The sequence below is a fragment of the Pholcus phalangioides genome, unplaced genomic scaffold, assembly GCF_987345545.1.
Source record: "Pholcus phalangioides strain wild (caught in Gottingen) unplaced genomic scaffold, Ppha-v1.0 ptg000007l_1, whole genome shotgun sequence".
NCBI lineage: Eukaryota > Metazoa > Arthropoda > Arachnida > Araneae > Pholcidae > Pholcus > Pholcus phalangioides.
In genome coordinates, this window is record NW_028301600.1 from 46,308,200 (window position 1) to 46,372,710 (window position 64,511).

General features: G+C 34.3%; 1 protein-coding gene across 3 annotated transcripts; it reads right to left on the reverse strand.

The window, feature by feature from the left end:
• Positions 1-4,259: 4,259 nt before the first annotated feature.
• LOC149085376 (CUB and sushi domain-containing protein 3) lies at positions 4,260-53,021 on the reverse strand. 3 transcript variants are annotated; one of them, XM_089233362.1, is made up of 13 exons: positions 52,810-53,021; positions 37,709-37,888; positions 14,239-14,451; positions 13,600-13,695; positions 12,475-12,600; positions 12,069-12,356; positions 11,277-11,408; positions 10,778-10,954; positions 10,369-10,548; positions 8,032-8,211; positions 6,956-7,642; positions 6,701-6,782; positions 4,260-5,691 (listed from the first exon to the last, which is right to left on the reverse strand). In XM_089233362.1, the coding sequence occupies exons 1-13, from the start codon at positions 52,856-52,858 to the stop codon at positions 5,232-5,234; spliced, it is 2,850 nt and encodes a 949-aa protein (XP_089089488.1). In that variant the 5' UTR covers positions 52,859-53,021; the 3' UTR covers positions 4,260-5,231. The 3 variants fall into 3 exon arrangements, with proteins under 3 accessions (XP_089089488.1, XP_089089489.1, XP_089089490.1); XM_089233363.1 differs by having other exon boundaries at positions 4,260-5,735; XM_089233364.1 differs by lacking the exon at positions 4,260-5,691 and adding an exon at positions 6,153-6,240.
• Positions 53,022-64,511: the final 11,490 nt, after the last annotated feature.

The window sequence follows — 64,511 nt, forward strand, 5'->3', positions numbered from 1 at the left end:
ACTCCTATGAAATCGCGTATCCAGAAATTTTATTTTATACAAAATTGTTCGCACCAACGCATGTTGGAGTTAAGTGTTCTACTTTGACATGGAACACAAAATAAGGTTTTGATGATAAGTTCCGATGAATGCATAAAACTTCATTGATGATAAAGATGATTCAGCCAATCATTATTATTCAAGTTCGAACAAAGCCACTTGCAACACGGCTTAATTAGAAATTATATATATATATTTATTTATTTAATATGGAATTGATGCAAACTACTCGGCGGTTTCGATTTTATAGTGACCGTCTTAGAAATATGCGCACATGGCTATCTAATTAGTGGTGGTGTAACGCACTAAATACGCAATCGTGTTCACACTCTCTGATGCATGGGTCGGCAACCAAATTCACCTGGCAATCTACTGTTTTATGACTTTCCCCTTCGAAGTTTCAAAATTTAATCGTTAAAATCACTTTTGAAATTATCGATCTTGGGAGCTCGTGAGACATTAGTTGGTGTTTTTTGGTTTGTTAACCAAGTAAATTCTGAAACGAACTCGAACGCAAGTATTTTTTGTTATATTACCTTATTTTCTGTCAAGTTATTTCCGGTGTGAACGGTTCCATAGGAGAAAATGGAGTTCCTCACCAAGGAAGATAATGAACGAATAAAAAAAAGAAGACATCTGATATTTTATTTAGATAATTTCCTATACAAAACATTATCCCGACATTATATTCGCTGGGTAAACAAAATATTTAGACTCAAGTCACACAGGCCCTAATTCCTGCCTTGCCCAGGACCTCTTCGTGTCCAAGTCGGACTCCACCTAGCTGCCATTTATTTTTCAAATCGCCAGAGTTACTGCGATATTATATAGATCCATATTTTAAGAAAATGTAATTTTACATGATTTCACAAGCGCAGGTCTCTTATTCTTTCTTGATTAAAACTGGCAAGCATCGGGGAGATTGCAATTGACACTCTCTCTCCCTCTGTTTTCTTCTACATATAATTCTGAATGACATAATTATTCTAAATATTTACCATTGTTTTATGAACATATCTGAAATCTCGTTAGATTGCAATGAAATTCAACCCTTTCAGTTCAAACATATTAAAAGGAAAAAAATTCGGATGAAACCACGGTAATTAAACGTAAAAATACAATAAAAAAATACTTTCAGAGAGAGATGATTGATAATATAATTATATCATTGAGTAATACTATTAATATAGAGCGCAAAAAACCAACTATGTTCACTAAAAATACCCGGAAATTCATTGGCCTTTATTTCCGTGTATTTTTAACGAATATCGTTGGTTTTTTGCGTTCTACATAGCTGAAAAGGTAATTCCATCATATTATTAATATACTACGATGCTTAAAAATGAGTCGATTTCGAATTAAGTAGAATCACTCTTGAAAGGTCGTGCGAAAATGCATCGTTTTCTTTCAAGGAAAAACACTACATAAGTAACCGTAAAAAAATTTCAAGTCAAAAAAATAAATTTTAATAAATTTTCTACTGAACCGACACCATCGTGAGAAGAAATTTCTATCATCCGATGCTGAAGGAGCGTGTATCGCCCCATCCGTATATTCTTTGCAATATTCGAAGGAGAAACGATTGTTTTCGGAGATAGTACCAAAATTTCTCTTTTATTCTTATTGTCATAATCAGTGCGGTTACGGATAGCGCTCTTGTTAAGCATTAATAGATAGCATAGGCACCGAAACCTAAGAGTTGAGGCCCTTTGAGCCCATCTTCCCCAATAAAATTCTTAAGGGAGTGCTGAGCCCCCTCCCCCGCAATTAATTTCTAAAAATGAAATGCAATGCACGTTCTCTCTGTCCTTCGTACACGCTTGAGTCTCGTTGGCTCAATTACATTGGGCGAGTTTACTAGCTACTCACTTGCGGTTTTACTCGCTGCTACTAAACCAACACCTTCTAAAGCACAGAGCTATAGATGGCGTTGACTAAACTCGCTCTGTGTAATAACGTTAGCAAGTAAAATCGTCGCTCGCTTTGCTAGTGCGAGAAAAGTTGAAGGGTAGGCTACTTTTCTCGCTACTCACCGGGTTTTTTGTTATCTCTCGGGTGCAATATGGGCGTGGCTACTTTTTTCCCCTCTCGCTTTGGCTCGCAACAAAAGAGGAAGACGACAATACGCAAAAAAGGAAGGGAAAGAAGAATTGTTGCTCGCTCATCTAGTGAGCGATTTTACTAGTCCTGTGTAACTGAAATTCGCTGCGCTAGTTGAAACCGGTTCACTCGCCGGAAAATAGCTAGTAAACTCGCCCAATGTAATTGAGCCTCGTATGATCTGTATTATACGGGACGACAAGCAACTTTATGGTTTCCCCCTCCAATATTTTTTCATGTCGGCGCCTCTGATAGATAGTACTGCCCAAGTGCCTTACTCAAGTCATGAAAATCGGTCAATATAAGAGGATTTAGTAACATCAAGATTTTGATGGAAAAAAATACATTATTGTACTAACGGTGTAGATTCAACACAAACACATCATCTTCCGCATTACATTAATTTCTTTTCGGACACCATCGAAATTACAAATACAAACACAAAGGCCCCAAGAGGCAAATCGCCCAAAGAGGTGGCTGAAGCTGATATGCATGTTTGAACCATGACATGGAGGTCCATCCGTTGTGTAACAAACACTTTAGATATGTGATTTTTTTTGCACGAAAATTCAAGACTGCTCGTCTGTAATTCATATTTTGGTATTTCCACACACGTTATCTTTGGGTTTAAGTAATTCACGAACTTGAACGAATACATTACAAAACATTTTCTATTACGACAGTTCCTCAAAGTGAGCGTCGGGGTTCCTAGTGGTGTCGTGACGACTGACGAGCTGTTGACCATTGATGTTTGCGTCTGTTCCTAAGCGGTTATTTTATAAAAAAAAACCAGCATACACAAAAAGACCATAGCCGTAGGTGAATGAACAGTGATGCTAAAATCATGCCCCCCCCCTCCCGCAGGATCCCGAGGCTAGGCTCTTTGGCGGGCCACAATCTGTATTGAATTTATAATGTGAAAAAAAAAATATGACGAGAATCGTCTCAGGGCCCTGAAACCAGAACACTGATACCAGCGGGGACGATAGCTCCAATAATGAACAGTCATTAGCAAAACCAGTCATTCCCAGATGATGTTGAAATCTGCGACAGAAGCCTTTATCGATCAATTACAGTTACAGTACAACTGGAATGTACAGCGCATATTCAAGGAGGGGAAAACACTTTAGCTCTGCTTCCTTCTGAACAGATGAAACAAGTACAACTACTGTGTGCACAAATATTCTTAGTTTTTTTTTTTTTTCCGCCCAAGGGCACGGATATTCACGAAGGCTTTTTTCGGAAAAGGGTCCCAGTTTTCGAAAACCTATTTTTTCCTCTCGTCCTCCCGTCGGCCCCTTATGCCCATTCGTAGCCCCCCCCCAATCGCGTCTGCAGCTGGTTTCGCCCCCTTGAATAGTCCCATCGCCCCCTTTGGGAAACACTGGTCTAGGGTCTGTCGACGCAACATGCGAATCAGAAGCGCCGAACCACATACTTCCCAAAACATTAATTACTGCTGTCATCTATCTCTCAGATTAGAAATGAAAAACACATTTGTTCCATTTACTGTATTTATTTTATGGAAGTCTCAAAATTGGTGTTATTAATTTCATTGCATCAGATTATTATGATTCATTTGAGACTGCGGTTCTCAACCGGTACTCCCTGTGCACTTCATAACGGCTCCATGGCCGCTCGAGGAAAATGAAATAAATCAGTATATTTGATGAATAGATTGAAAAAAATAGACCAACGGGGCTTCACCATAGAAATTATATGCTAAAAAGGGCACGCGAGTCAATAAAGGTTGAGAACCAGTGATTTAGGACATTAACTTGAAATTTTCAAGTGGGGTGTCCTTAATTTTATTTTCATTTCATTGATATGTTCATGCACGTGAGACACACTATATTATTAATGTATTCAAGACATAATTCAAAAGAACGAGATATTTTTGAAAAAAAAATTTAATAAACTAGCTTTTTTGTACAGAAATTATAAAAGCTTCTTTATGTAACAAATTATGTCATTTCAACGGAGGTATAAAAATAGACATATATTCGTAAAATGTGGGAGAGAGAAGGTCTATATATATCACTTTTTTTAATATTTCAATCAATGTTTTTTTAGAAGAGAGGGTGAGAGATGTGTCACTGCAGAAAAATAAATATAATGACTTAATGAATGATGAACACACACATATACATAAAAAAAGAAGAAAAAAACTGGGGTTTTTTACAATAGAAATTATCAGAATCAGATCAATGTAGACACTACACATAAACTCAATAAATATAATCCAAAAAATAAGTACATAATTAGGAAATGAAAACAATGACGTCTAATATAGAGGGAAATAGAAAACTACACTATCGAATGGGAAATATTCACTGAGAATAAACACGATCATCACAGGAGAATCAGTGTGCCAATTGTAAACATTTATTTTTGTATAGGAATATAAATCCAAGTTTTGCCAAATATTTTGAGATTATACAATCAAATAACGAATTTCGATTGGAATATTAATGGCTCTTGCACACATACATTTACCACACATACAAAGTACGGACATTTAAATACAAAACAAAAATTGATTTACATGCGATACTCTTATAATATGCAAGTAATATTGTAAAGAACATATATTATTTGAAGACAAACTACTATGACATTTTTGAATCGACTTATGATGTAAGCACCAAAATGATTGCGATATTGCATACTTTTATTATTATTATTATTATAAAATTCGAGGCATACTGATGAATTAGTCGCAAAACAATATTTTTAATACTGTTCAAGCTGGTTTTCTTTGACAAAATAACCAAGACACGAAAAGCACATTTTTATTTGCGACTTTCACTGTGAACAAAAACAAGTTCACCAAATTAGTTAGCTATGAAACATGCTACTTTCAGGGTTGTACGTGACACAAACAATCGACGTTTCGCGCAAAGAGGCAAGACATTTGAACAAAATATTCATTTCATACTACACTAGTTAATTCTAGAAGAAGAATAAAAACGCGATACAGACGACCTTGATGACTGCGGAAGGTCTTGTCTACTTTCAGTACTTTGCATAGAATATTGGAAGCCAAAGCAAAAGAGGTCCATTAGCATGAAGGTTTAAAGACTATTCTGACCTTAGAAGAAAGCACCTCGCCTTGAATGATGTCCAAGCTGTTGACTATACCATTCCCTTATTGCTCTTTTATCTCCAGTTGGACTATCTTCATCAGGAGAACATCTTGACTGCTCTTTGGAGTGAATGGACGAAGGACTTTGTTGACGTTCTTTCTTGTCAGGCCTTGCGTAAAGAGCAGCTACGTCCGTCACCATTATTTCACTCGCCTCTCTGAAACCTTCGATGGTCCCACGACCGTTTCCTCGAATTCCGGGATAGTCCAATGTTTCCTGACGTGTCACTGGTGAATGCGGTCTCTCGAAACCACAGTTGAGTGCAGAGTTTTTCCCATCGTAGCGTAGATTCTCCCATGCCCGTTTGTAGAATCTGTGAAGCCCATGATCACCGCTGGAGTTGCTGTCGTACGTAGTGATAGTAGTCGTGTCAAGAGAGGTGCGCGATGCCCGGTTGCTTCGTGTCCTGGAGAGAATCATCCTGGAGTGAGTTGTTAGGCCTAGTGAACCCTGCAATGTTAGTGAACGCGAGGGATTAGGAGGGGGAAAGGCGCTTGTGGGCGTCTTTGCCACCACCAGCCAACGTAACATTTTGAACAGTAAGATAAACGCGGTGGCAATGAACGAGATCCGTTTGCTTTGGAAGAACGTTAGATTTGCCGTTAAATGGTTAGACTTGCTTGATGAATCATTTTTCTACCTCAAATGTTACAAAGCAAAGAAATTTAGTCAGCAATAAATACTGCAAAGCTATAAAGTGCTATTTATAGCGTAAATCAGCTAAGACCGGTGAAAAAAACTGCTGCTGATTTAATATAATTTACTATAGTGCCTCTCTTTCATTTAAGAAACGTGCTAATATACTTACTGTATATTGATTTTATTTAAAGATAATTCAGCATTTTATTTTTGTAAAGAATCTCCAAAGATCATTCTAATGTAAATAAGCTTTACAGCTCAGCAAGCGAAAAATTATAAAATAATTCGAAAGCAAAATTAGTCGAATTAATGTGTTCTAATAATGGTTGAGGGAAAAAAAAGTAAAGGCGTATCTTTCAGCTGAAGTGATTATAGTAATCAAAAATTTTCATTCAACGTTTTTAAAAGACAGGACTATAAATGTTTATAAGAAATATTTTGATAAAAATTTTAAATGACAACATTAAAAGTTGATTATACAGTTTGAGCGGTTTCAAGTGATTATCTCGTCTCGAATAGTATAAGATTATATAAAGAGGTAATAAAATTTTTCAGAATTAATTTGAAACAAGAGGAAAAGAAAAGTCATGCTTTTAGTCGAGGTTACTGTTCATTTATTTTAATTCGGGGGAGTGAAAAATGCGCATATCTATTTTCACTTCATGCAATAATAATGAGTATGACATTGAAAAACGTGAAATAAATTGTTAGTGGAAAGAATTTGAGAAAAAAAAATTTGATGGTAATTAATAATCTGAAAAGAAGATTTTACTTACCGCCTCACAAATATCAGAATGAGTGTCACAGTTATGGCTAATAAGATGAAACCTCCGAAAACCCCTAAAGCGATTATACCACCTGAAATAGAAAGGAATTAAATCTATATCATGAAACATAAATAAAAATTATTCGCAAGTAATGTATTGAACTGCTTATGCATGTAATTTAGGGAAAAGAGTAGTTTTTTTTGGAAAGACAGTCTAGGATTCTTTGCTAGTATTCTTTTTAACAGCAGTGCCAGAAAAACCTACCCATATTCAATTTGGCTTGGGCACTATTTAAGGATTTTCCTTCATTTTTATGTCCATATTTGACTGATCCCTTATTATTTCCATTCCTTGAGTAGAACGTATTTTCGCTAGGGTCGTTGTCACCTATTGTGATTATAGGAAGATCTTCTGTGGGTTTATAACCAGGAACAGTTGTAGATACAGTATTTGGTTGAACAGGTGACAGAAGTATAGAAGAAGTTACTTCAGGAGGTTTTTGTCGAGTCGGAGGTTGCTCTGGGATTTTGTTTCCTGGAGCATCTTCGAAAAATGAAATTCTATTGCTCGGAGACTCGTCAAGTTGATTGTCTAATTCGTCGTTATCGTCAACTGGAATAATTTCTAGTGGCGAGTGTGTCCAAGCTGGATGGTGATGTGAAGAAATCGGCCAAGTCGATGATTGTGTCGTCGTTTGATCTTTTGATTGCGTAGATGTCGACTGAGATTTTGTCATGTCTGTAACTGTCTCTTTCTCTTGCGATGTATGAGAATTTTCAGGTTGAGCGTTCGATGCTGTAGAGGAATCTGTATACGAGGGATGCGAAGGCTGTAATTTTACATCTGTTGTAGGTTGATGGCTGGTTTTTGAAGTCTCAACTGCTGGTTCTGTCACTTCTGACGGTTTTTTAGGTGTTGGTTTTGTTGACGACCTCGTTGGAATCGGTTCAGCTAAAAAAACAATGAAATAATATGTATTATCGTTCTCTCATACACACAACACATACTCGTACAAAATGCTCACATGAAAGTGAGCAGTCTACCATTTAACTCTCCTTATATCCCTAAGTCATTTTAGCTGAATAATTGGCTCGTATGCTGTAAATCAGCGAAAAAAATCTAATTCCAGTAATATATGTATGATAGTTTCTGTATTATCAATTTTGAACAGCTATTATATTTAGCTTAGTTTGGTAGTTTAGATATTTGTTGGAAGAGGTTTTAGTAATCTTATTATAAATTTAACAGTTTATTTTGGGAAAAGGAGTGAAGAAATTATACGATAAAGATAAAGCAAGCGCCAGTTTGCATCGTTCGACTTATATTAATTGGATACTTACGTTGACATACAGGAGCGTCACCATCCCAATATCCACTGGCGACACACATAATGACGTCTTTTCCTTTTGTTGCGTATCCTGAATTGCAGACATATTTCGCTGTTGTCCCAAATACCGTTGTGTTGGACGACAAAAACACTTGGCCGTTGGATATTGGTGGCGGCTGTCGACAATATACAGCTGCAAGATCAATTAAAAAGTAAATACACACATTTACATTTAAATCAACATCAATATCGTGCGATGGCGTACTGAGATGAGGTATCATTTATAGAAACAATGATATGTATAATATCTTGTTTCTGGTACAATGTATTTGTATTCATCTTGGTCTGGTGTACATGTATAACATCTTCGCAGCAGTTTTACACCGCTTTTTTTTACAGGGTAATTCTAAATTCATGGGACAAACTTTAAAAAGTGATATAAGACATCTAAACAAGCGTATTTGGTCATGGAATGTGTGATTGAATCGCAATAGCAAAGGCGATACACAGTGAAGAACTGTAATTCACTGGTAGCAAATGTTATATTTTGTGCTATGATCCATGCAACCATCTGCAAATACTACATTTCTGCTCCCATAGAATACAGCGAGCCCATTATATGGCACCCGTCCCATCTCCTGGGCATTGTGAACGCAATTTCCATTGAAACCAAAATTAGAGTCATTAATGTGTTTTATCACAGAGTTTGCACACTTCAACCTTTCATAATTCAACCACACAAATTGCATGATGAAAAATGCTTGTTTTGGTGTGTTCGATCACTCCTTAAGTTTGTCCTACGGATTCTGAATTACTCTGTATAAGTAGATCCTTCAGATGACGATAATTGTTGGCAATTCATGTTATTGTTATCGATATTTATTAATTCAGTGACACATAAAACTCAAATAAAGGTGATAACAAAACACTAGAGTACAGCCGTATACGGATTTTGGAGAGAGTTATATATACTGCATATAGGGTGTCCTGTAAGCCCTACTTCCGCCTTTATTTCATCAACCGATCGTTATACATTGAGGAATGTTTGAAAAACATTCAATGAATCAAAATGTTTTCGCAAATCCCCCGTACCAGTTTTGAGAGTAAAAATTCAATATATATGTCACAAAATAAAAAATCTAAATTTTCATATGGACACCTGTCAAGTCACATTATATAATGACCTAGATCAGTGGTTCTCAACCTTTGGAAGCCCGCGGCCCAGTTTTATTTATTTTTGTAAGTGGAAGGCCCAGTCAAACACATGATTAACGGAAAATGAATGGAGGGAAAAAGAAACGGCAGATCAGTCGCGGCCCAGTACCGGGCCGCGGCCCGGCGGTTGAGAAACACTGACCTAGATAATACATTCAGAATAACGGACATATGCAGTTTGGACAGCAGTTAGATAATCTAAAAGTGAAACAATAAGTTGCTGGAAGGTTGTCACAGGTATCTAGAAATTAAAGGTATAATAGCCGGTATTAATAGCCGGTGACCAACAAGAGTCCCCTTGATTTCACTGAAAAACCGAAGAAAACTGCTTTTGTGGGCTAGAGAACGCCGAAATTGGACACTTGATGAACGGAAGAAGGTTGTCTGGTCTGACGAGTAGAGATTTCTTCTCCATGACGTTGATGGCAGGATCTGTGTGTGGCGCAAGCAGCACGAAGCCATGGATCCGGCATGCCACATGACAACTGTTCAAGCGGATGGCGGCGGAATTACGGTATGGGGAGCCTTTTCCTGGTATACTCTTGGTCCCTTATTTCTATTGGAAACATCCGTCAATGCCAGCACCTACCTCTACATCGTTGCTGACCACTTGCACCCGTTTATGGCCATAATGTTTCCTGATGATGATGGCCATATATTTCCAGCAAGACAATGCAACCTCCCACGGGGCTGGAATTATCTCAGATTGGTTTGAGGGAGATGATTCAGAGTTTCAGTTGCTTGAATGTCCCTCGTTGAGTCGGTTTCAAATGTGCTCGATTGATTTCAAGTCTGGGGAATTGGGAAGACAAGAAAATACTTGGAAGCCTTTATCATACTCTTTCTAACGTTGTCAGACATTTCTAGCCGTGTGACGACATACACACTGTTTCACTTTGTTGAAAGATCCAATTTGTCAATCATTTAATAATTTATCTATGGCATTATGAAAAGTGGAATAAGAAGAAAATGGTAATGAATATGAATATAAATATAAATATAATAATTAATAATTACTGTTTAAATAATTTATTAAAACCAGACATGACCCAGGCTCTGTCCCAGGGAGGGATGTATCCCATGGTCCCCATAAGGGGGGGGGGGCTGACAGGAACAGATTAACAAATTGACTTACGATCACATCGCGGCGGGGGACCATTCCATTTCTCATCAACATCACACGCGAGACTTCCTCGACCAACTAGAATATGCCCTTCATCACATATGTATTGCACTACACTGAGATAATGGCGAGTTCCATTGACCAGTTTATTGCTTCCGTGTGGTATACCGGCTGGTGGACCACACTCCAGGTCTAAAATGGAAAAATAAATCACATTGACGTTTATTATCAAAAGCACTAAGAAATAAATTATTTTGTATGCATAGAACTACAGTCAACAATTGAAGCTGAATTTATTTACTGATGTTTGTGTGAAGCGATTCTTCCTGCATAACCAGCAAAACTAAAACCCTTGAAAATTTAGTAGCTATTCATGTACATTTATATTTATTAAGCAAGTATTTTATTTATCATAACTTACATCGACACTTTGGTGGAAATTCGCTGAAGAAACCAGAAGGTAAACAAGTTCTTATGTTTGGTCCAACTAGTAAATGGCCTGCGTTGCATCGATACTCGATGACTGAACCTATGTCAAAGTTTCTAGCAACGATTGTGGAATTAGCTGGTCGTTCTGGTTTTCCGCAAGTTGCTGGCTCTAAAAATGAAGGAGAAAAAGAAAATTAATTCTATTCAACACTTCAAAATGACTCATGTGATGAGTTTTGACTGTGAGTATTTAATTTCGGATAATTTTAACTTTTTTTATTTACTTCACCGTGATACTTTGGTCAAATATCAAACAAATAGAGGTTGTGATCATTTGTAATTTCCATGAAAATAACCACACCATTATATTATAATATTTCATGCAATAATGCATAAATGATATTATTATAGCTAAAAAATGTGAAAGTTTATTCATTTTATATTCACAATAATTCTTCTTAATAAGAAACGAAGATTGCTACATCACTCACTATGTTGGCATATGAAATTCAGGTTGAGATTACAATTGGTGTCAGACCAAAGCCATCCTTTTGATCCATCTAGCCTTGAACAATTCTCATTAGTCACTGGTAAATTCCAGAAAGATATTGAGACATCTTGACCTGTGTTACAAAAAATACGGTCTAATTATGGCAAAGTCAAATCATTTTAAAGCATCTTTGCATCTATTTTATGAATTATTAGGTACACAAAAAATTTTAACAAATTCTAAGGAGAGCCATACTTTGACTTCAACACGTTACGTGCATAGCTGTAGGCATTTGCTGAAGTTACTAATTTACAATGCAAATAATTATTTTTTATAATTTCCAAGCCGAAATTTTTGCTAGATTATATTATTAATCATTGAAAACCAGAGAAATTGACCAGCAAACTGCGGAACATGATTTTATGAATCGATCGAGTGTATGCGTTATAAGCGCCACTACTGCTTGTGCTGACTTAAATTGCTATGAACAATATTATGCTTACCTCACGTCCCGTGATCAATCTCATTATTAGGAAGATAATAAAAATTAATAAAGTACGACAAAACCTTTACTTACCATTCGCTGAGTGAAATTCAATCAATAACAAAGCATTAGTATTGACTGGTCTTATGTAAATACCTACCTTTCATACGATAAAATTTTGATTTTTTTTCATTTAGTATCATATCATATAATTATTATTCGGAATTTGTTTGAATTACAGTGATATATATATATCATGGTGATTCTTTATTTTAGATTCCCTCTCATCATCCGATATTTTGAACATACCGTTTATCCATTTCCAGTTATTAGGGCTACGAGGATCTCGTACTGCTCCAAGCCAGTATTGTCCATTGGGATCATTACGGTGCCGCCGGAAGAGCTCCCAGCTCAAGAAGCCTTGAAGAGCTGGATTTGACTCATCTATAAGATTGCCTCCTCGAATCTCACAGAACCTTCTCGCTGAAATTAAATTTCTTGGCTGGTTGTTGTAGAAGACGTAACATTTGCCATTATAAGTTGCCGTGCTTCCAAGTGGTTGATCTCTAAATGACGGACATCTTTCGATAGGTAGAGCTTTAGGAATAAAAAAAAACCAGTGTTTAGAGTGAAGGATTCATTAGCAGGGATATAATAAAATAAAACCTTATGTGAATTTGACTGGAATTAGCCATCTAACATGAAGAGCATTTACCTTGATCCGTGTAAACAAAAGCTTCACATATTGAAAGAGGATTTCCGGGGGGGTCTTCTAAATACACGCCAACAAACGCACCCGGCATCGCAGTTGTACATGGTAAAAATAAGGGTCTTCCTTCTTCTGTACAATGAAAATAGTCGAGTTGCACCAAATTGATAGGCAAACAACATTACAAGCAGTGTTCATTTGAGATCATTGCGATCAGAATTGTAAGATTTTGTGCAAACAGTAGCTTTTTTCGCTCTTAAGATGCAGATTTCATATCAATATACAAACTTATCGAGTCAAAATTTCTATTATTATATATAAAATTACCTATAACGAATTTTCTCAAAATTAAAATAATATATACATGTATTTTCGTAGGAATGTATTTTTATTTCCAGACCAAAACGTGGCGTGAAGCTGGTGCCTGACTAGTAATCATTTCTCGGCAAAAGAGTTAGTCTCCTTAATTCTTTCAGTCTCTCGGTAAAGAGACGGTCTCTGCTGTTGTAGATTTCTTTTTTGAAATCAAGCTTTAAAACCAAAAATATCTTCGAGTTCAATTAACACTCGAAGCATAACTGAGTATGCACAACATATGAAAACGTTTTGATCAGGAAGGCTTACGCACATTCGTAGGTCAAATGAAGCTTTGATAGTTGCTGTGTGAAAAGCATGATTCTATGATGCATGACTGGTGACCTGTAACTAGAAAATGCTTCAGCAAACCGATTTGTTTAATTTCATCCATGATAGATGCCCTTTTTTGAAACTCGAAACAAATGTTATCATTCCATATGGTGTGCCAAGTTATCATTATTTCATTAAAGAAAATTTGTAATTTAGATTATTTTGAAAATAGCTTCATCTCCTCCATGAATTGGAAAATTCATTTTGCTATTGTAAGAGGCAAACAACCATAGATTAATAGTTAATCGGTTACTCTGTCAAACAATCCACATAGAATAATTCACGATCATCAATTGTTTACGATCAACACTCTGTTATATCAAGGTTTTCTTAAACAAAGTAAGAACGGTACAATCATGCGAAATTTAACAATACCGTATGTGGAATGATATACTGTATAAAATATGATATAAGAGGAGTATAACATCTACACACAAAACTTACCTATAAATCCTGTGTATTTATTACATATTGGATTGACCCCTAAATCTGGTCTGTTGTTGCCGACTCGAACAACAATTGTGGCAGGCCTGTTGTTCGCTGAAAAGTATAGCGAAAAACACGAATCATTTAAGATTGAATATGAACACATTGAAGCATACATACATTGGCATTATACAGGGCCGAACTAGGGGGAGGGGAGGAGGCAACTGCCCCAGGTGGCAAAATTTAGGGGTGGAAATTTTAGGTGGGAACAAAAAACACTGTTATAAAATTATTGAATTTAAAAGTTGTAAGGGCGGGAAAACCAAATTTGAATCGGGTGGCGAAAATCTTTGTTTAGGCCCTGCATTATAATACAAATACCAAGTCCAAAAATTCACACAGTAGAATAATGTTAGGAGTACGCCGGGAATTTGTTACCATATGCAGTGAGTTCAGTTCAATTATTCCATGAGAAATTTCTGACTTTTATTTCGAAGAAATTTTTTTATGAGCAAAAAACATTGTAAAATGCTATTTGGGCAAATTACTTATTATTTTACTTTTCATAAATGTTAGACAATTGCGAAGAAATTATATTTTGGTGTTTTCCTAGATATGATATACAGTACAGTATTTTTATGAGAAAGTAGTGCTCACCACAACAAGAGGTTCCGAAATCCAAACGCACAAGCTGTACCATGTACGGTTCCAGAAGATTTACATACCACCATGGCGAACGATCATTTTTTGTCATACTGCAGGTATCGGGACTGAAGAACGTACTCGTGCTTCCATCAATTGCCCGTTGTGGGATTCCACTACCACTGATACTTGATTGCATAGGTGCTTTTCCCACAGCTACGTTCAACACTAAGGGATGCAAAATTCATTCAGATATTTTATTACACTTACGAATGTATAAAAGAAAGTTTTTGTTGGTACACAAGTTGACGGCAGAAATCAGGAATAGTCGAAGAGTTTTTAAGTGTTTTCGATTTTTGATGCTATGCATTCCGACAAACTTCACATATTTCAACATGCTAGATGCACTTATCAAAAGAATCAGAATAGAAAACGGTTTTTAGTTTCATAGTACCCATTTCTTAGGTTATCTGATAATATAGATGATGAATAAATTAATGTTAATGCTAGCAATACATTCATAAAAAGTTGTTTCATTGTTTTATACATAACAGAGAAGATCCGGTTTCAATTGCAATCCATCCAAACACGTTCGAAAAACTCTTGGAAAAAAAATGGGGAAAAAATATTTATTATTTCTTTTTTCATCATTTTACTTTTTTTTTTTTCATATTAATTTAAAAAAAAATCTTAATGACATGAAGGAACCATGAAAAAATAAAGGGGATAAATGTGTGCTTGTAGGGAAAGAGTGGCAAAAGTTTGTTGAGTAATCTGGGACGAACAGGAAAGCACCGGTAAAGTATGATTTGCATGGGCAATCTTTTCACACAGAACACCATTGGAAAAATAGTGAAATCTAGTAAATGTTTCCAGTCGAAGTAATATATGCTTCTTATGACTTGGTACTGAAATTGTGTTTTCTCCAAGGTAAACGAGCTAATTGTTTAGGATGTGAATGCTACTTTGGTTCTGACCCAGTTGCTTTTTTTCCGACGGAGTCCCACGCTCTGTTCTGAAGTTCTCACACTCCAAGAGCCTACATCTGATTCGAAGTTTAGCAGCGTTCGGCCGTGTTTTTCGATTCATGGTCTTCTGCTCAAGGGAAACGACGGTCAGCTCTCACATTAGACAACCATTATATTACTCCGACATTGTGGTTGGTTTTTTTCTCTTCTTTTACACAAATTCCACTAGTTCAAATACGGCTGTTTTGGGTTTCAACCTGGACGTGACAGTAATTTAAAGAATACGATAGGCTTGGTGAAGTCAAAATTACTGAAACAATATATATATATATATATATATTCCGTTCTCTCTCTCTCTCTCTCTCTCTCTCTATATATATATATATATATATAGAGAGAGAGAGAACGGTGTTCTCTCTATTACTAGCAGGATATATAAACCAGAGGACGACTTTTTCCCTAATTTAATCGTTTACGAAACGACATTTTCGTTTTAGATATTAAAAAAAGCATGCATGCGGAAAATATCACAATTACTTGTATACTTTACAATAAATATTAGATAGATTTTAACCTACAACTCTGTAAGAAACGCTATAGTTAGATACCGCGATAAAGTATCTTTCAGTTAATTTAAAAAAAAATAAATAGAAATCTGTCAATTTAATTGGTTAACAGTTTTCTCTCTGTCACTAGCTATGTAATACATCTTGATTGATACTTCATAGTTGAGGTTACATTATGGTAGACCGATTTATTTCCGTGATAAGAAGTTAAATATCAGTATGGTGACGCAATATGAAATTGCTGTTATTTCACGCACGTGTCCTCTTTGCGTATTTTTGTGGGCTCGAGAGATCTCGCGCGCTGTCGTTACTTTGGCAAGCAAACTGAAAGAATATTATTTATGTACATATATCATAACGAGAATATAAACTAATCTCTCACGACTACAAAAATATGCAAAGAGGACATGCGTGAAATAATAGCAATTTCAAGGTCACATTGCATCACCACAATACTCGCTAATTGTTGTCTAACTTTCGCTAACATTTATGTCACAAATTATTGATGTTTATATGTAATAGTCTAAGAGGCTGGTCGTTTACTGGAAGCGACTTGAAGCGATAAATAAGTCGCGCTCAGATGTCGTCATTCGTTGATCCCATTGCACAGAAAGTACGCGAACCTCGTCCATTGGCAGCGATCTGCAGCTAGTAATTTCCGGCTACAACAGCAGACGACAAAAATGTCCGATTCGAATGAGATCGCAAGCCTCTTGTCGTATCTGCGTAGGCGCAATACGGGTGATTACTTTTTTTTTTCACGCCACCCACTCCGTTATTTTTTTTCTCCTTTTTGTCGTTCTTTTTCTCTCTCTCCCCTTTCCCTCGTGAACATGGATGCTGAAAATTTGATAATTGCCGTCATGGGTTGTGATGATAAGTAGTAATCGATTAAATATAATTATTTATTTTTTTACAACAAGAATGCCTTCTCTGAGTTTGTGTCAGATGTCCCATTAAGTATGGACTTTAACAACATTTGTGTGTGTGTGCAAGCGTTTAGCAACAAATTTGGATTATCTCTATCTGACAAATCGATGATAAATCTAGTAACCTTGTCCTAACCTAACCGCACGTTAGAAAAGAAAGGGGGAAAGGAAAAGTATAATAGAGATAAGGTAGATGAGAGTTTTTTGAGAGTCTCTTTTGATCCTCACAGACGCCCTTTTGCCACTCGCGTAGCTTGTCGCGTGTTGTCGCTTTCAGTGGAAGACCGGCGCAAAATCAGTGAAATCTTTTCATTTCATGTTATTTCGTCGATGTAGCACTTGACTATTATGGTATAGCATATAGCTTTCACAAATATAAATCCAGATTATCCAACTAGCACTTTGTATAGGTAAAAAAAAATTAATTTCTGGTACATATATTGGTTTACAAATCTCAGAAAATGTAGGAAAACGGAGAGACCCATGTTGCTGTTCTTAAAAGTAAAAGGTATGAAATGACCGAGTGTGTGTGTTTTGATTCTGAGTAATTTCAGCAAAAAGACTTGCCTCAGACTGTGGTTATTCATCAGCAGATATCCATTCACAAATGACGCATTTGTTATTTGTCAACTAGCCAGTTGTCACTATTTAAACCAATCGCAATTCCCCGTCCGATGTATATATTTTTCTATTTCGCTGGTTGTTCCGTGTATGCCGATAATGAGAAAGATCGTTGTTTGGATAATCTTCGAGATATGTTTACACGTATGATGATGCAAACATATCAGATTTGATTCCTGTATAATAGCGATACTTCTAAGAAGTTAAAGAATGACCACGAAAAAAGGAAAGAAACGTACATGGTATACACAGGGAGAAATGACATGCAAAAAGCTTGAGGGTAAACCATTTGAGGGTTTGTTGAACCACGTTACAAGTTAAACAAACCTTCAGAGATTGCATAAATTTGTACCGCGAGTATATTAGATAGTTGAAAGAAATGAATCGAAAATAAAAGGACTATGCGAAATAATGATCTTCGTGCAAGTAGAAGAAGCTGCGGGGCATCTTGAACACGTAGAGCGAAAAAAATGATTGCTTTAATAATCACATTTCCTTCCGTTCGAGCGCCCTTGGTTGAAACATTTCTCGTATTTGCTGGTACTAATAAGAAAGTACATCAGGAAATTCGTTTTTTTGCCACGGTCGGCCGCCCTCCTACATCCCAAGATCAGCGACCTACTGAACGGACGAAAGCAAGCCAATTCGCAAGCAAAAATGATGCCTCGTCGTTACATGTTTCTGACTGAACTCTTCTGCCTCCGCCGCTCAAAAAAGAAAAAGCAACGAATGATATAATAACGAGAAAAAAAAAATATTTAATTACTTTCTACTTAGGAATAGGAAGTCTCCGTCTACAAGGTTATCAAGACTACCACAGCATTCGTGAACCGAAACCAATCACGAGGAAAAGAAGTGACACCAAGTACGTAGTGGAGTTCAATATGTACGAACTTTTTTTTTTGCCAAAGGCATAGATAGAGTTGCTGAATGTAATCTTCGAGACGCTGTATGTCATAACGTGCCTACTAAACACGTTTCGGTTTGATGGAACGCAAAAATTAAGAAAAAAAAATGGTTGAGAAAAAGTGAAACATTATATAGGAATTCATCAATTTATAGCAACGAAGTTGATGCATAACTATGATCAAACTCGGGTATCGAAAACAGTTATTATTGCGTGAGATGTAGGCAAGCCGAGCAGTGTGTATTAACGACAGATGACATCGTTTTCATTATTTATATTTAAAAAAATATGGCTGAAAAAACTCGCCAAAATATGTACTTAGAATCAATGTTCCACATCACGTTTGTCCCCCTGATTCGTATCATGACCAGAAAATTTCAACTTTTGTGGAAATAAATTCACCGAAACCATGATAATTCGATGTGTGAGTAACTGGGCTAACCCCGTAACTAGACATTTATTATCCCCGCAGTCGGTACAATACCAATTTTAAATGAGAAAAAAAAAACTCCAACTCGCGTCTCAATAAACCCCAAACAACTCAACTACGATTGGTGACATGTAATCAAAACTAATTTTTAGAAATTGTCCTTGCCTTGATCAGTTCAAAACTTTTATGAAATTGCACTCGTATATTACAGCAATTCCTTGTTTAATTTTCTTCTGTGCCTTTTGTCGAAGATTTCTTTTTAAGCCTGGGTGTCAGGTGACTTTCCATTCTTCCTGCCGTTCGGCCAAAACTCGACCCGTGGACTAGTAACGGATAGGTGTAGATGATGTCCGAAATTTCGAATGATGATCGATGAAGCTAGATTAAAAATTTTCAAGTACGTAGAAGAAAGGTACTTCATCGCTCTTTTTTAGTTTTGCACTACTCATTTTTTCACTATCATGGTTTAACCGTCTGGGGCAGTGACTATATTACTAACTTATATCCTTTGATCACTTTGCACAAAAGAATAATCACACTGTTAACTAACGGTTATAGTACTCCCTCACTAGAACTTTTCCATTCTCTAAATATTTTACCACTTCGACATCTCCATTTCTTCAAATCAATAGTTATTTCATTTAAAAAACACCATTCTTTACCTCTGAACACCTTTCGATTTTCTGCAAGAATCAACTCCACCTATTTACCCCTAGAATCTATAAAACGATTGGTAAGAAATACTTTTCATATCTTAATTAAATTTACTCATTAAATCAGGAAATTGTTTTTAATGCGGTAACTTTTCGTAATAGAATTATTCTGCTTTATATAGGGCAGTAGGGGAAGTCCCTATAGGCCACATTTTACTGGCGAACTGTAGATCCTAGAGGCATACTTACAATTAGAAAAAGTATTAAAATAACGTGTGAACCTCAAGTACGTCATTCATATTGCAAGGGATTGTATAGTTATTAAAATGCAAAAACTAAATTTTTATACTGACACCATCTTCTCAAAAATCGAGATATAAAGTTGTTGCACTGTCTCTTGTGAGGCTAACAAAAAAATTCCGCGTTTGTAAGTGAGATATTGAATTCACTGAGATATTTAAATTCAAAAATGTAGAAAAATTGAGGACGAATAGTATAAATAAGGTAAAGAAGCGTTGTCCGTTAGTTCTTGTCATTCTTTTCAATTTTTTTTTCAAATTTTTGAGTTCAAATATCTCGGTGAATATTGCACCAACAAACGTGGAATTTTTTTGTTGGCCGCAGCAGTGACAGAGAAAATAACTTTCTAATTGGGTTTCTGAGGATAGTGTGTCCATATAAAAACTCATTTTTTGTATTTGAATGATTGTATAACCCCTCCTTGCAATATGAATGACGTATCTAAGGTATACGCGTAATTTGGATACTTTTTAATTGGAAGTATGCCTTTAGGATCAGTATATGCTCATTAGTAGAATGTAGCCAAGGGATTTTTTACTACCCTGTATAGATGATTGTGCGCGCATGTATGTATATAAACAATCTTTTAAAAATTTGTTAAGGGTGAAATTGTGGGAGACTTTGCTAAAATTACATCCGATTGAATCGACATTGATGTCGAGCTATCGAGGTTCCGCTATATTGATGATAAGAAGAAAATAGAAAACAGCACATATTTCTCAGATTTAATGCAAAATGCGGAAATGTCGTGAAATATGCTCCTAAGTTAAGATTGCTATTTTTATTATCATTATTATGTAGAATAAGAGAGAAAAATTTTAAACTAACAGTGACTGACATTTATTTTACAGTGATTTAGCACCAGAGGTCAAAGGACAAAAGGATGAAATTTATTTTTCAACTTAAGAGCTACGAAATTACTATTTCACTTGTGTGTGTGTGATAAGCACTTTTCACTGACATTCACAACGACCATTCTTTAAAAGATTCAATGGAGTAAAAACGTTTATTTCAAGTTCAAGAACAAGACCGAGGATCTTTTATTTAGTTTTGTTCGTTCACGTTTGTCCTAAAGCAGAATAGGTCACATTTCAATTCAACGGAGACAGAAGATGCTATCGTAAATTGTTTGCCGGAAACCGGTATAATAAACTTTTCTCGACCTTTGATTACATACAATAGAAGCAGTCTTTATGGAATAAGATAATTACTAAAAGAACTATAGAAAACAATGTAATGAATAACTCGAACTTGACCGCATGTCCATTTCCATCGGCTGTAAATGATCACCTAATGAAATTATGGTTATCTAAATAATATTATTTACTGCAATTTTTTTTTTTATGGTGAGCATGATGGAAAGTGATACACAATTTTATTATTTTACAATTCAAAACTATTTTCATTTATCTTATTAATAATAGACCGATCGATATTGTAATTTTATCTCAAATTTTACAAACATATTGCATAATTAATAAGTAAGAATAACTAAACTCGTTCACGTGAAAAAGTATCTATTTTATCCTCATAAAAAATTAAATTCTATACCTTGTCGGTATTTCGAGTTCATAGCTCATATTATTGAACAAATAAAAATTAATAAATTTAAAGTTCGATATTTTTAGAGGTAAAAAATTCATTGTTAACTGAAAATAAACAACACGACGCGTGAAAAAGATTAATTATAATAAATAAAATCGACATAAACATTGCTTATGTATAAAGTCAAGTTCATAATGTTGAAAAATGAACTGTATAAAAAAACAGGAAAAAATGGTTGGTTTAAATAATACAATATGTTCAGAAATGTATGAAAATGTAAAACGAGTTGGATTTGAATAAACCTATCTTGTCATTACGGTTTTAATAATGACTTAAATAAGTGAGTATTAGCTGAAAATAAGATATAAATCCCTTCACAAATGGTACAGATATTCAAGATTTAAACGAAAAATCAACACCTGTGAAATTTGAGGGTAAAAGGTTCATTTTTAGGCATGGCTCACCACGCGACCTTGTTCATGAAAGCCTACTGTACAATGAGACAGACACAGAAAAAGAAACGTGCCGCGTGACCGTTACGCCGGGTAACATCGAAACGTTAAGGCAAGTAAAATGCATGTCCGACATGTTTCGAGTCGAAGCAGAAGATGATTCGTCCCCGATTGTCATACTAAACTCGGATGACTTCCCATGCAAATCCAACGCAGAATGGAAGAAAGATGAGAGAGAACACAAGAAGCAACAAGTAGACCTGTGGAGTACAATAACGAATACTGGCTTGGACCTCTTCGATAAATAAGAAATACAGCCATACGCAGGACCGGGTTTATATTTTTTATTTAAAAAAAAACTTCTTTCGACGACAAATGAAACGGACCACGTATGTTTGTTTAAGAATATACTTTCTACAAAAGAAATCCACATTTTTTCGTCTGTTATTCAAAAAAATGGGGGGTTTCCTGTTCTTTTTTTTATTTCTTTCGTTGAAATGTTTCAAAAATGTTTTCTTAAAACTTTGAAAAATTACATAGGTGATTGAATGCCATGTTATTTTTCACTTTGTTAACTTAAAAGGATTTTTTTTTTTTGAATTTACTGCGAGTAATTCAACCATGCCTCACTGAACTCATCCATATCTCAGAAATGACACCACGACGGAAATTGAAATTACTGTGCGAATAAAATTGACTTTCACTGCCATCAACCGAAAACGGATGAAGCCCAGAATGCGTACGTCAATTATGGTTTTTCGCTTTTGAATCATGATGGGTGATTAAAAAAAGATGGGTCAAACTTTACGAGGTGGTAGTACACACCAAACCAAACATTTATCGTCATTGTTTACGGAGACGGAAATGAAACGTTACGGCGCTCAGTGGCGAAATCGATGAAGTGAGGTGAAAATACACGAATGAGTTAGAAGTTATAAAATTTACATTCATTAAACAATATTTAATGGCTCAGACCAACCTGAAAATCACAGCCAGAATTACGCTTCTAAGTTTGAGGAGCGGCCACATCCCAACGAATAAGCGCCTTATAGCGCTTTACGTTCCATTTCAGACCCGATAAATTATGACGATAAATATTTGGTTTGGTGTATATTACCACCTTGTAAAATTGGCCCATCATTTTTGAATCACCCTTTGTATAGATATTAATCCTCACCTTTTTACCACCATTTCAGATCACATTCTATTTCTAACATCAAGTTTTGTCTGTAACTGGTGGTCATGTATATATATATTTATCTTTTCTAAAATAATTGAATGTCACCGATGATTCGTAACCATAGGCTGAAATTAATAACCAAAGGCCTGAACTTCATAAGATTAATAAAAAAAGAAAATTAGCTCCATTCTTATTTAGTGTATTGATCAATTTCGATTTTTTTAGAATAACGAATCACCAAAAGCATTTGACATACTTACTTATTAATTTTCGTCATCAATACCTTTGTATTTACTACGGAAAGGTCAAAGTTTGCGATGTTTTTTATTACACTAATGATTGGAAATCGAAATCCATATGTGAAATACAAATATTTTCTGATTGCCGGATATTATTAATAGATTTCACGTGACTGACCATGCGCCATATTAGACAGGATTATTATCTGTCACGATCGAATAAAACATATGCCAATCTTCATACGTAAACAATAACATTCGAGTAGTTGAATTGAATGCTCTAAACTCATTGAGTAACATGTAATTTAAATTGGATTTTAGATGCTCATCTAAAGAAACAAGGCAGAATAAGAGACAAGTATAAGCCTATGATTATTTACTAGAATCAATTTTGCTCACGAATACCAATCACGGAATCCTTTTCTTACATTAGGTCACACTCTCTACAAGAGGCTTTATTTGGGAGAACTTACCGTGATTACACCGGTTTTTGATGACGAATGAAAGAAAAAATGAAGAATGTGTTCGTTTTTAAGTCATCGGTGAACTTTTCGCATTGTTGTTCTGTTTTACCGCGATATGGCCTACCTTCTTATGCTTGAAGAATTCCGTGAAGAAAAACGTCTGAATTCGACTTTATTTTTGACTTGCGAAACACAGGACCGAAAAAAAAAACCAGTTACTTTAAGACTGAAAGTCATTATCTCAAAATCACACATAGAATTTTTATCTTGTATAACATTGAAGGAATATAAATTAATCTTTGAATCTCGACTAAAAAACTAGTAATAGATCGATTTGATTCAGGTTGCCTGATATCGCGAGCCAATTTTTACTTGCTAAAACAACCGTTTCGAAAATTTTTGAGGCTTTGAAAAAAAGTGAAAAGTGACAAAACTCAAGCATTTAAATCACTGATATCTCGGTGAATTTTCCTTCAAATGTGACGTAATCTGTATTTCAATACGGAAGAAAAAAGGCACACTTACTGATCTGGATTTATTTCGATTAGGGGCCATATAAAAATAGTAAATTTTGTATTTCTCCCAATTATCATTTTTTTTGGGGTTAACACTTACTGCTTTCTTTGCTCATCATTTTTCATAATTTATTCGAATTTTTAAACGAACCATCGCATATTTATTCCTTTCAGGCAGTTTTGGTGAAACGCTCGGTATAACTTCTAGCTGCTGTTTATTTTAGTGCGATATTATGTATGCTTTTAAATGATGATTTTGAATAATCTGGCTTAATCGAAAAAAAAAAAATCAATGTCAGATGTAAATAGTTTAATTAACAATCAAAAATCGTATTTCCTGACTTACCCGACACGGCGCTTTCGTTTTAGAAAATGTTATTTTAGGGGGCGTATTTCCATGTATGAGGGGAGCAAAAATTCATATGTTTCAAAGCATACAATCTATAAGAAAATGACTATATACCTTTATCGTTTAACATTCAAATATAAGTTGCATTTCGAATACAGTGAAACCTTGCTACAATGATACTCGATGTAACAATAACTCCCTCTGCAACGATATTTTTCCAAATTTGGTTTAGGATTGGCTATATATAGTCTAATGTTAAACTCCTCCCGATATAACGATATCCTTTACTACGATGAATCCCTTATAACGATATTTTTAGGAAATTTTTGAAACCACTTGCTCAAAATAGTTTTGAATTTAATTTTAACTACTTCAATAGTTTTCGTTCTTCTGAAAGCGTCTAATAACCTCGATCTTTAGCACTAAAGGTTCACCGAAAGCTGAAAAGGAAGTTATTACTAATGCTAGTTTTTATGTGTAAAACACAAAAGTGCAATGTAATAAATTTTTTACAGGACATTGCATTTAAATGAATTTTATTAATAAATTAATCAATTGCAATTCTTTTGCGGTGAATAAATACATAAAAGCGCATTTTCTGGTGATATTAACAATACCGGTGTAAAAAATATGACATCAGCATAAATTTGATCACACGTAAGGATAATGTTGCCTCTCGATATAACGATAATCCCTCTATAACGATGTTTTTTCCTACTCCGCAGAATATCGTTATACCGAGATTTCACTGTGTTCAGTATTTGTTCTGAGGATTCAGCAAGCATTTTATACTAAATATTTGTTTCTAGAACACCAGAAAACAAAAACTGTAGTAAATAAAAGTTGAACATTATCTGAGAAAAGTGCCGATGTAGCACTTACGGTAGATTTCCGCATATCAAAATGATTTTGTTATTTTGAATAAAATATCAAAATAATGAAAATAGCTGAAAAATGTAAAAGATCTGAAGATTTTGCGGGAGGTATGACAAATAATAATGTATCACTAAATCTTTACAAGTTATCAAAAAAAAAAGTAATATATTATCTCTTAGGACATGAGAATGACGTAAATCGAGGTTACATGTAACGATAACCGCGCGATCGATTCGTTCTAATTCTATTTTTCTATCAACCAAGATTATTGAGAGATTCGATTGTTTTTTCCAGAATGTATTGGTTTTTCTTTGTATGGAAATCATCTAAATTTGGAGCAACGTCAAGAGATATCAAGATTCATTCCACAATGGCACTTTAATCGATATCATCATTCACCAGTGTTTATTGCGATTATCGATTTCTTATTTTTTGGTTAAAAAACTGATACTAGGTGAAGAAATTGATAGTGGCAACGGGGCCGCTTTTATGAAACGAGGGAGCCCGGTTAGAAAATAATTTCAGGGCTCCTTAGCCCTGAATTGTAGGCACAATTAAATGTAAATTAACACAAAAATTAAGAAAAATTTTCAATCGATAAAAATTCAGAATTGAAGAAAATTTTGAATTGATGGAAGAAATAATTTCAAAAATAATGAAAATTTAGGTGTAATGATATTTCAACTAATATATATGAAAATTTAGAATTGATGAATTAAAAATGAGAAATAATTGAAAGATTCCATCATCAATGAAAATTCAAAATTAATGAAAGAACAAATATAAAAATTGATGGAAATTCAAAATAAATGAGAGAAAAATATCAGAATTGAATAAAATTGAAAATTAATGAAAGAAGACATCAGAGATAATGAAAATTCAGAATTAATAAGAGAAGAAATATCAGAATTAATAAGAGAAGAAATATATCAGAATTAATAAGAGAAGAAATATATCAGAATTAATAAGAGAAGAAATATATCAGAATTAATAAGAGAATAAATATATCAGAATTAATAAGAGAATAAATATATCAGAATTAATAAGAGAAGAAATATATCAGAATTAATAAGAGAATAAATATATCAGAATTAATAAGAGAATAAATATATCAGAATTAATAAGAGAATAAATATATCAGAATTAATAAGAGAATAAATATATCAGAATTAATAAGAGAAGAAATATATCAGAATTAATAAGAGAAGAAATATATCAGAATTAATAAGAGAAGAAATATATCAGAATTAATAAGAGAAGAAATATATCAGAATTAATAAGAGAATAAATATCAGAATTGATGAAAATTCAGAACACTAATGAGAGAAATAATCTCAGTATAGATATGAATTGAGAATTGATGTGAGAGAAATGATTTCAGAATTAATGAGAAAAACAATTCCAGGGTTGATGTAAATTCCAGAATCAAATCAGTTGAAACACACACACGGGGCCGCAACTAGATACTTTGTCACCCGGGACAAGCCGGAATTTTGGCGCCCCTTGCATGTAGAGGAAGGAGTTAAAGGGTCAATTCGGTACCCCTTCTGGTTCAGACCCGCCTGCTCCCCCCTAGTTACGGCCCTGCACACACATACCTTGTTTGCTACAAAAAAAGTATTTGATGTATCTATTTCACTTCTACTATTTTAAATACGGGGTCCCGCAAAAAGGAGCGACCGCACCTGTCGCACACACCTAAGGGTTGTTCTGAGTAACAGTAGAAAGCAGTATTTACTCAAATCTCTTTGAACGTATTTAACTGTATTTAACTTAATACATCTTGTAAACAGTGCAGTCTTAACGCATGACCTCAAGTGAAGAGGGGCCTCACAGAAGTGAGATCTGGTTGATATTTTATAGAATTTACCAGGTAAAGGCTCAGGAAAAATTACTTGGCCCGAGGGCCAATGATGCTCTTAAGACGGTCCTGCTTGTAAATGTGTCTGTTCAGAAAGTATAGTGAATAAGACACGATTATTATCATTAACGTATATTTGTATATATGTTACGTTAAATGTGATAAATCCGGTTTGTATACATAATCGCCGAGAATTTTGGTAAGTTTGATAATTTCCTCTAAATTAATCACTTTTACCAGCGATTATGCATAGTTACCGAAACGTCGTTGGCAAATTTAATAAGTACTTAAAAAATTATCACTTTTTCCGGCGATTATGCATAATGCCCAAGCGTCGCATCATTGGTAAACGTGATAAATCGTACTATATGATATACTATACATGATAATTCATACATGCATGGTATCATTATATCGGGGTACGATCGTAAAATTTGTTACCATTATATTGGGAGCCCACTCTATTCATCCCACATACTAGACGCATTTCGAATTTTTTCCATATTTATCAAATTCACCAATTACACTACTTTACCGCACACCATCTCCAGCCATATATCGCCATACGGCAATTTCCAACCAGTGGATTCGGGTGGGAAATGAAGTCGCCATCTATCGGTGGTCGCCCCAGGCTCGGTAGGTGAAGTATTTGTCTCTAACGAAGCCGTGGACCTTGATGGTAACCTTCATAGTGGAAGACGAGCATCTTACCACTGCGCCTATCGGGCGCTCACCAACTACATTTGGGCAGTACGCATAATCACAGATAAAGCCGATAAATTTCAAGTATTTATCAAATTTACCAACGACACTTTGTTATTATGCACAATCGCCGGTAAAAGTGATAAATTAATAGAAACTTACCACGACGATTGGTAAGTATGAATAATAACCGGCTATTAGGCATATGTGATATCTGATTTATCACATTTACCTATCATATATATTTATACACTACCAAAAACCTATTTTCAAGCGCCGACTGCAATTCCAATCCAAAAATAGTCGAATATTATGTTCAAAAAGTTTATCTTTAATGTTAACAGCTTTCACACTTGTAGGATTATGTGTATTTTTGAGAAACTAGAAGTGATAGCCATTTGGCATGGAGAAAAAAGACGTGTCAAGTCACGGTTAATTTAGAAAGTTGAGGACAAATTTGGAATAAGTATTATCTTTTTCTTCTGTCAGTTATCTCTTTTAATCTCAAAGAAAAGAAAGGGGGGCGGTTTAGACAAAAAGGAGACAAAAGTGCTATTTTAAAGTTCCTTGAAGTGAATGGCCAATAAAGCTGCGATGTTTTCACCCGAGACGTAGTAATGATCCGCTAAAACCCATAGAACTCACAAAAATAGAACGGCTGCCCTTTTTTAATAAATCTGAATATTCATTTTTTTTGAGTAAAAGCTGAATAACTGGAAATGGTATCAAATAAAATGAACAATTTTTTTTAACTCTGATTAAAGTTATTAACTGAAGAATAGCCAAACTATAGTTTAAACCAAGGATGTTCAAAGTTTAGGAGAGTGCGGGCCACTGCATTGGTTTGAAAACGTGTCGCGGGCTAATAAATTAAGTGATCTGGAACAGTGCTGTGGGTCACTTAAATGATCTGAAAATGTGCCGTGAATCTCTCTCTCTCTCTCTCTCACTGAAGTGATCGATAAACGTGCCGAACTGCCGAGAGTCATTTCGGTCACTGTTTCTCAAAGTTTTTTAGCCCATGGCCCCCTTTGCAGGGCCTAACTAGGTGGGGATAGGGGGGGGGGGGAGGAACTGCTTCGGGCGGAAAAATTTAGGGGGGGGGGAATGGCAATTTTAGGTAGGAATAAAGAACACTTTTATAAAGTTGTGGGGGCGGCCAAAATCCTAGTTACGGCCTTGCCATTTGGACATAATCTTCTCATGCCTTCCCCCTTTTTTTACGCAGGTCTCTAAACCCTCATCCAGGTGTGACATCCTTTTTACTTATTGAATTAAATTTAGTAAAAACTAAAAATTTATAATGAACAAAAACTTTATAAATAAGGTTTATCTGGACTCCTGGGCAAGAAGTGGATCCAGGGGGGTGGGGGTGAGTGAGAGATCATCCTTTCGAAGAATTTAAATGGAGAAATTGGTCTGTTTCGTAAGATACGGGGTGATTCAACGAACCTATTCAAAAAATCGCCCCCCCCCTCTCAGCACGTCACCCTGGACTCGAGTCTACCCTGGGCTAGAGTGCAGTGAGCTTCTTTCTTGGGGGGGGGATACGTGCAGGACCATCTGAACATAAGTCCCAGGGCAAGATAGTGTTCTAGGACCCCCATTCTTAGTAGGAAGTAACAGTTAATTTATTTGCCTAATTATGGAGATCATAGTACCATACCAGATCTCATTGTGCAGGACTTCTATGGGCATGAGGCCCCCGGATCATGCCCAGATGGTCAAGGTTCTATGAGACTCTTTGCTGGATTCTGAATTCTGGTCACAGTTTTTCCCATCGTACCTGATTTCAACGCTTTCCCCTTTTCTTCAAAGCAGATTTTTTTTTTTCACAGCTCTCTGTGGCCCCCAATTACCTTTCGTGGCTTCCCTTCCACCTAATTTTCACCCGTGGCCCGCTCAAAATATCAGAACCGTAAGGGGGCCATATAGACACAGGTTGAGAAGCACTGATTCAAGTGATCTGGAAATATGCAGCGCGCCGCTAAAGGGTAAACATTTCAACATGGTAAAAAAAACTTTCTTACGTAGAAATACATATATTAATTAAAATAATGATGTATTAATTAAAATATTAATGTATTAATTAAAATATTAATGTATTAATTAAAATATTAATGTATTAATTAAAATATTAATGTATTAATTAAAATATTAACGCATTAATTAAAATAATAATAAAAATAATGTATTATTAAAAATTATTTATACATCCATTGATTTATTTCAAATTTTTACCACATATATTTGATTGGGTATGCTATCCTATTCTAGTACAAAATTTTACATATCTTGACTACTTACATTTTTTCAGATTTTTGTACAAATGCACTAAAATCAATATAATTGAATAAAAAATTATATCAAACAAAGAAAACTATTCAATTCATAAAATGATGAAAAAGATTGATATTTTATCGACTAAATCTTATTCAAAATTAAATTTTAAATTAAAAAATAATTTTTTTTTTATAACCCAAGTATTTCTGATCTCAAATTTTGTTCGTCATTTAATGAACACTGAACAGTTTTCTTTATTTTGAATCAATTTTTATTCAATTTCCTTGAAGTCATGCTGCTTTATCATGGGCGTAAGCTGTTTTTAAAATGAATTTTTTTTCCGAAATATTTTAAAAGAATTAAGTATTAGAGGTATGTAAAATTTTGAACTGGATAGGATAGCATATACAATCGAATATACGTGGTAAAAATTTGAAATAAATCTATCGATAAATAATATTTTTAATAATATTTCTGCATAATTTGTGCTCTGGGATTGTACTGCGAGTCACTCAAGTGATCTTTAAATATTCCACGGGTCACTCAATTGATCTGTGAATATTCCACTTGTCACTCAAGTGATTTGTAAATATCCCTGCTGGTCACTCAAGTGTGTGCAGTAGGACGTGTGTGATCTGGAAATGTACTGCGAATAACTTGAGTGATCTGGAAATGTACCGCGAATAACTTGAGTGATCTGGAAATGTACCGCGAATAACTTGAGTGATCTGGAAATGTACCGCGAATAACTTGAGTGATCTGTAAATGTGCCGAGAGTTATTAAAGTGATCTGGAAATATGAGAAGTGAGCCGCTTAAGTTATGTGGAACTGCACCGCTGATCACTTAGGTGATCTGGAATAGCACCGAAGGTTACTTAAGTGATCTGAAATTGTCCCGCGGGCCGCTTGAGTGTTCTGAAACTGTGCCGCATGTTACTCAAGTGATATATCTGTTTATTTGACCTTTAGTTCATTTTCACAAAATTAGGTTTGGGGTCCACATTTTGGCCGTGGGTCATAGGTTGAACATGTATGGTTTACTTTTATTCGTTTGAGTATGATAGTCATTAAAATGCTAATTTATGCTATTTTCTTCGGTGTCATTTTACTAAAAGTTTTATTATCAAATGGGAATTTCTATGAAATGGAATTTTAGTCGGGATTTACAATTTTAAGATTATTACCATCGAATAATCATACTTGAAACCTTGTCGAGAAGTCAATAAATTGCTTGTTGAATCCCCAGTTTGGCTTCATTTTTTATTTTCGTAATAAATTACACTTCTTAAACGATATCGTCATAGTTTGGCCGGTTTACACTATAAACGTTTTATAAAAGTTCTGCTATAAAACTTTAAAAATGCAACCTATGAGCTCACCGGCTACATTAGAGCAAATGCAACCGATAAGTTTTTATAAAAGAATTTTATAAAGCTTTTGTAGTGTAATACCGGCATAATAAGCTTATTGGTTGCATTTTTATAGTTTTATAAAAGAACTTTTGTAAAACATTTATGTGTAATTCCGGCCTAAGTTAGTCGGACCACTTCAAGTGGATTCCGGATAAAAGGCTGAACCGATGAAATGGATAATTTTTTAGTTAAATTCAAAAATTTTCTACGTATTGATAAGAAAAAGGTTAAATGGGTAGATTGGTTTTGTGATGGATGAGGCGATTAACTGAATACTTTCCCAGACAACACTTTCCAAGTCAGAGGTAAACACTTTTTTTTGCGTTGTGCAATTGGGAATGAGTAAAGAAACTTAGATATCTCTCGGCATCTCTATTCGATCCACAAAAAATTCGGTGGCCCGCTGAAGTCCCGATACTCACTAGTTGGGAATCAGCGGCAAATTACAACCTCCACATTGTAGAAATTGATCGCCAAAATATCTCGTGGCTCACCGTTTAACGTCACGGAAACGTGGGGTGCCGAGGCATATCGTTCTGGAATCAACTTCCTTAATATATAACAAACTTCAAGTTTGTATCAAAAATGTCATTATGAAAAAAGATTTTTTTTTTATATACCTATATGCCGGAGGTAAAGGGCAGTATGTCCATTTTCGTGAACATTGGGACGAACTATTACTTTGCAGTACTTTCGTTTAACTACACATACGTATAGAACACTAAGTCCTATTTCTATCAATACAGTGAAATCTCGCTACAACGATACTAGATATAACGATAAACCCCTCTATAACGATATTTTTTTGACAATATTTCAAAAGCGCTACAACGATATTGTTTATATTATTCTCAAAATCACCGTCGATATATTTTAAATTCGTCATCAGTGTTTGTTCTTCCGAGGGTGTTTAATAACATCGGTATTTTGTGCTAACTACCGTCCGTAACCGTAAATAAAGTTGCCGTGAAGCTACTTTCTGTGTGGTACGCAGAAGTGCTGTGAGGTACACAACTTTAAAATGTGGAACAACTAACTGAATTTTAATGATCATTTTAATCAATTACAATTTTTTGTTGCGTCATAATTAATTGCATTATAAATCAATTTTATGGTGGTACCAACAACGCCAATTCAAAAGAGATGATAACAACAGCATTTTCAAAGAGAAACTTTTACCGCCCTCCTCCAAGGGACGATATTGATCAATTTAGGAAACACTGATCTATATCATAAAATGAGAATTATGTACGGTATTTTTAGTATATGTGTTCCTAGTCTGGCGAGAACCCAGGTTATTTCTTAGTTATCGATGAAACAGATTCTGCGACGAAAGTAGTTCTTGAATCAGTGGGTGGATCATCTGGCGCCCCAGGATGGCTATGGATGTTGTCTAAAAAGCGATTCCAAATTAATAGCAACTATTTATTTAATAACACAGCGCATTATAAATTCAAAAACGCACCAAGAATCATTACTCAAAATGATGTTGAGTATACAATATTCATATCAAGTTAGAAACAGCAGCTGCGAAGGAATGTTTCGAATTTTTTTCTCGAGTTTGTCTTTTAATATATGAAGGGGAAAAAACCCCGCGATTACATAAAAAGCGATTTCGAGGAAAAGCTCAATTTAAAGTTTATCAGTGAATATAGAAAAAAAAGCAAAAGAGCAAATGTGTTAACCCTACTTTGATTTAAAATGCAATGATGGGTTTTTTTTTAAGACGATAACTACGGACATTCAGAATCTACACCTTAAAATCAAACAGTCGGTGCGCCTTCAGCTTATTTTCGACCAAAAATGTGATTAAGGGGTTTTTCCCCCTGTATATATACCCTCCATATATACACATTCTGTTCTTTCCTTTATTTTCTGCAAGTTGTGAAGCTCCTCATTTGAAGAAGTAATACTTATATATTTAAATATAAATAACGTCGAAGAAATTTATATTTTGAACTCAACTCACAGTATTTTAATACTGTTTCGGATGGATTTCAGTTTTGTTTTAAATAAATATTTTATTTATTTATTTTTGCCACCAAAGAAAGGGTGAAAGACGTCGACTGATTTTAGTTGGCTTGTAATGGTATGTTTCACTTTAAAAGGGTGATTCTCAAAGTGTGCGTTGCGGCGAGCTGGTGACATTGATGCATGCCTGTTCAGTGCTTTGAAATGGTTCGTTTTTAGACTATTCTGGGGAGCTAGGAAAGAACGTTTTCATAGCAAGGGAGTCGCGATGGTAAAAGTTTGAGAACCACTCCTCTAAAGTGTATTTAAACCCTTTAAACGGCATCAATTTTTCTTCTTCCAACGTAGCGCAGAAAACTAAAACGATTGGGCACTCCTCATTCAGATGATTTGATGGAAATAGAAATTTACCTGGGGAATGGAAAATCATAATGGCGAATGTTAAAATTTTGCTTTTAGTGTCTAATGGGCATGTAAAGTTATTTGTGAACCCTATTCAGTCGATAGAGCACCAGGTATAAGAGCAGGGCAGACATCTTTTCACAGACCTCGTCGATGTGCACATTAGTTCTCCAATGAAGCCGATTTTTTTAGTCTTTTTGTGGTAATAACTTTGGAAAATACCGCTTTCGTAAATACCAGTCATCGTTACTGGCCTACCCAGAAGGGGTTTGTTTCTTCTTTACTCTAAGAAGTTACGGTTATGAGCAAAGCAGTGTTGAGTTCACGGTTCGCTGCTGGCATTTTTCAGCCGTTGATTAATCTTCCACAGAAATGTTAAGTCCACACGGGGGCAAGATTCCACGCCTGTGTGCAAAAAAAAAAGAAGAAAAGACTAGATAAAGATGATCGCAAAGGGAAGAAAAAGAAAGGATTTCAGAAAAGAAACATCGAACAAAATCCATATAGTCTTTCTTCCTGTTTCTTTTTTGGCAACCGGTTGGAGAAAAAACACATTTTTATACAAGAAACAGAGACGGACTGGCTGCACCCAAGTCACTTCTCTGATAGCCAGGAGCTGTTGTCTTTGTAGTAGTTGTTGTTGTAGTACACGTGAAGATCAAGAATTGGGGGGGGGCCTCAATAGAGGAATGCGGGCCACATATTAAAGACCAGTTTATGAGATTCTATCTAAGACCCAAGTACTCTTATACTCTGGGTAGAAACTAAAGGTTAAAGGAAAGAACTCTAAAAAACGTTTTATTTATTGGACAACAGCATATGCACATTATTCCTAATAAATGCGATAAAAGTTTTACTGCTGTTATATGAGTAAAATTAGATGGACCGGATTTGTTGTTGCGCATATATTTTTTTGGGAGTGTGCTAGGGGGATCAAAAATCGTGGATATGAAATGCTGTGTAATGGAATCGTCGTTCAGTACTGATTTCGGTACAAATAATTTAATTTTGATGATTATGCGCAATGATGCATATGTAAAAGCTGCCATACGAGCACTTTTCTTCCCGTGTTGGCTACAGACGGTGCTCCGTCTGTAACTCACACGGATTTGTCCTCAGACAAAAAAAAAGTCTACACCCAACATCAGAAGCAGTGTTGCTAACTTTTTATAACTATCAACACAATACTACTGTCACAATTATAATGGCTGAAATTAATTCTGGTTGTTTTGTGCGGGTTTGTAGTTGTTTTTGAAGAAGAACCTAGTTGTGTGTGGAAATTTTTTTTTACTGTTGGCAATACTGACCAGAAAAGCCTCCATATGACAACTCTGACACACGTGCTCTACCTTTCACTCACGAACATGAAGCTAAAAACTTTGAAAGCAACTTGAATGGAAACCGTAAAAAATCAGTATCTAGTAAGTACGAATTGAACTACAAGCCTCAAGAACTCTCGATGTTTGGGTGTTTTAAAATGCATTGGTTGAAGATGTCTGACGTAAACCAACGTTATTCTGTTCTAATGATGATCAATAATAATAATGAATGTCTATGTGTTCTGCTGCAGCATCTGCAGTTTTTAAGCAAATTTCGTGTTTCTATTTTGACAAGAAAAGATTCATTCTCATGACGCGTGCGAATTTCACCTGATTTTTCAAAAAGTCCGAACACGGTTCAAAGACCATTCCGAAAAAAAAGGATGCCATTGTTCGTGGTCTATGAAGCAGCAGCAGAGGCAGTAAATTACCAAAGAAATTTCTTTGTCTCACAGAAATATGATAGAGACGGATTCAAAAGTATGTCAATGTTAGAACTTATTTTTTTTTATTGTTTCATTTGGTGTTTTCCATCAATAGGGCAGTCGGACATTGATGAATATAAGTCCATTATAGTCTCGTCATAAACATTGGAAAAAAATAATTTACTCTCGTAATTTGCCGAGGTATAATTTGAACATCGAAGAAGAAAAATCTCTTGTTTGGGCACTGAATGAACCAAATGACCCAAGAATCCCATTTCTTTGTATCACGGTCATTTTGCACTCGGATAGGCTAAATAGACCGGAACTTACAGCTCCGAGCCGATTCCAAATAGATGGGTGAGTACATCCATAGGTGGAACTCACACCTAGACCTACGTGATTGCACTTTGGTGACGATGACCATGTGGAAAACAGATAGTTCACAAAGTCTATTTAATTTTCTATCTGAGTATTATTTTAAGACATCGCACACAGAATTCTTGATCAGCATTATATTCAGAAATGCCAACCTGACTATAATGTTTCCTTGTTTAACTACTGGTGTATGGACGAATAAAAAAAAAATTCCATGTTGACATAATTAAACGGCTTATTTTACTAAGAAGACATCCTTATATCAATGTCCAGAAGGTGTGGATGACATAAACTGCCCAAATAATTTAGATCTGTTCATCTAGAATGTATTTAGGTTAATGTGGAAACATATCACGAAATTTGTTCTGAGAAGTTTTTAGTTTACCAACCCTTTTTTTTTCGAGATATCGATTTCCAAGTAAATTTACTATATCGTTAATGGTAAAGTAAATTATACCGTTGTGATTCACAAAGATCAAGTGCCCAAAGTAAAAAAAAAAAAAGCTGCTATAATTAAGGTCAATATCATAATAACGAGAGCATTCTGTGCAAATGATCCAAATAATACACAAACCTATCAGGTTAGGACGTTATCGTCGTGTTTGCTTTTGCCATAAAAAAAAAGAAAACGTTGTCTTCGTCTAATTTACGCCATCATCGTTGATGGTGTGTACTTTAATATCTATTAGTGAACAAAAGGTATTTATTGTGTATATTTGGAGAATGAAATAAAGAGAAAAATATGGGTGCTCCAAAAATTTCTCAAGTTGTGCGACTTTTTCTGTAAGAAAAATCGTAAAAATACAATTTTTCTTTCAGAGAAGATTTTCTACCAGGAAAATAAGTTACTACCGCAACATGCAACATGCAATCGATGATAAAAAAAAAATTGCTAGTTGGTAAAAAATAGAAATTCCAATTTAAATTCAAACTCACTACCAAAGAGAAAAATCACAAAGCAGTTAATTAAAAAACATTTCGTAGGAAAAAAAAAGTTTAATATTTATATATTTGTAGTAATAAAGTTACGCAAATAATCTACAGTGAAACCTCGATGTAACGATGCCCTGCGGACCAAGGAAAAATATTGCTTCAGAGGGATTATTGTTATATCGAGTGGCAGCTGTTTCACATTAGAGTATAGACATTTCCAAAGAAGACTTGAAAAAATATCGTTGTAGAGGGATTTATCTTTATATCGTTGTAGCGAGGTGTAAATGTATATATCTACGATTGCAGTGAAGATGATGAATTCGTAAAAAAAATGACGTGTTATTGATAAGACGGAAATATGAAAAAATGCGAAAATATTAGACGGGCCAGAAAAATACGCGTCCTTCTACTATTCCCATAAGTTATATCGAATTATAAATTCTATTCAAAATCCATACATTTTTTTAAAATCGTTTTGACCAAAATTTTAGTGAATTTTTAATAAATCTATCCAATTTGCATGTCATTTTCCCCTCTCTTTATGCCTATATTATTTAAAAGAAAAATAATATATCTTTCATCTTGAGAAAGAGAGAGAGGGAGATTAACCAACATTTTTAGCAAGTAATCTCATGTTTCTATCTCAACATCATCGGCCTTGACCTAGGATTCGAAAAATGATGCGATGACGTCATTTGATGCAGGAAAAACATCGCTTACAGAAAATAAATGAATGCGTTCTTTTAGATCATTGTAATAAAATAATGGTTTAAAGGTTTTTTCTTTTTCCGTTGTTAACACACTCACCACAAAATGGAATGCCTTGGGGCACCCATGTGCCGTTGGGGGCACAGACTCGTCTAGCGGGTCCCAAAAGCTCGAATCCGGCGTCGCAGGTGTATGTTGCTACAGTTCCAGGGCTGATGACCTCCGTAGAGAAGGCGATGCTTGCATGCGCTGGTGATCCGGGATACCCGCAGGCTTTGGCTAGGTCAGGAATAACAACAACAAAAACGATGATGATAACCGTTAGCAAAAAGAAAATGAAGAAACATATTTTTCAGACTTTTTTTTTTTGGCATTTTACTCACATACATACATTTTGAGACGTGACACGAATACCGTACGAGTCACCCATAGACTTTGGTTGTTATTCCGGTTGTGAATTGTTAGTAATCCAAAAAATCTCTTGGCGTCTCGAGATAGTAACTAACGTATTTGTCATATACACCGTTAGTAAATATTCGGAGGCTGAATGCATTAGAATCACGCTAATCATTATTACATAATTATGAAATGACTCGTCAATTTCGCTCTTCAACTGATATTATCGGAAATAATAAATTTCCGGGTCATAAAGAATTTATACAGTGGTATATAGAGTTCGAGATACGATTTAGTTAATTCAAGTCACGTGCAAATAATATTTTCTGAAAATGCTCCAACTTTGAGCAAATTTTCGACTTACGAGCTTGAAAAGTGTGAGAAGAAGCTCATTTGATACATGAAAGCCAGGGGCGCACGCACGATCGACTTTTGGAAGGGGCACAGAAATTTTTTTTCCCGGAGAAATTTTGAGTTACCAATCTCCAAAAACAGAAATTGATTAAAATAGCATAAAAAGGTATTTTATTTCAATATTATTAATTTTTTGTTCGCTTGGGGAGGGGGCAAGAGCCTTCTATACCTCCCTCCTGTGTACGCTTCTGATGAAAGCTGGGGTGCTCTGGAAAATTCGAAGTCGGCTTTTGTATTTTACCTGGGAAACCAAAATATTTATATTCTACGTAAAATACACATTCCCAGGCTTGGGGATTTTGTAACCTGTTGAGAAAAATAATTGATCCCTATACAATGTCCGTATCCATGGCTTCTACGAATGAAAGACTGATAGGGCTCTCTGGCTTAGAGTTCCGAGGATCGATCCTAACCACACATTTTTAAATTATTTTTAAATAAATTCACTAGGAAGTTACATTTAAAGTCCTGGTTGGGGCCAGTCGAAAAGCCTATCTGTATTTATGTTTGTTAACAGGACATGTATTTTTGATTTGGTATACAGATTTATAAATTAGTAATTTTAAGCTAGTTAAGCTACTATGTTCAGCAGTTAAAGACAAAAATATTTTATGTTTTAATCCGGTTTTACGGTCCAAATATTTTATGACCCAGTGTGGCTGCAACCTCGCACCTCTTCAGGTTTAGTCCTGGGAATATACTGTATTACGCTAATCAAGTTTTATGTAAGCAATTAGTATTTTGGAAGCGTGAATAAAAGCGAGGTATATTATTTCACATAGGAAATTTTGTTTCGAGATACGAGTAATTAATAGAAATGAATTAAATTCTTAACTCGAAATACATTATTGTATATAGGCATCTTGTTTTCTATCATTGATATAGGCATCTTGACGAACTTCATGTCATTTGTACGCAAATATATGAGTGAAACCTTGCTCACGTATAAAATGCATCAATAAACATAAATCATCATATAGACGGATATAAATTATTTTAACACAAAGATACCAGCCGTAGTATAGTCCGAAAAATCTTAATAACAAGATTGTAAGAAAAATGGATTTCTTATTTATTCATATTCAAAAAAAATATATTTATATATTTATTTTAATGACTAAAAATTGACATTTTAATCATTTTAAAATAAGCTATTGATAAGTTTTGTTTCTCATGAATACGATAAAAAAAACATATGATATATATATACATACAATAAATAACGCGTCAAAAAATTATAATGAATGCAATAATAATTTATTACAAAAATATATTTTTCAATATATAAATCTAGCTTACCAGACATATTTCCCACTATATTAATTGAGTATCGCTGTATTCATTCAACGTGTCAGGGTCTTTTTATTTAAAAAAAATGATTGATGAGAAAATTCTGTATAACATGTGATTATTACGGCTTATAGTTTTCAATGATGATGATGTACTTCCTGATCTTTTTAATAAAATGGCGGTTTTGGAAGAGATAGATTTTCTGAATGTGTCAATCTACCGGCGGGTTTTTGTATTAGCATTTTTTTTTGTACGTACTTCGTTACTGTGTCACGATTTTCCTCTTTTATATTCTTGCGAGTTTACAGAATTTAATTTCCGCCTTATTATTCAGAGAGTATCGAAACAATATTTCATTCGACATTGTATTGCAGATCGAACACAAAACGCTTATTAGGCTAGAAAACTTGAAAAGAAGCCATTGTTGTTTCCCAGTTGCTTTTCGATAACGTGGATTTCTTTTAATGGTTGAATGAAGTTGCTCTGATGATAATTACAATAACAGGGAAAAAACTTCATTAAAGAAGAGAAATCGCGGTTATTATATATTCTTTTCTTCGCGGCACTTCTTATTAAAGTGCAGTGCCATTTTTTTGTGATGGACGAAATTTTTTTTGTATTACGCATCATGGATCATACAAGGCGTGTCATTCTGTCCCAAAACTATTATATACATGACAATTGAATCAATTTTAGATTCAAAGTTTGTCTTTTGAAGACACTTGGTATGTATTACTGAAAAAAAAATTTCTAAACAACAAGAAGTCGAGCATGAAATTCCATTCAGTAAAAAATCCAATTTCATAGGTGAGTAGATTACTCGACCATATTCATTAATTTCTTATGATTAAGTTTTTTTCACAGAAATGCTCATTAAGTATTTTGATGAATCACTTTTTATCTATAACGAATGACTTATTAAATTATCAATATATCGAATTATAGAAAAATATCAAAATTCCTGAAGTATCAAATTTTCAAAGTACTCTATGAGATGACTTGGCTCAGAATTAGTTTGACTGGAATTGCAATTGCAATTATACACGATGCCTTAGTTTGTTGTTACAGCTTTGTTTGTTGTTACGGTGAATTTTCATTTGCACTTTATAGGAGGAACTGTTGTACCTTGACCATAGTAAATCTTGAAACAGTTTTTGTAGTATTACTTTCTACCTGAAGTTTTTGGAGTGTAAGAGATTAGAAATACATATCCTTACAACAGAATGTTATTTTCAGCTCTATGTGTGTGACCTCGACAGAGATTTTGCAAGTAGGCACGTTTTAGTAACAAAATTGTGCGCTTGTCTTTGGCGTGTTTCTTCTCAACATTGCAAGTCTAATGAACTATATTTAGTAACTATAATCTATGCAATCATCTGATGGATCATACCAAGTGCTCAATCATACGAAGCACTGTGAATGAAGTTAATAATATTTTTTACGAATGGTGGAACATCGAGTACCTTGAAATAGTAGGAAACTGGAAATTTTCCTAGTTCACCCTGGAATACTTATGTTACACTAATGTTTAACTCTTTTTCTTCTACTTTTAAATACAATTTATATTTTAAATTTTAGTTCTATACTTCTCTTCTGCGAAAACTTCAGCTACCCCAATTTCTTCTCTTCCATACACCTTTGGTTATTTCCTGGTGAAATTTGTTGGAAAAACTAAGTTTAGAGTGGCAAGCGTCCAACAAAAACTTTAACTAAGTGAATTTCCTTAGGAGAAGAGGGAAGTTAGAAAATATTTCACTGTTCATTAGTGCCAGATATAGCAATGTTGTATCATTAGCAGATCACGGATTTGTATCCCTAATGAAATCACCTAGCATCACAGGAACTGATAGAAGTAAAGATTGAAGATGTAAACATACAATTCTCTCCACTATACAAGTACAAAAATTATGCATTTCACCTACATAAATACGTTCCTACCTCCATTATTGTTACTTTTGCGTATATAAATAATCATATTTGTGTTATTATTTTGATATTCTTTATTTCAATATATGATTTATATTAGAAATACTTAGTTTATTATTTTTCCAGTAATATATATATATATTTTTGTCTGTGTAATTTTACCCTGCTTCAAAGTACAACATTACATGTTTCAAGGTACAAGACCCAATGTTACACCTTGGATTATTTAAGCCGGCTCTTAAATCCATATATCATTTTTATAGTAGATGAGCAAGGTAATTTAAATATCACCGATGTCTCAGAGAAATTTTACGGTAAAAACTAAATTGGAAAAAAAAAGTTTGAAATTAATGTTCCAAGGTATAATAGTTTCCCCTATGTGTATAAAGGATGATAAGGAAAGTCCCTAGTCCACATTTTTACTGGCGAACCATTGATCCTGGAGGCATACTTCCAGCTAGTAAAGGTATCCAAATAACCTGGATGATCGTAGATACGTCATTCATATTGCAAGGGTTTGTATTAAAATACAAGAACTAACTTTTTATACGGACACCCTGTCCGCGAAAACCCAATTAAAAAGTTGTTTCCCTGTCTCTTCCGAGGCCAACAAAAACAATTCCACGTTTCTAACTGCACTATTCACTGAGATGTTTGAATTCAAAAATTAAGAAAAATTCTGAAAGAACAAGTAAGGGAAAAAAGCATTGTTCGATAAAAACTATCGAACTGTTCTTTCCCAATTTTTCATGAATTTTTGAATTCAAATACCTCAGTGAATATTTTACTTAAAAACGTGGAAATGTTTTTGTTAGCCTCAGAAGAGACAGGGCAACAACTTTTTAATTGGGGTTTTTGCGGACAGGGTGTCCGTATAAAAAGTTAGTTCTTGTATTTTAATATAAACCCTTGAAATATGAATGACGTATCTAAGTTCTACACGTTATTTGGATGCTTTTCTAATTAAAAATATGCCTCCAGGATCAATGGGTTGCCAGTAAAAATGTGGCCCAAGGACTTTCCTTACTGCCCTGTATATAAAAACCATTGAGATTTTGAAAGATGACGTAATAACGACGAATAGTCAATGTGAACTGTTTGAAAAAGAAATTTTTGTGTTTCTTGAGATAATTCACCAATATTGATTCGTCAATAACAGACAAACAAATTTAATTTTTGTTTTTCGGTAATTACGATGAGCTTGCAAACTCAAAAAATCCGAAAGGTACATTGAATTGGTTTCAGAAATTTTAGTGAACCTTGGGTTCAAAAAAGTTGAAAAACGCTGGTCTAATCTACGTGCATCATTTTTATGTTCAACCCTAAGTGAGTTTGTTAAACTAAGTTTTTTTTTTTACAATCGGACTCTAAGATCTCATTCATTACAAACTATATTATTAGGACTTTTCCCCACATTTTGAAGACTTTTTATGATCAACATTACATGAAGTCTCTTTTTGTAAAATTTTCACTACATTATTATTATCTTTATTGTTCATTGTGCTTCTTAATGTGATACCAATGTTTTTCTCTTCCACAACAGATTAATCAGATGCTTATGTATTCGTAATCTAACGCCAGGTAATGAACTTGGTCACGACGAACTTGCTAGATTTTTTACCTTGCCAGATAGAGAATAGACTACGTGGGAAACGCTTGTAATAATCTATAACGATGGTAATTATGAAGGAAATCATCACCATCGCCAAAAACAAAAGAGAATATTCAAGCACCCACACCTTGTATCGTAACAAACACGTCATCATACCACTAGGATATAGGTCTGCCGAGAATACTGAGAGAAAATCAGATGAGCGAAATGCGGAAGCGTTTAAATTATTCTTTTTCATTCCGTGTCGATTGAACTGTGACGATGATCTATCTATGTATCTACTGCAGCAGCAGTTGCTACAACAATATGCAGCCATTTTATTCAACAAAGCTAAGTTGCTGCATTAAAAAAAAAAACGGGGAACGCGCTAACCAACCGGCCATGCCCAATAAAAGCTCTTATAGCCGTTATAAACTTGTCCGTTAGTTCAAAAACGGTGAGAAAAATAGTAAAAAAAAAGAAAGAAAAGGAAGAGCTAACCACATATCGGAATAATTGGACACGCGTGGCTGGTAAGCAATTTAACACATCAACATCGTATGAGCGGGTCAAGCTGCAAATTATTACCTCTACACTATAGAAATTGGATCGATTGATTTATGTGAGAACCATCTAAGAAATCACATGAAAATACGCAACCCAATTACAGATCCAATTTCAAATATTCGGTAAAAAATGATGAGTAAGTTTGGAGACACACACTCTCGCTAGTGAGTACTAACATTTTCAGTGAATACACACGTCTATATTTATTCATATTCTGAGCTTCTCTCGAATGCCTTGAGGTTGTTTTGAAGTACTATCGCAAAATTCGATTTCGATGACATGAACAGGAATGTTTCGGCATTATGAATTTTTGGATTCGACAGAGGCGTTCTTATATTCTACCTGTGAGCTGTGGCTCTTTCTCATTGCGAATGAGTTATCGTTGAATTTGTTTTAACTATTCCTATGTAAACTGATTTTGCATATTTTGCTCAAGATCGTTGGCGAAATATTACAAAATACTTCATAACTTTATTATTTTCTTACTGAAAAATTTCATTTTAATTCTTTAGGGTCATTTATTGTTTTTACGGATCGTAGTGTATGGATAAAAGAACTTATAAACGATTTTTTAACCCTTAGAAATGCGTAGCTTTGCATATATATGTGCAAAGAATTTTTTAAAAGTTCATTACTGCAGCCAGTTTGAAGATAAAAATTTAGAATTACCTTCACACATCAGGTCACATTCTTTCCATTTTATGTTTTTTAATTTGCTGGCAGATGTTACAACTAATGACAACTCTTTGTTTGTTACAGAGTATGTGTGGTTGTGATTTCACTAATGCGTTAAATTGATTTGTTTACAATTCTTTTTTTTTTTTATCTTGAAGTTCCCAAAAAGAATTTTTTTCTTACTACAGTTTGAATTACAAAAAAGGTAGTTACATATTTGGAAAGTAGCATTACTTTTCAATACATTTATTTTATGTACGATTTCTTAGGCTTGGCTCGACTTCATTTAGGCCCTGTATAAACAGTATGATTCGAAATAAAAAAAATTTTTTTGAAGAATTTTCCGGCTTTCAAAGACAAAAAAATCGAGCATTTAAGGGTTAATACTTATTTAAAACTCGCAGTTCATAAACCGCAACGTTATTAAATAGATATATTTTTCAACCCTTTCGAGCAGAGTGTGCAAATATTGCACGATTGCTTACGTAAGATGTACGGAAACTTTGCCTATGTAATGATACTGGGTGTTATTTGCTGTAATCAATCTAGAAGATATTACGTGGCAAAACTCTCTCATTCTAATGTCGCTCGGTTACAAAATACGGTTCTAAATTTGAAGACGTATTCACAGGGCCGTAGCGTACCTACTCGGGGCCACAAGGCAGACATTTTCTTGGGGGGGGGGGGCAAAAAAAAAGTTATGTAAAATGAGTGTACATTTTTATGAAACCTCCGTTTGGCTTGGGACACCCGGGCAGTGCCCTGGCTATCGCAGTCTGGATACGGCCCTGCGTATTCACCTTAAAACTCTTTCCATATAAGACTATTTTTTCACATACATATTTTAAACTCATATGTATTCGAATTCGATACCAAGCCTTCAAGACAAGCATCTAAACAAAAAATCGAACTCGCACATATCGTACTGGTAACGATTACAAGCAACAAATTTGTGTTTAGAGTTACTATAACTTCATATCTCTGCCATTCGTTTACATAATACTGTACATTTATCTTTCGGTAGACATATTTTAGTTGGAAGTTAAAAAAAACAACACTTTGCGAAGGTGGTAAAAAGAATATTTTCTGCACGTCGTGGCCCGCACAGAGACATTATTAACCCTCCGTGAGTTCAATTACTTCCTGTTCAGTCAAATTAGAATAATGCCGTTAAACAGCTCAAACCAGCTGAAAACACAAAGATTTTATTCACGGCAACGAGTCATTTGAATAAAGCTTGCATTAGGCAAATTTTGGCAAAACATGTATAAACCTACTGCTTCAAGAATATTGATTAGGTTGAACGCCATATAAACATGCACATTTTTAATCGAAGGCTATATTTTTACTTACATCGAATTTGAGTATTTAAAAAAATAAAATTGTGTAGAATAATATCATACTGAGACTTTGATTGTTATGAAAAATATTTTGATGTGATTAACTTAAATAGTGGTTTTCACCGAACATTTAAGGCAAAATGCTTTAGAATATGGTTTGGATAATTATTTTAAGCAAAAAAAACTACTACGTTGTACGCAAAGCAATAACTATTTGTGAATCTTTGACCACGAAGACCAATTTTTCTTTTTATTTACTGGTCCAACCCTATGATATACAAAGACTAAAATTTCGTAAAAGTACTGTGTAAATTTCGTGTTCATTCATGAACTGGATCATTGAACACGAAAAAAAAAAAAAAATGCCGGCTGATGTTATTGAGAGAGAGTAGATATGTGGTATTTTCATGTTGTCGTGCGATGTTTAGCTTGTTTTTTAAAAAAAATGGATAACATGCTAGTTTGCGCAATTTTTCCCGTGAGATGTCCACATTTACACGCTGTTCCGTTATGCTCTGTTTCTTGGAAATGTTACTGTTTTCGTGCGATTGTTAAGCATTAATTGTTTTCGTAATGACATGACTGACCACACGATATGGGCGAATGTTTCTTTATCTCTTAATATTTGTGTAAAAAGTTGAGGTTATTGACTTTAATTTACTTTTCATAAACAAGTTAGATAGCTGATCTATGGGCGAATTGCCGAAGAATTTTCAAGCACGTGATCCAGTCATATTTATTAATAGCGATCGAAAATTTTATTTTATGATATATGCTATCAATATAATAAAAATAGATGGATATTATGTAATCATACAACATGAACAAAAACCCCACAGATAATACAACATATCCAATGATGGCTCTTACTGGATGTCTGTGAAAAGTAACGATTGAATATTTAATATTAGAATGAACAAGTGTTGTTATGCAAGAAAAATATTAATGAACTATTAAAAATTATGTGACAAGCTGTGTGGTGGTGGTGCAATTAAAAAAACAATTCAATAATGAAATAAATGAGGTAGAAAGCAAAAGGTGCATTAGAGTAAAATGAATGAGGTGAACATATCTATATACATTAGAAATTTCAGTAAACGTGAGTTGTAATGAAGAAATTTAAGTTGTATAGGTAAACATGATAATGTAGATTACAAAAAAGAGAAGGAAAATTTAATTTATAGTATAATACTAAAATCTTCACGCACAGTTAGGAGTCAGACACGAATTCTCACAAGAATCAACCAAAGTAAAGGGCGACACGCTATCTGAGACCCCAAAATTAAATACAAGAACAGAACGGATCTTGCAAGTATTGATTCATTGATTTTATGTTTTGACACTGCTAAGTGCTAAGAAGAAATAGTTACTCGAAGACCACAGGTGACTGGGATCCGAAACAGAGAAGATGTTCAAAGTAAGGCATTTGGACTTGAATCAAGCGAAAGGGCAATGAAGGGGAAGAGAATGGAATGTCTTAGGCGCACCCATGACCTATATTCTAAGGTGAATGAATCTTGGTGAAGAAGTCGTTTTTTTCTACGCCTTATATATATACTCTTACGCTTTATTATATAAGTGGGTTCATTAGACTTCCCCCAACACAAACAACCTACTACATAAGGAGACTTGGCTACCTTCAAATGACGAGTTTTGTGAATGTGTCGAAATCTTTTTCATTAATATATTTCAAAGAATTTTACTCACAGAATGCAAAAATTTTATTCTTATACATTTAAGGAGTAGGAAAAAAGCTATAGCTGAGTTGATTCATCTGGAGTAATGGTTTGAAAGGCAACGAATAATTTTCAAACGTGTTTTATAAAGATTCGTGTTTTCGTTACTTTGTTGCATGCAAAAATTAATTTCTCAAAAAGCATGCAAGATATTTTAATGAAATTTTTAAACAGTATTTTAAATAATACTAGCTGCACAATAAACTAGAATCTTGGCTATATGTTCAGAACTTAATATTTTACGGCTGTTTAAATATAAAATATTGGACTTTTTTGTCAAAATTCATGTATTTATTCACAAAAATTGATTTATTTCAGAAAATATTTAGTGTTCCTTAGCACTTCTGGTTCATTTCACAGACAACTGTCCTAGCAACGCACTGTATCAAAATTAAATGAATATATGCAGTGGTTTTAAGTGTACAATGTCTGCCGCAAGTATAAAAATAGGCTGATTTCGAAAACATGTGGAATATCTCAAAAATTTTACTCGATTTTCTTATTCTATACTAAATTATGATTAAAACCATAGATTCTTTTAAAAACCACGCTATTTTGAAAAAAAGTGTCTCGAACGTAGTCAGTTGCCTTAAATTACATTATTACATGGACATGTAAAATTTTAGTACATTAAACAGCAATCATCTTCCGTCTAATTATGGATTACATGCATTTTTTAAGATACAGTATTTTCTAGAATCTTATCATTTCATCTCGTCTAAAAGAGGCGTGCATTGACTAATCTGTCCTAAAATCTGGGATTTTGTTATCACAGAGAGAATCTTGAAATCTGTCAAGACATACACGTAATCCAGGATTTCATGGGTTCTAGCTAGTGCCACCTATTGCGCCTAAAGTAATGCTCATTCAAGACATCTTACTGATAAATTTAAAGCTTTGATTGAAGATTATAAATGTCATCAGAAATACCCTATCTCTCGTAATTCGATTGTCCAATTGCAGCGATAGTGAAAAAAAATGTATAAGGCATATTTGTGTCGTATATCCAGACCATTAAAATTTGATAAGTAGGTCAGACATCATCAGGAACGGGAAAATTTTACAGGTTCTACAGGTAGGTCATTAAAATAAAAGCAAATATATGTTTATTGCTGATATGAGAGCAAAAAAGTTACAAAGACTTTTTATCAGACAAAAATTCCTAAATGACGTGTGAGATATAGGACTACTTGACGGTAGAACTGAGCATTAGAGAATTGAAAGTTCGTAACCGTGTTTTTAGATGCTGACCTGGAAAAGGGGCCTTAAGGAGACTTGTTGGGGAAAAAATAAGAAAAATATGGTCGAGAGAAGCTTTAAATGCTAAGATTTTACTCATAGGAGGTCATCTCAGAGAGAAAGAGAGAAGAAAAAGGTCTATTATTTACAAACAGCAGAGAATGTTTCTCAACTACATTAGAAGGAACTAGAAGTTCTACTTGTTTTGCCCTTGAGGTAGTTCGGTAACTTGACCTCCCAAATGGTGGAGACGGGTTCCCCCGCCCTTGGCCGTGGCAACTTGCCGATTTTCAGGGGCAGTGGGTAGTGCCCTACACTTGCCTTCGATGCCCTTGCTGCCGGAATTCTTCTGTTGCTTTGCCGTCTTTGATACTCTGAAGAAATTCAGTTAAAGACTGCGTAGGATCACCACAATCTTGATATATATGAGATAACGATGGTGACGGTAGGATGCGCGTCCCCTCCAGGAAGAAAATACTATACTATCTCAAGATCACATTTATATAGTGTCATAGTATGAGTATCAATAAAGTATTTGTGACGATGAACGTATAATCAAAGAAGACCACCAAAATTTATCACAATTGAGGAATCAAACAACAATAATAGCTACAATAGGTTTTGTTTTTTAACATTTTTATGTAAAAGGAAGATGAATGGAAAATAGATCTTTCCTGTTTATGAATTAATAGTTTTTCCGAAAAGATAATTGAATTTTACAAACAATTGATGATTGAACTTCGGTTGCTCAGCCCGCGCAACAACCGAACATTAATCGAATGTAACCAATTGTAGGAGAGAAATTCCGCCTATTTTTAGGGATGATTTATGATTTTTGAATAAATAATTTGAACAAAATCTTTATAATAATAATAAAAAATGATCAATAAACCTTAAAATTCACTATCTATAAACCAGTGGTTCTAAATCTTTTCCATCTCGCAACCCCAGTGCGATTTGATTTACCTCCCTGCACCCCCTTGAATAATGTGTTGTCTATTTGTTAGAAAATTTAATTCTTCACATAAATTTCCACCAATTAATTGTATATTATAAATTTAAGAGATTATTGTGCAAAATTAATCTTTTATTGAAGGAAAAATATACACAGGTACATTACATCAACGCAACAAAATCAAAATTCCATGTCAATTTTTACTAACTAATTTGTCGCCTTTTCATAACAATATTTCAAAATTGAGCTTTTTTCTTTTGGGGGGGGGGGGCTACCCACATATATGTGAGCTGGATCGTATTTCTATCTCAATAAAATAATCTTCTATTAAATTACCATCGTTCATAGAATCAAAATAGAAAAGAAATGGATCAAGAGTATTGCTAACAGAAAATGTTTTGTAAAAGCATCTGAAAACTGCATATGAAAGTTTGTCTTCTAATTATTTCAAATTGGTAACATTCATATTTCGCGCAACATATTTTTGTGAGTGAAAGCTAAAATATTAGGTGTCAAAATATCGGTGTGATTAGTATTTTTTGAAGAATTGAAAAATTATAGAATTTTTCTGAATAATTATTCCAAATGTTTTACAATTTGCTTTCTAAATTTCGCCCTCCCCAAAAAATGCTTTCCTGCACATCCAGGGGTGTGGGCACCCGTGGTTAAAAACCAACAATCTAAGTGACTTCCCACGTGGCTCAAAAAGACCATGAAAATTTAGAAAGTGAACATTTTTGATTTTTTTTATGATAATCAATGAACGGAAAATACATGTTATTCTTAATTCAAATGTTTTAACTTTATAATTCATTAAATAGTCAATTAAAAATTGAACTAATATAAAAATATGAGTGAGATTAGTTGTTGTAGTTGTTCCGATAAATGCTATGAACTTTTTTTTTTAAACTGTAAAAAAGTCGATTAAAAGAATCTAAGTGATTCAAACCTTTCATTGAAATTGGAAGTTTGTTTTTGTATATTAAAAGATGAACAATTCATGGTGAAAAATGAAAGTATTATAAGACGTTTTAAAATATTCAGCTATTATCATTTCTATGACACATGGTGAACGAATGATCTCAATTATAAAATTCATATCCTATGTCAGTTCCGATCAAAATATCAATAGTTAATATATTTCGAAATGAAAAAAAATAAAAGCCCAAAATGCAAAAAAAAAAAAAAAAGATAAAAAAAAAGGTAGTATTTATATAGCTTTTGAAGAACCTTTTTACAATGCAGATGCAATCGTTAACGCATCTTAAGTCTTATCTATGAGTATTTCTTACCAACAACCGGTCAATGGACATCATTAGAATAACAATGTCCGTTAATTAGATTTCATCTTTACAACATAATCTGCATACAATTTAGTTAAACCAACGAATTGCAATATGCATATTTGATGTATAAGTACTTTGCCCTGTACATAACACAGCTATTGTATTTCCATGACAGGAACATTCGTTAAAAGTTAAAAAAATATTCAGTTTATATATATCAGTTATCATTACTACACATCAGTTTTTAACAACGATTTATAAACTTGCAATATTTGCTCCGTTTATATCTTATCTCTTGAGGTTTAAAGACTTGATTCACTCATAAAGAATTGAAGGTTAAAAATATTATATTCGCAACTACTGGATTGAATGAAACTAAAACTTACATATATAGAAAAATTATATAACGCTAAAGCTTTAAAATAAAATTAAAATTCTGATGCTTATGAATAGAAATTTTTTGGGTGTGATCAAAAATGATTAAATTAACTATAATTTATTGATGCAATGTGCAATTCATAATAAAAGGTAATACAGTATTTAATTAAAATGTACTATATATAAGTATTAAAGATACGATGACATTCAGCTCTACACTTGTATATTTTTTAAGGTATGTCAATATCATCATTTTATGCGATAGATGTTCATATAATTGACGAATCTTTTCTCTTGTTTTAAGATTTGATTGACTAATAAAATATTGAGGTTCAAAAATATAGTCATCACTATTTATCGAATGAAACAAACGCATACTTTTTAAAAGTATTACATGATATTGAAGTTTTGAAAGCAAATTAAAATGCTGAAGTTTATTAATAGAAATTTAATAAAAACTAATTAAATTATAATATATTGATGTTAAAAATAAACATTTATAACTTATTAGAAAATGCACTTAAATGTTTAAGATAAAGTACTCTATTATCCATACTTAGATAAGACAACCATAATTTTTTATGGCAGTACATTTATATTTTATCATAATTATTAGTTTCTTATTGTTCTTATTGGGTTTCTGTATTTTTGATACAGTTTAGATATATATTCGGCATCCATATTTCTTATGGGAATCTTTTTCCAGCCACCCGTTGGGTATTTTGTCTGTTGTGGCCTTTATATTTGTATTTGTATGAAGAAATGCGGTGAAATTCATACACACATTTTTACTAGTTACCTTTTACGGTATATAAACGTTTTATGAAATAAAAGTTCACATAATTGACCAACATATCTCGGCTTTCGTAGTTTAAAGACTTAATTTATTCATTAAAAATTGAGAAATATAGTTGTCATTATTCACTGAGTAAAAAATTCTCAGAAAATTACATAATATAGTATCAAATTTTAAAAGCACATCAAAATTGTGTAACTTATCAAACTGTAATTTATAAACGTAAATAGAATTAAAAATAAAAATTATAATGTATTAAAGTGTGTATGTATAATAAAGTTTGAGATAAAGATGTAAGACAATATTCACACACATTCTTAGAGATACAATTTTAAGGTACATTAATTTTTTGTGAGAGAGAAATAAAAATATTCTTATCTGTGTATTTTATCTTTATATACACGGTGGCAAAATCTTTTAATAAATCGAACGAGATTTCCATTTTTTCGTCCATCACGTTAGTTTTTCTTTGAATTCTTGCACAGAATAACATTAATCAAAACTTTCTGGGAATAAAATCTATTGTGTTGCAGTTGTGGGGTGCTAAAAAATTTATAATCGAACATTGAAATAATCTTTACGAGAAACAAATATACGATATAATTAATTACCTGTTTGAGTGACGGCGGAGGCAACAAGTAACCAAAGGAGATATTCCATGGTTTTGGATTTTTTTCTCGTGACTTATTTTTTGACTTCACAAAGTAAAGTTAAGGACAATGACGAACACTTGTAAGAAGCCGCATCCGTCAATCGCGAGAACGTGAACAGCACTAAGTGGACCTGCGTGTGAGTTGAAGATGAGGTTTCGCGCTTAATTCATGACCTACCATCCCTCTCCTCATCTTTGTTGCCTCCAGCCCCAGAACCTGTTTCGGAATATATATATTTTTTTATTTCATGTGGAGATATCATTTTTTTTCCAACCATTTTTTTCTCTTCTCCTCATGCGTGAGAAACCTCACTTATATATGACGTCACACTTGAACTTGGAAATCTTCTGAATAACATATACCAAATAACGCCAAGGACGATTGTTGCCAAACTTGGCCACTTCACACTGACTCAAATATAATGACAGAGGTAGCTAGAAAATACGGTGATAGAATAGAAAGGCATTTAAATTTTTCCGTTCGGCAAAATACAATGATGCCTCCTCGGCTAATGAAGATACCTCCGGAATTGCGTTCGTTATTGCCGGAACAATATTTTCCATAGGTTTCTATAGAGAAATCGAGGGGGGGGGGAATCTAATTCATTCCAAGAACTGCCCAAAATTTCTAAGTAATTTTCATAAAACACTATAAAGAAGACGATAACTAAAATGAACAGCTTCACAATTGAATGAAGGAGTATTTAAAGGAATATGAAAAACATTCAATAATAATCTGACTATGCAGTTGTGTTCGTGAGCCATAGTGAAATACAAGATATACAGAAAACTGGATGTTGTGAAGATATTTATTATTTGAGATGTTGATGTTTTAAGGAAGGAAAAAACTCAACGCTGTCTCTACCGGGAGACGAACCCGGGTCCCTCGAATGTCCGACGAGTGCTCTGACCACTAAGCTACAGAGGAGATAACGCAAGTCTTTCGATAGAGCGTATATATATTTTTCTGTATATATTGCATTAACGAAAAAATCCATCTTTGTCCCACCGTGAAACTTCTTTTCAGACGTTTTAAATGTTATGGGTAAACGCGTTGTATGATCCATTGTCACCTCTTTTCTTGTAATAAATCTTTAAAGCTGCCATATGTATGACTCACATAGCACTAATGGCTTGATTTTTAGAAGATCAACAGATCTCTTGATCAAATAAATTGATGAAAGTTCAAACACACAAAATGTAGACATTCCCTTGAACTTAGAAGCATTAAATTTCGTCTGAATATAGAAACGTCTCATCAGTCACCTTTGAGAAAATTGAAAATCATGCAACACACAAGACCCTACCGTGTTTCCAAGAAAGGAACTTGCCATGATTACAAGGAAAAATCGATAAATCATGGAAAATACTTCAACAAAGATCAGGGCAGAACTCGGAAAATTTTTCAGCACATTGGCTTGAAGAGCATAAACCCTAGAGGAAAAACGTTAGAAAGTTTTTGGAGAACTCGAGCACGAGCAAGTTATGTTATGCAGTACAAGCTAATGCCAGTTCACCCGGTTAAAGGACGATGATGACCAACGCTTAGATAAATTATAAAAGTAAAGGGTGGGGGGGGGGAAGAGTTCATTGCTGGCGGATTTTCTTTAAATATATTTTTCAAGTGTTTGTAGCACTCTGAGCATATATTTGTTAATTTCAAATAATCAGTGGTTTTTTTATTTTTTGTTTTCAATTTCATTCCAACTATATTTTGCGATTTTACGTAGTTTATTTTTGAAATGTTTCTATGGGTTCTATGGGGAAAAAATGAATTTTTTTGGAGTAAAAAAAAGCTTCATTTATGCTCATAAAAACATTGAATTAATTTCTCCAAAAAGAAATATTTTCGCTGTGGTATTTTGTTAAAAATACTTTGGTATCATTGTTTATTTCAATTTGTGTTCGTTCTGAATATCAGGGATATATTATTATTTTGAGTAAAATCAATCAAAGAAATAACAAATATCAGTAATAATTTAAATCAATTAATGAGAAGAAGTAATTTTTTCCTTAAAATGCTGAGAATCGCAAGAAAATAGAAAAGTGACACAATGATGTTAAAATGATTTTAAAATTACCGAATGCTATTATTATTATTATTATTAACTCATACTGCTCAGCATGTTGGGATCTATATTTATAACGTGGATCAAAAAGAATTTTCGAAAAATATGTTCTAGTTTTTGAGAAAATATTTTTTCCACCTAAATTCGCTGAATGGACCGCTGTGTGACGTGGCTGTTTCATGTTAGCATGTGCATCCGTATGAACTAAAATGTTCGTTATAGCCAAATTCGTATTCGTAAGCCGAAGCAGAAAAACGTCGAAAAAAATCTTTGTTGGCCGAGGTATCACTGTATTATACATCGACATCGTCAAACCTCGACATAACGATACTCTGCGGATTAAGAAAAAATATCATTGAAGAGAGATTATCGTTCTGTCGAGAGGTAATATCACCATCATGCGCTATAGAATCTATGCTGTTATTGCCATCTTTTCGAAGTCGACATTTTTAGTACCACCAGAAAATGCATTCACGGTACAAGTATTTATTCACAGCAAAAAAAAAAGTATAATTAATTAAATTCATTAAAATGTGTGAGTGTTTTACCTCTGTAAAGAAGGTCACTGCATTACACTTTTGTGTATTACTCAAAAAGTAGCTTCACGGCAACTTCATTAACACTTTCAGAGGTCACGTTACGTAAAATATCGATGTTATCAGACGCCTTTGGAAGAACAAAAACTGGTTCGGAATTTAGAAATCTATAGAAAGAAATTTTTAGTGAAATATAATGAAATATCGTTGTATCGGTTTTAAAATCTCTTCAAAAATATCTTTATAAAGGAATTTACCTCTACAGAGTATCCAGTAACGTTGTAGCAAAGTTTCACTGTATTACATTGTTATAAAATTTTATAATATACAGCAGCGGTTCTCAACCGGTGCAAACCTACCGTCTCGGTAGGTTTGATGATATAAAGTCGGGATTACACTATAAAAGTTTCATAAAAGTGCATTTATAAAACGAAAAATTCAACCAATAAGGTTATCAGTTGCATTTTCTCGAATGTAACCGATAATCTTATTGGTTGAATTTTTCAAGTTTTATAAATGAACTTTTGTGAAACTGTTATAGTGTAATCGTGGCCTTACACTTCGTTCTTGCATTTATCACCTTTACCGGTGATTATGCATAATTTCCAAATGAAGTTGGTGAGTTTGATGAATATGGAAAAATCATGCGAAAAAATATCACTCAAATTCAATTACTTACCATTTTCTCCCGTACGTGATTGGTGCACACACAATATTTTGCCATAAATATTAAATTAAATTCAAATAAGTGTGATGAAATTAGAGACAAAATTTTTTTATCAGTCTTATGTGTAATGTTGATTTTCTACGCATTTATCAACATGCGAACATAATCAGCATTACCGATCGAATTCGTCATCCTAGACAGAAGTTTCAGCATAATGTCCGGGAAATTTAAGTAATCCATTGAAGATTTATCATATTTACCAATACAAGCTGGGGATTATTTTACCGGTAAATGTGATAGATTCATGAAATTTATCAAACTTGGTGGTCGGTGATTATGCTTGCAGAAATACATGCTTTGAAGGGGTAATATAAATTGACAATTGTAAGAAAAATTTAATTTAATTCTAATGCGATGAGAAAAGATTAGCAGTATTTCCTATGGGATATATAGAATTTCTCTCATGAATTCTGGAATAATTTCTCGCATCAATTTCGAATTTCGATCAATTTTGGAATTATTTTCCTCATTAATTGTGAATTTTCATCTATTTGGGGATTTTTCTCTCATTAATTCTGAATTTCTATCGATTCTGGGATTTTTGCTCTTATTTAGTCTGAATTTTCATCAATTCCGGGATTTTTTCATTGAACAATTATGAATTTTCATTGGCGAGTAAATATTTTCCAGCATTCCTGTATATTCTGTGATAATGCATAAATCTTTGGATGCCCAAAATTTTCCTCCCCCCAAAAAAAAATATATAAAGTCCGGACTCCTTAGCCCGGAAAATATTTTTGCACCGGGCCCCGCATCTGATAATCGCGGCCCCGGTGTACTAAATAAGATATTTGAAGAAAAGAAAAAGCGGAAGCTAATATTTCACTGACGACAGCAATTTTTTTTGGCATGATTTGGCGTACTTCCGACAAGTTAGTCGTTACGGGACTCAAGGTACACATTTTGTTGTTTGATATCCTTATAACCCTGACTGAATGTAGGTGAACGAACAGACTCATTGGCAAAAGATTCTTCAACGATCCGAAGAAAAGAAAAATATTTTTCTTAAGTTGGAAGGGGAAAGAACAGAATCGAAAGGAAAAGAAAAGACAGGAAAAAAAGACTCAAAAACACTAGGAACACATACAGTATGTTTTATTTTTTTTGGCAGATAATTCTAAATGTGGTAGTATAAAAATCCCATTTTTTATAGGTTTTTTGAAGACCTTGACATTCGAATATTCAGTGAAGGATGTTGATGTCATTCTTCTTTAGGTCAAAGGAATACAAAAAAGCAGGTTATTGACGTCCGTCCGAATACGAAATCATCGTGTTCGAGAAATATGCATTGTCACTTTCTTGCGGTAAAATATGCTTTATATAAAGACCGTGTATCTCACGCGAAATCGCATATAAAAAATGAAAGTGAGCCGCGATGTAGACCATAGTTTTTCCAAACTTTTCATTCCATCGCCCTTTAGATATTGTTTTCTTTCATCGCCCCCAACTCAAGTGAACCCATAGGATCCTATGTTGAATCCGTGGCTTCTATCACCCCCTGGACCATTCCATCGCCCTCTGGGGGGGGGGAGGGCGAGGGCGATATTGCCCACTTTGGGAAACACTGATATAGACAAAAGTGCGTTTTTGTGAGATATATACTACTAAATTTTTCATGATTTTATTCACTTTCCTTATGTCTTAAAAGCAGGTATCCTCAACCCGTTACTCCCGAGCACCACGGTGCTCCCTGAAGCACCCAGAGTGCTCGATGCTCGTGGCCGATTTCGTGCTCGCGAGCGCATTTGATAAAGGTCCCAAGTAAGCCCCCTTGTAGAAATTTCATGCATTGGTATGCCAAACTTGTTGTAGGGGTGTTCTTCTTTTGATGGTGGGTACTGGCAGTGCTCGTGACTAGGAAAAGATTGGAGACCTCTTGAAAAGTATCCGACTGCGTAGAAACGTCATTTTGGATGGAAATATCGATTTTCATTTTTATATTTTTTACCAAAGCCCTATTTGTTGTGATTCTAAACCAGGCCTTTTTTTGTTTTTATGACGCTTAGAATCGAAGTTACGTCAACTCTGGTGTTGCATTATTACATACAAGTGATATGTGAATAAAAACTTTAAACGTGTTTTGCGAAGAATGCTATTTTTGTCATTTTACTTGAGTTTGAAACATGATTTCTAAAATATTTTTATTCATTGTATCATTACGAAATTTTCATATGATATTTTGCTATATATTGCTAAGGTTTTAAACCAAAATCTGAGGTCTATCATATATATTTGTCTAAGATTACAGTGGTGTATACAACACGATATATAGAATGAAATTAAAAAAAAATTCACATGCAAACTAACAGATTTGAGTGTAATTCATGAGCATATCATACAAATACAAATACAAATACAAATACAACGCCACAACAGGCAAAATGCCCAACGAGGTGGCTGATAAAAAGATGCCCATAAAAATATGGTTGTCATATGTTTCAAAAATACAGCAACCCAATTAAAAATGCAATTAACACAAATTACAAACAATATATACACATGATAAAATATTATACAATGCCCATAAAGAATACTTATGGTTGTCTTATTCTAAGAATGGATAGCTTCTCGATTTACCCCAACATGTTTATCGTATTTCTTTTTAAACGTGTCAATTGTGTTACAATTTACTACCTCCGGGGGTAAGCTATTCCATTTATTAACAACCCTATTGGAGAAAAATTCCCTGCGACACCATAACCTTGCATTGTCCCTCACCAATCGATACTGGTGTCCCCTTGTAAAAGCAGTTGATTGGCGGTGTACTAAAAGTTCATGGTCCATCCTATCCATCCCATTGAAAATTTTGAACACTTCGATCATATCTCCTCGACACCTGCGTTCATCCAATGCAAACATATTCAAAAAATGAAGTCTTTCTTCATAACTCAAGCCCTGTGTGCCAATAAGGACACGCGTAGCTCTTCTCTGCACCCCTTCAACCAAGTCTATGTCCCTCTGTAGGTATGGTCTCCAAAACCTTACAGCATACTCCAGTCCAGGACGAACTAAGCCTCGAAAAAGCGGAAGAATGACTTTAGGAGAACGCGAAGAGACCTTTTTGAAAATGAGACCAAGCATTCTATTCGCTTTTTTGACAACCGCTGAACAATGTTCAGAAAACTTAAGTCGCTCGTCAATGAGAATTCCCAAATCGGTGACTCTAGTTGCATCCGGGATAGTGACACCATTTATCTCGTAAGAGAACCGTGGGTTGTTCGAACCAAAATGAGCGACCATGCACTTATCTACGCTAAACGTCATGCTCCATTCATTTGCCCATGCTGCAATCTTGTTTAAGTTGGTCTGGAGCAACTCCCTATCGCTTTCATTTCCGATTACCCCCATTAGCTTCACATCATCTGCGAATTTGCTAGTAATTCCATCGATACCCTGATCGAGTTAGCGATAAAAAGTGAAAAAAGTATGGGGCCAAGGACACTTCCCTGAGGAACTCCACTTGTGACGTCTGTCCAACCAGAGAATTCCCCGTTCACCATAACTCGTTGCGACCTATCTCTTAACCACGATTCTATCCAATTCAGCAAGTTGCCCCCTATTCCAATCTCGTGTAAACGCTTCAAGAGTTTGCCATGTTGGACCCGATCGAATGCCTTCTGGAAATCAAGGTAAACAACGTCGACATTTTTGCTCTTACCCAAAGCCTTAGTCACGTAATCATAGAAGCAAAGGAGGTTAATTACACATGACTTCCCCTTCCTGAACCCATGCTGATTATCCGACAATACATTATTCTCGTCTATCCACTTCACAAACTGCCTTTTGATGATAATTTCCAAAATTTTCGAGAGGGAGCTCGTCAAACTCACTGGACGATAATTAGACACCACTTCTCTACTACCCTTCTTAAATATCGGAACAACGTTAGCCAGTTTCCAATCTCTCGGGACGATACCCTCAGCAACACTACAATCCTTTCAATTTTAGTTCATAACCTACACCATAATAAACTAAATGTGCTTTTTTTTTTTCAATTCACACTGAGCGCAACTCAGGTCTATCCCTATCTATGAACAATTTACTAGCTAGTGAGTTGTGCCGGAAGTGTAAGTGTGTGTGCGCCTAACAGTCTGATACATAGCTAATATTGTGTATGTACCTACTATGTATACTGTGACAAAAACAAAACATTTCTTTCATAGAATTTTTTGCAATCGTGTTTACAATATTGCATGAATTTTGCTCAAAATTTTGTTACAAAAATGACTTTTCCATAGAAAATGACAAAGGTAGTCCAAAATTTATTATTGTTTTCACCATTTTGGGACCTTTCTATCAAAAAATGTTATTAAAGTTCACTCCAGTACCATTTCATAGAAAAGTGCTCTCGAACGTAGACGGATACCTTAAAGTTAAAATTTATTTAACTCACAACAGAGCAGTAAAGATGTAGCACATCAAAGGGATCACATGATCCATCCAGGGTACAATATGTCGAAATACATCTGGCAACACAGACTAATCCTTGATTATCTGTCTATTCTCATATCATTCATACTGATGTATATGTTACAGTTAATGTGATAAATCTGTTATATTACATACATAATAATCAGTTATTATTCATACTTACCAATCGTCTTGCTAAGTTTGATAAATACTGATTCGGTGCCGTAGAGTATTGTCCGAGACCATTCCAGCATTTAAAAAACATTCTAAAGCTTGTAATAATGTTTGCTAGTTTGTGTGTTATTTTGAGAACACAAAGCAGAGTTTTTCATATAAAAATTAAATCTCACAGAGGTAAAGAACATGAATGATGAATTATTTGTAATCTTGTATTATTTATATTTTCTTCGGATACAATTTTTTTTCAATGTGTTTTTAATCATAAAATTGATGGGCTAACTGTATACACGTGAACTTTTTGGTAATTTATTTGCACTCGTACAAAATTTAAGAGAAATGGCGACCAACTATCCCTTCAAGTGCCTTGGCAATATTAAGTATAGCAGACTGGATGGACTTCATCAAGAGAAACCTTTTTCTCTGGCAATACAATATTACCTTTAGTACGAATTAGAAACTGCAGAAAATCTTAGGTCACACCAAATTTACCCCTTTACGATAAGGGACGTAATATTGCATCAAAACGTCAGTGGAATAAATTCAATCCAACTCTCTCTGACTGTTTCTTCGGTTACTTTTTTCCTCATCGCGAAGATTTATTGTAACCCTATGAAACAAAGTTGTGTGTGTGTGTGTGTTCCCCCCTCTGTTCTCCCACCACCATCATGATATCATGATATCACAACGATATGACGCTTAACTGATAACGAGCAACTGAGATAACAATAGTGGCGGTTCTCTACAGCTTTTCCCCCGCCCGCACACACACATATATATATATAATATGTGTGTGTGTGTATCTTTCTCAGAACTAATCCTTCTATTATATACTCCATATAGAAGTAAGAAATAGGACAAAAGTAAAAAAACTACAAAAACAGTTTGTAGATGGGGGCGAAAAATCAAGGCACTGGACTAATGCTCTCTTATCCAATTATCTATGCACTGTTCCTCCTCTCACTCTTCTTTCTTTCTTACCCTTTCTTCCTTTTTAACGTGGAACAAGGCTATCACATTTATCGCCTATGCGTCTAATACAGATTATTCAAATTTATAAAATTTATCGTCAACAGCTTGTACGCGAAGGGGTTAAATAAATATATATATATATTTTTTTTTTATGTTTGGAGCGTAGTGCAAAAACTTCGTCAAGCATATGGACACAACAGCTACTGTTTGAAGTTGAACAATTTTATGTGCTTTTACAGCTCCTTATAGTTTAATCCTTTTACATAGATGGAATGTGTCAAAAATAAGAAGAGGATATGTGTCAGCAAGTTTAATTGTCCACATCTGTCACCATTTCAAATTTTTGTGCCATCAAATTAGTGTATTCAATTTTTTGCAACGAAATAGTTATCTTAATGTCTTTTTCCCAATATAATTTTTTTCTCATTCCATTAATTAGTTTTAGTTACACAGCCTCTAGATGGGGAAATTTATTTTATGCCCTCCCCCCCCCCTTCCCGTAAAATACAAGTGGTCTCAATTACTCACTTACGAATAAAAACAATTGACAGTACTATACGACAATCACTATCGGTTTAGACTTGTTCAAAATGTCGGACTTTATTCAGTCATTCGAATGAACTTTTCCCGTACGTTTCAAGCTCGTAAGTAAAACTATTTTTCGCTATTAACTTGGATTGATCGCAAGTCGAAACTCGTAACTCGAGGCACCACTGTATAACTATACTCAGCTATTTCATATGTATCGAACGGCAAGTTTTAAATTAGAACGTTTTTTAAAGAAAAGTCATAAACCTTTAAAGGATGCGGTAATGGAGTCGCTGTCTAGGTCATACGTGGGTCGACGAATGTGCCGGTAACAACTTTTTATATTTATTTATTTTTTTTAGACGCGTAGGTGGAAACGTTACGGTAACAAGGTGTGACTTTACAAGAGTCAAAGTATTCTAGGTCAATGCTACTACGGCCATCAAGGAAATTTTTCTTTTCTTGAGCAGCGGTCCTGACATAACGCTTGCTGATTTTAAGTGTGTCTTAAAGAAAGCAATGACTTCCTCGTACTCTTCAGACATAATAATCGTCGGCTAAAATAAAAATAAAACTGGGGGTCAGTTTGTGTCACGGAATCCGATTTTTCCTCTTATTGATCTTGTCCAGAAGAAGTCAATGTAGAAAGTTTTCGATCGTGCGTTATTATGAGAGAAACTTTTCCTCGTATTTAAGCCCGAGTCCATAAGATCACGATGCTTATCTTTATGGATGATAGTCTCGATAACTTTCACGACCTTTCTCGTTTTACTCACGTCAGTCCGAATCTGGAACACAAGACGCATTTTTTACCTTTCACAACTCGCAAATTAACTTAAGCTGCAATTAAATTTAATGGTCAAAAACCCTTGTAACTGACCTCGATTTATGAACATCATTGAAATACTTGAGGCACTATCAACACTTGATTAACCCTTAAAAGTGCATAGCTATGCATACGTACAAAGGGTTCTTTAAACGTTGATTACTGCATCTAATTTGAATATAAAAATTCAGAATCGCCTTGCACATATTATATATATATATATATTTCTTTATTTCATTCTTTCCATATTTTATTTTGAATTGGGTGGTAGATGTCCCAATTATATATATATATATATTATAACGACAACATCTCTGTTGCAGAGCATGTGTGGCTATGATTTCACTAATTTGTTAAAAAATGTTTTTTAAACCCTAATTTTTGTTTCTTTCTGTAGTTTGAATCACAAAGAAAGTACTTATGTTTGGAAAGTAATATTAATTCAGTACATTTATTTTATATGCAATTTTTGAGGCTCTATACGCCCTTCTTATGGTCCTGTATAAGCAGTACATATCAAAATAAATTTTTTTAAATGATTTTCCGGCTTTTTGTATACTTGTCATTAACTATAAAAAAAAAATTATCAGCTCGGAAAAAAAATCATGCATTTAAGGTTACGAATATATATTTCTCGCGTGTCTTGAGATTTACAAAAGCACAATAACAAAATTTATGTAATCATTGATTTTTTTTGGAGTCATCGAAAAACATGGCGTATATATACCCAGTTGAGTCATTATTTTGAACACCTATTTCTGTCATCAACTGCGTGTAGCTAATGAAATAACGCAGGTGCCGCAAGCTGCCTACTACTAATATAAGATGAAATTCTGATATAAACATGTGTTAGTCGCTACTGTCACAAGTTAAACAAGCTATTCATCAGCTTTTCAAAACGGACGATTATCGGCTTTCCAGCCAAGCATTACAGTATGTCTGAAACCGCGGGCCGTTTGTAAAATGTTCAGGTACTGCATCGTTTAAAGTGTACAGTAACTAGGCAAATAGCACCATGGCATAGATACTAAAGTGAAAATAGCGGAGCACCAAGTGCTATTGATATGAGAGTTGAATATCGGCAGCGAAAGTATATGAGGACCGACCGATTCACTAAAGTTGCAGTTCATTGTTTCTACATCGGGGGGGGGGGGAAGACTTTTGTGTAAAGGTTCATCGTATCAAACCCTTCTGTGTATGGTCCTCCAAAGCAGATTGATAGTCTTGGTAACGAAGTTACTTCAGCGCAAACAGCTTCGATTTCCAAATTGGTTTCAAAATTGCACTTCTTGTGATAAGCAAAAGGCTGCCTTCTAAGATGAGTCACATACTATGCTACGTGAAATGGGTGGCTGCTATAGTGTCTGGGGATGAATGTCAGAGAACAAAACTCTGGAACCATTGCTAGAAGAATAC

Coding starts and splice junctions, on each gene's coding strand:
- LOC149085376 (XM_089233362.1), bottom strand. CDS start 52,858: ATGGAATATCTCCTTTGGTTACTTGTTGCCTCCGCCGTCACTCAAACA. Junction 37,889..52,809: donor CTCCGCCGTCACTCAAACAG/GTAATTAATTAT, acceptor TTCCTGACCTAG/CCAAAGCCTGCGGGTATCCC. Junction 5,692..6,700: donor ATTCTGATATTTGTGAGGCG/GTAAGTAAAATC, acceptor GATTCTCTCCAG/GACACGAAGCAACCGGGCAT.